General features: G+C 41.8%; 6 protein-coding genes across 7 annotated transcripts; 5 read left to right on the top strand and 1 right to left on the bottom strand.

Moving 5' to 3' along the window:
* The first annotated feature begins 4,200 nt into the window (after positions 1-4,200).
* LOC101107617 (keratin-associated protein 16-1) lies at positions 4,201-6,507 on the top strand. The gene is made up of 2 exons (XM_042256811.2): positions 4,201-4,596; positions 5,317-6,507. Exons 1-2 carry the CDS (start codon positions 4,252-4,254, stop codon positions 6,505-6,507), a joined length of 1,536 nt encoding a protein of 511 aa, XP_042112745.1. The 5' UTR covers positions 4,201-4,251.
* Positions 6,508-13,177: 6,670 nt separating this feature from the next.
* Positions 13,178-14,356, top strand: KRTAP29-1 (keratin associated like protein 29-1). The gene has a single exon (XM_012186089.5). The coding sequence runs from the start codon at positions 13,230-13,232 to the stop codon at positions 14,214-14,216; it is 987 nt and encodes a 328-aa protein (XP_012041479.2). The 5' UTR covers positions 13,178-13,229; the 3' UTR covers positions 14,217-14,356.
* A 24,854-nt stretch (positions 14,357-39,210) lies between these two features.
* On the bottom strand, positions 39,211-63,249 carry LOC101116068 (keratin-associated protein 9-1-like). Its single transcript, XM_042255945.2, has 4 exons — positions 62,813-63,249; positions 62,682-62,749; positions 59,357-59,364; positions 39,211-40,245 (listed from the first exon to the last, which is right to left on the bottom strand). The coding sequence occupies exons 1-4, from the start codon at positions 63,247-63,249 to the stop codon at positions 39,721-39,723; spliced, it is 1,038 nt and encodes a 345-aa protein (XP_042111879.1). The 3' UTR covers positions 39,211-39,720.
* On the top strand, positions 43,625-44,793 carry LOC114116844 (keratin-associated protein 9-8-like). The gene has a single exon (XM_042255947.1). It carries the CDS (start codon positions 43,681-43,683, stop codon positions 44,320-44,322), a length of 642 nt encoding a protein of 213 aa, XP_042111881.1. The 5' UTR covers positions 43,625-43,680; the 3' UTR covers positions 44,323-44,793.
* Positions 56,003-56,631, top strand: LOC114112036 (keratin-associated protein 9-2-like). 2 transcript variants are annotated; one of them, XM_042255948.1, is made up of 2 exons: positions 56,003-56,117; positions 56,175-56,631. In XM_042255948.1, exons 1-2 carry the CDS (start codon positions 56,056-56,058, stop codon positions 56,629-56,631), a joined length of 519 nt encoding a protein of 172 aa, XP_042111882.1. In that variant the 5' UTR covers positions 56,003-56,055. The 2 variants fall into 2 exon arrangements, with proteins under 2 accessions (XP_042111882.1, XP_027830340.2); XM_027974539.2 differs by having other exon boundaries at positions 56,003-56,631.
* Positions 63,250-67,514: 4,265 nt separating the features above from the next.
* LOC114116849 (keratin-associated protein 9-2-like) lies at positions 67,515-68,747 on the top strand. The gene has a single exon (XM_027974541.3). The coding sequence runs from the start codon at positions 67,568-67,570 to the stop codon at positions 68,444-68,446; it is 879 nt and encodes a 292-aa protein (XP_027830342.2). The 5' UTR covers positions 67,515-67,567; the 3' UTR covers positions 68,447-68,747.
* Positions 68,748-71,579: the final 2,832 nt, after the last annotated feature.

Raw genomic sequence — 71,579 nt, 5'->3', positions numbered from 1 at the left:
TTCTTCAGCGCTCAGCCTTCTTCATAGTCCAACTCTCACATCCATACATGACCACAGGAAAAACCATAGCCTTGACTAGACGGACCTTTGTTGGCAAAGTAATGTCTCTGCTTTTAAATATGCTATCTAGGTTGGTTATAACTTTTCTTCCAAGGAGTAAGTGTCTTTTAATTTCATGGCTGCAGTCACCATCTGCAGTGATTTTGGAGCCCCCCAAAATAAAGTCTGACACTGTTTCCACTGTTTCCCCGTCTGTTTCCCATGAAGTGATGGGACCGGATGCCATGATCTTCGTTTTCTGAATGTTGAGCCAACTTTTTCACTCTCCTCTTTGACTTTCATCAAGAGGCTTTTAGTTCCTCTTCACTTTCTGCCATAAAGGCAGTGTCATTTGCATATCTGAGGTTATTGATATTTCTCCCAGCAATCTTGATTCCAGTTTGTGCTTCTTCCAGCCCAGCATTTCTCATGATGTACTCTGCATGTAAGTTAAATAAGCAGAGTGACAATATATAGCCTTGACACACTCCTTTTCCTATTTGGAACCACTCTGTTGTTCCATGTCCAGTTCTAACTGTTGCTTCCTGACCTGCATATAGGTTTCTCAAGAGGCAGGTCAGGTGGTCCGGTATTCCCATCTCCTTCAGAATTTTCCACAGTTTATTGTGATCCACACAGTCAAAGGCTTTGGCATAGTCAATAAAGCAGAAATAGATGTTTTTCTGGAACTCTCTTGCTTTTTCCACAATCCAGCGGATGTTGGCAATTTGATCTCTGGTTCCTCTGCCTTTCCTAAAACCAGCTTGAACATCTGGAAGTTCATGGTTCACGTATTGCTGAAGCCTGGCTTGGAGAATTTTGAGCATGACTTTACTAGCATGTGAGATGAGTGCAATTGTGCGGTAGTTTGAGCATTCTTTGGCATTGCCTTTCTTTGGGATTGGAATGAAAACTGACCTTTTCCAGTCCTGTGGCCACTGCTGAGTTTTCCAAATTTGCTGTCATATTGAGTGCATCACTTTCACAGCAACATCTTTCAGGATTTGAATAGCTCAACTGGAATTCCATAACCTCCACTAGCTTTGTTCTTAGTGATGCTTTCTAAGGCCCACTTGACTTCACATTTCAGGATGTCTGGCTTTTGGTAAGTGAGCACACCATCATGATTATCTTGGTCATGAAGATCTTTTTTTGTACAGTTCTTCCATGTTTTCTTGCCACCTCTTCTTAATATCTTCCACTTCTGTTAGGTCCATACCATTTCTGTCTTTTATTGAGCCCATCTTTGCATGAAATATTCCCTTGGTATCTCTAATTTTCTTGAAGAGATCTGTAGTCTTTCCCATTCTTTTGTTTTCCTCTATTTCTTTGCCTTGATCACTGAGGAAGGCTTTCTTATCTCTCCTTGCTATTCTTTGCTATTCAGATGCTTATATCTTTCCTTTTCTCCTTGGCTTTTCACTTCTGTTCTTTTCACAGCTATTGGTAAGGCTTCCCCAGACAACCATTTTGCTTTTTTGCATTTCTTTTCCATGGGGATGGTCTTGATCCCTGTCTCCTGTACAATGCCACGAACCTCCATCCATAGTTCATCAGGCACTCTATCTATCACATTAGCAAATAAACAGAATCCTTGGCATTCTCGTGCTTGGATAACATCAAAGGGGAAAAGAGCTATTAAAAAGGACAAAATAGAAATGTGCTACATGGTTAAAAGAGTGGTTTATATCATTTAGCAAGGAAAAATTCCTTAGAGAGATGATATTCTGGCTAAACAGATGATGCTATATATTTCTCTGCTAAGAGAGTCAATAAAGGATTTGTTGGGAGCAGGGCTGTCTCCATCTGGAATTTCACTGATGACTTAGCTGAGGAGAAGGTGAATGGAGAGAAGTGGAAAGGTGGGGACCAGGATCTTGGGAATGTCTCTTCTGCCTTACCTTCTGCAAAGCTGTCCCAAAGTCTTCTTTCCTTACTGCCTGAGAGCCACATCTCAAAGGATGTCTTCCTATTTTTAATCTTCCATTTTCAGCCACTAAGTTCTGTAGATTCTTCCTCTTATCGCTGTAGTCCCAAGGCGCTACTCAGTTCAGGTTGATAACATGAAATTTTTGGGTAATTGCCCTAGATCTAGTAAAAAATCTGCCTGCAATGCAGGAGACCTGGGTTTGATCCCTGGGTTGGGAAGATCCCCTGGAGAAGGAAATGGAAACCCACTTCAGTATTCTTGTCTGGAAAATCCCATGGACAGAGGAGCCTGGTTGGCTACAGTCCATGGGGTCGCAAGAGCTGGACACGACTTAGTGACTAAAGCACTCCAGACCCATCCATAATGATCTCCTTACCTTCAGGCTTGCCTTCCTTCACCAATCCTTTCTCCAGGGACAGAGAGACCTTCTGAAGGTCAAACCTGGTCAAGTTACTCCATTGCTTAAAATTCCCAGGTGTTGGTATAAAACCCAAGTTCTGATTATGGTCCACAAGGCCTGTCATGAATGCCTAGTATCCACTCTAGTCTGGCCACTGTCCTATTCCATTCCCTTGGACTTTTCATCCTGGCTATAGAACCATCTGTGGCTCCCCGAATGTATCATGCTCTTGCCTTTTTTTCCATAGCAGATTCTTTCCCTGCCTTTACCATCCCCTTTTTAGCCTTATTCCTTGAGGATTCAATTTGGTCCTCCTATTACTTGAGAAATCCTCCCTAACTTCTCCCCAGAAGCATGTTTGTATTTCTCCTGGGTGCCCCCTGTAAGTCTTAGTGCATCCGTGTGCTGTTGCACTTATACGTATATTGTCCCATAATTACTTATGTGTATATCTGTCTTTCTTCTAAACTTGGACTCCTTGTGGAGGAATTGAAAGTCATTCTTTTCTTTTGTATCCCTCATACAGAACCCAATGATGACTGAGTTGAATGGATGAATAAAAGAGAAGGTTGTAGTCTGAATGGCTACATTAATTAACCAGTGAAGGAAGGGATGATGAATAGTTGCCATAACAGTCCAACTTTTCCAAAGGAGAGCCTGCCTTATGCACAGATATTGAAAGCATGTGGTGGAAACAATTCAGGTCCTTCATTCAGCAAGGGTGTCAGGCCTTGGTGTTTAGAAGCCTAGGCTTCATTTTTTACCTTGTGTCTGTCTCAAGTGGTAGCACTGACAAAATGCTTTGAGAAAGCATTTGTGTTCTTTGTTTTTGTTCACAATGTCTTCTCAAAAGAGCTCTTGTCTTTCCTCTTTATATCTCAGAGGGGTTGTTTTAGTAGCTGCTAAAATCACCAAAGGCAAGGATCCTGGAGGTCTACTGAATGCTTGAGGTAGGGGCGGGTGGAAGGAAAGGAGGGAGGAGAAGCCGAGAGGCTAGGTCAAGTGCTTTCCAGGCGTAGGGAGAGCCAGTGTTCTAGGAGAGAGCTGCTCGCAAAACAGGATGGAGGACAGCGTTGTGGGCTGAGGCTCCTGAGAAAGGTCTGTCCAGACAGGATGGTGAAGAGGAAGAAGAGGAGCCTTAGATTAGTGGGCAAGCTGTGTGTGACCTTTAGCAAGTGACAAACCTTCTGATTCTAACTCCCTTTCTTTTCCTTCACCTATAATCAGGGGGATGGGGATGGAGATGAATCCTTGCCTCATGGGATTTCTGATGGTTTTAAGTGAGATTTTCACCGTGAAGTGCAGCATTTAAAATGCAGCTCAGATATTCCCTCTCCCACAGAGCTCACCGCTGCTCCTCTCTGCTAATCCCTTTATGTCTATTGTTGAGTTTATTGTTGCATTGTAGAGTTTACTTGCATGCTTGCCCATCACACAGTGAGATCCATGAGAGTGGGAGAGGAGGTCTTATTCATGTGGACACCCTCTATGTTCTGCCCAGGGCCTGTGCAAAGGACTAGAAGATGGTTAAATTATAAGTTCCTTTCTTCTTCCTTTGTTCATGATGCTCAGAAATGCAGATCATTCAGCTTGGAGGCGATGATGCTTATTCCAAGATGACCTGTAGCTCCAAGGATTCCAAAGTTAGCAAGTCAATAAACAAACAGCTTCTTTATGGGTAGGTAAACAGCTTCCAGGTCAACAAACTGTGGCATAATAAGATGTTTCTCTGAAAACTGGCCCAAACAGCAATGAGGAAAAGATGCGGGGGCTCAAAACAGCACGTGCCAGGGTTGGGGATATAAAAGTGAGGGCTCTGGGGAGCTGCCCCAGTCAGGCAGCAACCTCTCAGCACTGGCAAGGGAGCAGAGGCACCTTCACCATGTCTGGAAACTGCTGTTCTAGGAAATACCCCTCGGTGCCAGCCATCTCCCTTTGCTCCACTGAGGTGAGCTGCAGAGGGCCTGTTTGCTTGCCCAGTTCCTGCCGGAGCCAGACATGGCAACTGGTGACTTGTCAAGATAGCTGCGGATCATCCAGCTGTGACCCACAATGCTGTGAGCCCTCCTGTTCTGCGAGCAGCTGTGCCCAGCCTGTGTGCTGTGAGACTACCATCTGTGAGCCTGCCTGTCCCGTAAGCAGCCGTGCCCAGCCTGTGAGCTGTGAGGCTACCATCTGTGAGCCTGCCTGTCCCGTGAGCAACTGTGCCCAGCCTGTGTGCTACAAGGCCACCATCTGTGAGCCTGCCTGTCCTGTAATCAGCTGTGCCCAGACTGTATGCTATGAGACCACCATATGTGAGCCTGCCTGTCCTGTAAGCAGCTGTGCCCAGCCTGTGTACTGTGGGGCCACCATCTGTGAGCCTGCCTGTCCCGTGAGCAGCTGTGCCCAGCCTGTGTGCTACAAGGCCACCATCTGTGAGCCTGCCTGTCCCATAAGCAGCTGTGCCCAGCCTGTGTGCTGTGAGGCCACCATCTGTGAACCCTCTTGCTCTGTGAGCAGCTATGCCCAGCCTGTGAGCTACAAGGCCACCATCTGTGAGTCTGCCTGTCCTGTGAGCAGCTGTGCCCAGCCTGTGTACTACAAGGCGACCATCTGTGAACCCTCTTGCCCCGTGAGCAGCTGTGCCCAGCCTGTGAGCTGTGAGGCCACCATCTGTGAGCCCTCTTGCTCTGTGAGCAGCTGTGCCCAACCTGTGAGCTACAAGGCCACCATCTGTGAGCCTGCCTGTCCTGTGAGCAGCTGTGCCCAGCCTGTGGGCTGTGAGGCCACCATCTGTGAGCCCTCTTGCTCTGTGAGCGGCTGTGCCCAGTCTGTGAGCTACAAGGCCACCATCTGTGAGCCTGCCTGTCCTGTGAGCAGCTGTGCCCAGCCTGTGAGCTGTGAGGCCACCATCTGTGAGCCCTCTTGCTCTGTGAGCAGCTGTGCCCAGCCTGTGAGCTACAAGGCCACCATCTGTGAGCCTTCTTGCTCAGTGAGCAGCTGTGCCCAGCCTGTGAGCTACAAGGCCACCATCTGTGAGCCTACCTGTCCTGTGAGCAGCTGTGCCCAGCCTGTGAGCTGTGAGGCCACCATCTGTGAGCCTTCTTGCTCTCTGAGCAGCTGTGCCCAGCCTGTGAGCTACAAGGCCACCATCTGTGAGCCTGCCTGTCCTGTGAGCAGCTGTGCCCAGCCTGTGTGCTGTGAGGTCCCTCCTGGCCAACGAGTCTTCTGCGTACCCTCTTCCTGCCAGCCCATCCTCTGCAAACCCAGCTACTGCCAGCCAGTGATCTGTGAGCCCAGTTGCTATCAGCCCGTGTCCTCCGGTGTCAGATGCTGTCCATCTGTCTGCTCTGTGGCCAATAGCTGCCAGTCTGCCTGCTGCGACTCCAGTCCTTGTGAGCCATCTTGCTCAGAGCCCAGCATCTGCCAGTCAGCCACACGGGTTTCTCTGGTCTGTGAGCCCATCTGTGTCCGTCCGGTATGTTGTGTTTCAAGCCCTTGTGAGCCACCTTGTGTCTCCAGCACTTGCCAAGAGCCCTCTTGCTGTGTCTCCAGCATCTGCCAACCCATCTGCTCTGAGCCCAGCCCCTGCTTACCGAGTGTCTGTGTGCCCAGGCCATGTCAACCTACCTGCTATGTAGTCAAGCGCAGTCGGTCCATCTCCTGTGAGCCTCTGTCCTGCCGACCTCTCTCCAGCCGCCCGGGGTCTTCTGCATCTGCTGTCTGCCAGCCAACTTGCTCGCGAACTTTCTACATACCCAGCTCTTGCAAACAACCCTGTACTACTTCAACCTCCTACCGCCCGATTTGCCGCCCAATCTGCTCTGGACCCATCACCTATAGGCAGCCATATTTGACATCCATCTCCTACCGCCCGGCCTGCTACCGCCCATTTTACTCCATCCTGCGCCGTCCAGCCTGCGTCGCTTCTGTCCCTTACCGCTCGGTCTGCTCCCGCTTGCCTTGTGCTGACTCCTGCAAACGGGATTGCAAAAAGTCCACTTCCAGCCAACCGGATTGTGCTGACTCAACTCCTTGCAAGACGGAGGTCTCAGAGGCCAGTCTCTGCCAGCCCACTGAGGCCAAGCCCACCAGCCCCACCACCCGCGAGGCTGCAGTCAGCCAGCCTGCTGCCACCAAGCCTACCAACTGCTGAACCGGCCCTGGCCAACCAATTCCTGCAACGCATGCCTCCAGCTAGATAGAAAATTTGTCTGCTTTCCCCAAAGCTCATTCTGACTTAAAATCTTTTTCTTTCTGTATCATCACTTGCCATTTGCTTATGTTTCAAAGAACTCATCAGAAATGTCAGTCTCCTAATGGCCCAAATGGCGATCTCCTGGGCATGAGATGGGGACATTCTGGGTCCCTTTCTGCTACTGCCATTGAGCTGAGAAAATCTGCTTTGCTGTATCATCTCAAGTCTCTTTCCTGGAATAAATATTTTTCTGCCCTCATGCATGTGCTCCCTTGCTGTGTGGGCTCCTCTTCCTTGGAGACCTCTTCCATGACGTAAATATATTTAACTGTCCAATAAACATGGTTAAAGTTGAAGTAACAAACTCTTCTCATTTATGTCTTGTTCATGTCATATTCTCATCAGCTGACTTGCTTCATCTTTGAGAGCAGCTTTATTCATCTATTCATCTGTCTGTCCATCCATCCGTCCATCCATCCATCCTACCCTCTCGCCATCCAAGAAGCTTTGCTAGATAGCTGTTAGGTGCCAAGGACTGAGATGAGTTCTGGGAATGAAAAGATGGAAGCTTCAGCCCACTCTCAGGAAGCTTATTCTCTGATGGGGAGATAGGCAGAGAGGCAATTACTTCGTTCCACTGTGCTAAGTCCCGGGGTAGAGGCAAGCATACAGTACTGTGAACTCAGCAAGGCATGGGGAGAAACAGGGAATTACTCTCGGGAGAGATAATGCTGAAGCTGAATCTTTTAGCACAAGTAGGAATTAACCAGTTAGAAACTAGGAAGGAAGAGCTTCCTAGGCAGAGGAAACATACGCAAATGAATGGAGCTTGTAAGCACACTACTCATTAAGCAAAGTGTGGGCAGAGATGCGCTTAGAAGAGCAGCGAACTCTGAGGTCAGACAAGTAAACAGTGGCCTGCCCTCATCAGCCTTGTGTGCTAAACAGAGTTATCTGAGTTTGGTGCAGGGCTGATGAGAAGATATTGAGGGATCATATGCAGGGCAGTGACATGAAGAATACTGGGTTTTGGAATGTCCCTCTGGTCTCGGTGTGGAGACCTGAATGCTGAAACATGGACTTGGATATAGGGAAAATGAGGGGGAAACCAAGGGCTTTGGGGTCCACAATAGGATGGAAACAAGTGGGGAGGTCATACTTACAATAAAGAAAGTAACCTAGATTTCTTGCGCAGGAACTTTGATATGTTATCTCAGTCTCTATAGGACATACACTTTATGTAGACTCCATATATGTCTTTCAATCTGCAAGGACAGAGTCTATTTAAAGTAGTCTCTTTAAACCCCTTGTACTTAGTACATGGGTCGAAGGTCTATCCCTTGTCCTCAAGGTGCAGCTTGGGCTATCCTAATTACAAGGGGAAATAGCTCAGAGCTTCTAACTTTGGTACCATTTACATTTTGGGCTGGATAATTCTTTGCTGTGGGGACTGTTCTTTGTATTGTAAGATATTAAGCAGTATCCCCAGCTTCACCAACGAGATGCTAGTAGCATCCCCTGAGTGTGATGACTGAAAATGGCTCCAGACATTGGCAACAACTGCCCACCTCCAGAGGGGAGGGGCAAAAATCACCCCTGTTTGAGAGCCATTGGGTTAGACAAGGACAGAGAGAGAAACTCAAAAGTGAAACTTATCCTGCACTTTGGTATTCAAGTTAATGTCTCATTCAGCCACTGGAATCTATCTTTATCTCCTTCCAGAGTCAAGAGATGAGTTGGCCAGATTTTTAAATCTCTCTGCCTAACATGGACCCAGTGTTTCATGTAAATCATGGAAATTCTGTGAGGTAAGATTTCTTTCCCCTATTTTATAGGCGAAGAATATGAAGGACAAGCAATCCAAATGCCTGTTAACACAGATAAGAAAATTGTGGCATATTCATTCACACAATAGAATATCATGCTGTAGTGAGAACAGCTGGACAAAGGCCACATGCAACAAAATGAGTGAACCTTAGCACTGCCATGTTGATTGATAGAAAAAGCTCCAGAGGCCATGCTGTGTGCTGTGCTTCGTCACTCAGTCATGTCCAACTCTTTGTGACCCCATAGACTGTAGCTCACCAGGCTCCTCTGTCCATGGGGATTCTCCAGGAAAGAATACCGGAGTGGGTTGCCATGCCCTCTTCCAAGGGATCTTCCCAACCCAGGGATCGAACCCAGGTCTCCCACATCACAGGCAGACCCTTTACTGTCTGAGCCACCAGTGAAGCCCAAGAGTACTGGAGTGGGTAGCCTATCCCTTCTCCAGGGGAACTTCCCAACCCAGGAATCAAATCAGGGTCTTCTGAATTGCAGGTGGATTCTTTACCACCTGAGCTACTTGGGAATCCCCTGCAGAGGCCATATGTATATTTAAAGTTCAATAACAATGTACCCACAAATGCATATATGTATACTGCTGCTGCTGCTGCTAAGTCGCTTCAGTCGTATCCGACTTTGTGCGACCCCATAGACGGCAGCCCACCAGGCTCTTCCGTCCCTGGGATTCTCCAGGCAAGAAAAATGGAGTGGGTGTCCATTTCCTTCTCTAATGCATGAAAATGAAAAGTGAAAGTGAATTCGCTCAGTCATGTCCAACTCTTCACGACCCCATGGACTGCAGCCTACCAGGCTCCTCTGTCCATGAGATTTTCCAGGCAAAAGTACTGGAGTGGGATGCCATTGCCTTCTCTGATATATGTATACACACACATATATACATTTATTTACAAACATATATATTGTAAAATATATTACATATCTATATATATGATTTTATCTCAATCTATCTATTCACAAGGAAATGACAAACACAAAATTCAGGATATTCACAGCTGGTAAGTAACATAATGATTAAAATCCAGTTCTGTCCAAGCTTGTGTTTTTAATACATCAGCATATTTCTTGATGTGACCACAACAGTCTTTTGTGATAGATGTCTTTAGTGCCTTGGACCATAGCAAAACCAAAGTTGTTTCTATTGAGAGCTTTTTTTTTTCCTCTTCAGTTTATTCAGAAAGAACTGACAAAATTTTGAGATAATTTAAAGTGTACACTGTGGTGATTTGATATACATATATATTGTGGAAGGATTCCTCCCATCTAGCTAACACAGTCATCACCTTACATATTTACCTTTTTTTTTTTTTTTTTTTTGGTGAGAACACTTATGTTCTTTTGGCTAATTTCTATTATATGATGCAGAGTTGTCAACTATAGTCTCCATGCTTTCCATTAGATCTTCAGACCTTATTCATCTTAGGGTTGAAAGTTTGTGTCCTTTTTTGAACCTATTGAGATGTTTCTTTATGAAGAAGGGAGGCAAGAGCAGAATTAGAGAAAAATTGATGGAAAAATGGATTACTTTGAAACAGTAAACATGGTATATATGGGTATAGGGTATTACACTTTTTCAGGTTGAAAATTTCATGCTTTCTCAAATATGTTCATGTTTTCATTTTGATTGACCTATTGCTAAGACCAAAAGTAGTTCCCCTTGACAGATGAGAGTTTTGGGATGTAGACTTTCAGGAATAAAACATAGGCCAGGGATCTCTGAAGTCTGCAAGATGCTAAAATGAGTAGCAATGAGATGGAGGGCAAAAGAAGTGACTGATACCATAGCATGAAAAGTAATTGTTGAAAAAAACACATTTTTATGACAAGAGTGAGGATTTTTCAGAAAAAATTTTCATTGTTTTATTTTTTTGTTTTTTCTTTTAATTTATTTTTATTTTTAAAATTTTTTATTATTTATTTTATTTTATTTTAAATTTTTATTTTTACTTTATTTTACTTTACAATACTGTATTGGTTTTGCCATACATTGACATGAACCCACCATGGGTGTATATGCGTTCCCAAACAAGCAAGAATGAAGAGAAGCCATTTTGTAATGGGTACTTTGAAAATTGTGAGGCAGACTATAATAATAAAAATAACCTGAGCAGTAGCCATGCAGTTGATTAACTCTCAGTACTTTGAACTCTTGGCTAATGAGCTAACATGTCCAGCAGACTGAGTTTGCAGCAGAGCCAGAAATCAAGACAAGCCCTATCTGCACCCTAAACCCATGATCTCTATTCCATCTTGTATCTTCAGTGTGAACCAGGGCAGGATATGGATGAGTGTGGGATACTGAAGTTGGTCAGTGATGCAGCGCCTGGACCAGCACAGCCCAAAGGAGGAGGGGAAAGTCACTCATGAATCTCTTTTGGATGAGGTCGATTTAACGCAAAAGCCTCTTCGCAGAGATGTCCTTATATAACTTCTAGCTATTGTGTTTCATATTTACAGAATTGACATGCTGTTGACTCCATAGTATGAGTTTAATCTTTCTTAATGAAACATTTTGTAGTTTTAAATTTACAGATTAAAAGATTGTCTTTGGGCGTATTGAAACCCGTTTGATCTAGTTGATGATTACAGTCACTGGAGTGGGCAGAGGATCCCCAGCATGGGACCTAGACCACCTGTGCTTGAACCAGCGCGGCTGGTCAGCCTTCAGTCATTGTTTTAGAGTCTTCCTCTCCACCTCCAAAGTTGGGAGGTCTAAACAGGTGGTTAAGAGAAAAGGTTGGGGATCAGCCCAACCTAGGTTTGAATCTAAGGGTTTCTGCCCCTTATTACTGGCATAAGTTTGGGAACATGATTTAAACCCTCTGATTTAGTTTTGCTACCTCTAACATAATGGTGACAATTGTATCTGCTAAGTAGGATCACTGCAAAGATTCAATGAAAAATGCAGTCAAGAGCTTGGTACATAGTAAGTATGCTATTATGAAAGAAAAATATTGCCCGCTATGTCAATAAACAAATGATGTTGAAGCCATCAGACCACCATATTACAGCTGCCCTGATATGCTGCGGCCAGTCCTAACAGTGCATCCTGAGGAGACACGGGATAAGGAAAACAGGATACTGGCCCCAGACAGCTGGGGTGCATTTCAGAGGAATGATTTCAACGAGCCCTGACTTTGCATCTTCCCATATACAGAAAAGCTCTAACTTCATTAATTTGATATGTCTGATTTTTTTAAAATTAACAATAATGATTTCACATTCCGACTATCTGGCCTTTTGTTGCAAAAGCTGCTATATATCCCGACTCCTCCCTCACCTCTTTGGAACAGTTGCTCAGCATTATCTGAGATGCTGTGTCCCAGGTCTGAAGTCTTCAGAATGCTCACCAAATAAAACATAACTCTTAACTTTTAGGTTGTGCATTTATTTTTTCCGTCAACACTCTAAATGGAAGCCATTACTAGTGTTCTTATTATTAGCGGTACTAGTAAAGTCAAGTTTCAGGAAACCAAACAGGAAGATTCTAGAAAGAGGTGGAGACACTTCGCTTGGGAGGCACTCCTTGATTTTCTGTTTGCCATCTCCACTATCATCCCTCAACTGGGTCAGGGCTTCACTTCCTGATCGTCTAAATGGTGTGGAACTGCATTCCTGGTGGAAGAGTGGGCTGTGGCCTCTTGATGAGAGGTTAACCTGGGGAGAGTCCTGCTTCAGGGAGGCTGGAGAACAAGCTATAAAAGAGACAGGCTTAGCTCAGAGCAGACACAGCAGCAAGGAACCCAAACTCGGCTATGAAAACTCCCCAACTCAACAGATGAGTTTGTTTGTTTGTTTCAATTATAGTATAGTTGCTTTACAATGGTGTGTTAGTCTCTGCTGTACAGCAAAGTAAATCAGCCACAGGTATATATATATATATATATCCCCTCTTCCTTGGATTTCCTTCCCATTTGGTCACCACAGAGCACTGAGCACAGTTCCCAGTGCTATATAGTTAGGTTCTCATTAGCTATCTATTTTATATGCAGCAGTGCGTGTATATCCATCCCAATCTCTCAATGCATCCCACCTATTCCTTTCCCCTCTGGTATCCATATATTTATTCTCTATGTCTGTGTCTCTATTTCAGCTTTGCAAATAAGTTCACCTATACCATTTTCTGGCCTTCCCTGGTGGCTCAGGTGGTAAAGAATCTGCCTGCAGTGCGGGAGACCTGGGTTTGATCCCTGGGTTGGGAAGATTCCCTGGAGGAGGGCATGGCAACCCACTCCAGTATTCTTGCCTGGAGAATCTCTATAGACAGAGGAGCCTGGCAGGCTACAGTCCATGGAGTCACAGTGTCGGACACGACTGAACGACTAAGTGCATACCATTTTCTAGATTCAACATATATGTGTTAATATACAATATTTGTTTTTCTCTTTCTGACTTACTTCACTGTAAAATGACAGTCTCTAAGTTCATCTGCGTCTCTGCAAGTGGCACAAGTTCATTCCTTTCATGGCTGAGCAATATTCCACTGCATATATGTACATCTTCTCTATCCATTGCTCTATTGGTGAACATTTAGACTGCTTCCACGACCTGGCTATTGTAAATGGTGCTGCAGTGAACGCTGGGGTCCATGTTTCTTTTTGGATTATGAGGTTTTTCTCTGAACAGACGAATTCTTAAATGGGGAATGATGTCTCCCAGGCTCCTGAAGCCTGCTAATCAGATGTCTATATGCAAATGGGTGGAAACAATAACAAGGAAAGATGCTCTATTGTGCCAACACCCCTAGCAAAGGACTATAAAAGCCCTTATGTATTAGATGCTTTTCAAACTCAGGTATACTGAGGTTGCAGCCTCCTGAGAGGGTTAGCACTGGCACCATGGGGGACAGCTGTTGCCTTGGAAATGCCACTGCCATCCCAGCTGTGCCCACCACCTCCATATGCTCCAGTGGTGGCAGTTTCCAGCATGGTATCTGTTTGCCTAGTTCCTGTCGGAGCAGAACATGGCAACTGGTTACATGCCAAGAAAACTGTCAGCCATGTGGCAGTGCCCCAAGTGGCTGTGAACCTGCTTCTTGCCAACCAACCTGCCTTCCAGCAACTTCTTGTGTGGGTTTTGTATGCCAACCCATTTGCTCCTACACGGCCTGCTGTGAAACTGGCACCGGTCAGTCTCCTGGTCCAGTTAGCTCATGCCAGCCCTCCTGTTTGGAATCTACCGGCAGTTCAGCAAAGTGCTGTGAACCCGGCCCCTGCCAACAAAGCTCTTGCCAGGAATGTGTCTACACATCTGAGTCGTGCCAGGCAGCTTGTGACCAGTCAGTCTGCTGTGATGCTGGGTCCTGTCAGCCAGCCTGCCCTGAAGTCACTTCCTGTCCTGAAACTTCTTGCCTACCAAATGTCTGTGCGGCTAGTCTGTGCCAACCAACTTGCTGCCATGTGGGTTCATGTCAGCCCATTCGTGGTGAAGATCAGCCTTGCAAATCATTTTATTACCAACCGATCTGCTACATTTTGAAGCCTTGCCAAACGATTCCCTGTATACCAGTTCCCTGCCAGCTGTCTGCTTGTGTGTTCAGGTCTTGCAGTCTTGCATGCTGTGTGACCTTCCCTTGCCAGACACTTCACTACCAACCAGCACCATGCACATCCTTCATCTGCCAGCCAGCGGCTAACAGACAGCCCCCTTGTTCTGTAAACAACTTTTGCAAACCAGCTTCCTGTGGCACCGTGATTTCTGGCCAACCAACTAGTGGTGAACCCACTTTCTGCAATCAAAGTGGCTGCAAATCCCCTTCCTGCCAGCCAGCTTGCTGTGTGACAGGTTTCGGCAAGCCAGCCAGTGGTGACTCCAGTTACTTCTGACCAACTACCCCAAGTCTCTGTAAATCTGGCATCTACTTGCCAACTTCCTGCCAACCCAGTTATGAGTCCAGCTTCTGCAAGGCAACCTTTCATTGAAGGAGCACCTCCTCTGACGTCTGCTGCTTTCTACAAGTGCGTAGCCGTGGTGCCTGACTCCGGGTGAGCACAAACGCGGCCTGCTTGCTACCTTTTCTCTGAGTCCAGTCCCACATTCCCTCCAGGTGCTGGTGAGGAAATTTATCCTGAGGTCCTTTCTCATCGAGGATAACCTTTCAGCAAGCACGGATCATGCTGTAGCTTGCCTTTCCTGGTGTTATCATTTCATTTCACTTCAGCAAAGGCTTTCCTCCCGTCCCGCCCCCCCGCCACCCACCCACTCCTTTGGATGCTGCCAAGTCTTTAAGGAGACTCTTTTGCTGACAACTGCTAATAAAAATGTGTCTGGTTAAGCATAATGAGTAAGACTCTCATATGCTTTTATTCCTTTCAATATATTACATGTAGATTTCCTCCAGGTCCCATTTGAACACAGTGACTTTGGGGCCTCCAAATCACTGTGTCTGCCTCGGTCTGCAAGGGTTGTTTGTGTCTAGGATTATAGATGCTCAAACTGGAAAAGAGCAAAGGTAAACAACCTTGACACCACCAAGAGCTCTTTGGAGTTGGGTCATATCAGTTTCCCCATGGTGAATAGATTGGGGAAGGCTAAAACAGAAATGGTCTAAGGAAGCCATAGATTAAAATAAATATGAGGTTTTGGCCATGGAAAATAACTAAGGGTTAAGTCACTTAAAACTGGTTTTAGTGATCAGTGCACCTACTGGCAAATTTAAATGAAATTTAAAAGTGTTTAGAAAATTTTAGCAGGTATTTGTTATGTTTTTGACATTTTAAGAGACAGTTTTAAAGACAATTAGTATAAGGGAAATTTTGACTGAGTTTTGTTATTTCTAGCATGTAATTATTGAATTCAAACACTTGTTCTTTGGATTGGTTTTCTTTGGGGGTAAGTTTAAAGGAAGATTCATAGTGTGTGCTTGTAGCAGTGGCACAGAGTCTTTCTTGAAGGGGATCTGACTTCCCCTTTAAACAAGGGGCTCTGGGTGTGCAAAGCATCTTAAGAACCAACCCCCCAAAACTCTTACGCAGAGTCATAAAAGGACATACAGGAAGATGTTCACTATGGCATTTCTGTGATGACATAAATTTTAAAGGAGAACAAAGAGTGGGTAGGTAACATGTGGTGATTCCTTCCATGGGGTATTGTGTTAGGCTCGTTCTCCAGAAAAACAGACCCAATAGAAGATATCTCTATCTCTATCTCTATCTCTATCTCTATCTCTATCTCTATCTATATATCTATATACACACACACATACATACACTTATTAAAAGGAATTAACTCATACAACTAAGGAGGCTGGCAAGCCCAAATCTGAAGTGTGAGCCTGAAATGTGGACTGACAGGCAGAGATCAAGGAGAGCTCATGGTGAAGAGGAAGTCTGAAGGCTGTCTGCTGGGGAATATGCATTAGTGAAGTGAAGTCGCTCAGTCGTGTCCGACTCTTTGTGACCCCATGGACTGTAGCCTACCAGGCTCCTCTGTCCATGGGATTTTCCAGGCAATAGTCCTGGAGTGGATTGCCATTTCCTTCTCCAGGGGATCTTCCCAACCCAGCGATCAAACCCGGCTCTCCCGCATTGTAGACAGACGCTTTACCGTCTGAGCCACCTAAACAGAATAAAATACTGTCTATTGGAAGAGAATGAGGCATAAGGAAAGCAGGAATTAAATTAACTGATATATGTATATAAAGAAAAAATTAAGAAGGCACTTGCAAGGACAAAAGTGATAACATGCCTCATAAGGAATATAACTAATTCAATTATTTGCAACTGAAGTTCAAACAGAAAATTAAAACAGAAGAAAAAACGGGTGAGAGGAACCTTGATAGAGCAAAAGAATTACCATGGATGGAATGTCTTCTAGAAATGAAATATTGATGGATGCTCTATCTAAAGCCTCTCTCCCACATCGTCCATGTAAATTCCTCGGTCATGCTGGAGGAGGGATGAGGTAAGTGGAATGCATCTTAGCTCAGTCCTGAACAGAATTTTCAACAATGCTTCTTACATTGTAAATTTAAGGAATCCCATCTCCTTAAATGATTTGGGTATTAATACCAGAATCCTTGACATATCAGAAATTTCAAATTTTATCTTGCAATGGTTTTTTGACCCATCTAAGTCTATCTTATTCTAAGACTTTCCTGCTATGAATTTCTGTTGTACTAGTAAGTGTTTTTCGCTGGCCACTTGCCAACGTACAAAACTGCATGTTTTAAACATGTCAAGGGTAAAAGGTGTGTTGGGAAGCCTTATATCTCCTGTGGTTGGCAACAGTTTAAATATCAAAGCATTTATTAGCTCCTTTTAGGTTTGCTGGAACTTGTTCCTGAAACATACAAACCTCCAATTATAAATATTGTCTTACTGAGCCTGCTGAGCCATGCTTACAACTAAATCTTTATTTACATTTATGTCCTGGGTAGGGGAGCAATTTTAAAAATACAGGGACATTTTGAGAAAGACAGGCATGCCTTGTTTTTTTATTGTGCTTTGCAAATATATTGTTTGTAAAAGCTGAAGGTTTGTGGCAACCCTGTGCTGAGCAAGTCAAAAAGGTGCCATTTTGCCAACAGCATTTGCTCACTTTGTGTCTCTGTGTCATATTCTGTAATTCTTGCACTATTTCAAACTTTTTCATTAATATTGTATTTGTTGTGGTGATCTGTGATCAGTGATTTTTGATACTATTGTAGTTGTTTCAGTGCACCATCAACCTCTCCCATATAAGATGGTGAACTTAAGACATGTGTGTTCTAATGAATGGATAAAGAAGATGTGATATGTATACATATGCAATAGAATACCACTCAATGATAAAAAGAATGAAGCAATGACTTTTGTAGCAACATAGACAGAGCTAGAGATTGTCATACTAAGTGAAGTAAGTCAGGAAGAGAAAGCTAGATATCTTGTGATATCTCTTATATATGGAATCTAGAATATAACACAAATGAACTTACAAAACAGAAACAGACTCAGGGGCATAGAAAACAAATATATGCTTACCAAGGGAGAGAGAGAGGGGAGGGATCATTAGGAGTTTCGGATTAGCAGACAAAAACTACTAATTATAAAATACATACCTATCAAGCTGCCAATGGTATTTTTCAGAGAACTAGAACAAATGATTTCACAATTTGTATGGAAATACAAAAAACCTCAAATAGCCAAAGCAATCTTGAGAAACAAGAATGGAACTGGAGGAATCAACCTGCCTGACTTCCGTCTCTACTACAAAGCCACAGTCATCGAGACAGTATGGTACTGGCACAAAGACAGAAATATAGATCAACAGAACAAAATAGAAAGCCCAGAGATAAATCCACTCATCTATGGACACCTTATCTTTGACAAAGGAGGCAAGAATATATAATGGAGAAAAGACTATCTCTTTAACAAGTGGCGCTGGGAAAACTGATCAACCACTTGTAAAAGAATGAAACTAGAACAGTTTCTAACACCATACACAAAAATGAACTCAAAATGGGATTAAAGATCTAAACGTAAGACCAGAAACTGCAAAACTCCTAGAGGAAAACATAGGCAAAACACTCTCTGACATAAATCATAGCAGGATCCTCAGTGACCCACCTCCTAGAGTAATGGAAAAAAAGGAAAAATAAACAAAGGGGACCTAATTAAAATTAAAAGCTTCTGCACAACAAAGGAAACTGCAAGCAAGGTGAAAAGACAGACTTCAGAATGGGAGAAAATAATAGCAAATGAAGCAACGGACAAAGAATTAATCTCAAAAATATACAAGCAACTCCGGCAGCTCAATTCCAGAAAAATAAATGACCCAATCAAAAAGTGGGCCAAAGAACTAAACAGACATTTCTCCAAAGAAGACATACAGATGGCTAACAAACACATGAAAAGATGCTCAACATCACTCATTATCAGAGAAATGCAAATCAAAACCACAGTGAGGTACCATTTCACGCCAGTCAGAATGGCTGCGATCCAAAAGTCTACAAGCAATAAATGCTGGAGAGGGCATGGAGAAAAGGGAACCCTCTTACACTGTTGGTGGGAATGCAAACTAGTACAGCCACTATGGAGAACAGTGTGGAGATTCCTTAAAAAACTGGAAATAGAACTGCCTTATGACCCAGCAATCCCACTGCTGGGCATACACACCGAGGAAACCAGAACTGAAAGAGACACGTGTACCCCAATGTTCATCACAGCACTGTTTATAATAGCCAGGACACGGACGCAACCTAGATGTCCATCAGCAGACGAATGGATAAGAAAGCTGTGGTACATATACACTATGGAGTATTACTCAGCCATTAAAGAGAATACATTTGAATCAGTTCTAATGAGGTGGATGAAACTGGAGCCTATTATACAGAGTGAAATAATCTAGAAAGAAAAACACCAATACAGTATACTAACACATATATATGGAATTTAAAAAGATGGTAACGATAACCTTGTATGCGAGACAGCAAAAGAGACACAGATGTATAGAACAGTCTTTTGGACTCTGTGGGAGAGGGAGAGGGTGGGATGATATGGGAGAATGGCAGTGAAACATATGAATTATCACGTGTGAAACGAATCGCCAGTCTGGGATGACCCAGAGTGGTGGGATGGGGAGGGACGTAGGAGGGGGGTTCAGGATGGTGAACACATGTACACCCATGGCAAATTCATGTCAATGTATGGCAAAACCAATACAATATTGTAAAGTAAATAAATAAATAAAAGAAATGAAAGTTAAAAAAATACATAAACAATAAGGTCCTACTGTAAAGCACAGGGAGCTATTCAATATCCTATAATAAATTATAATGAAAAAGAATATGACAATATATATATGTCAGTTTGTTGTATGCCAATAACTAACACAATATTGTTAAATCAGCTATACTTCAATTTAAAAAATGTGGTTGTTTTGACTGCCACCAACCAGTCATTTCCCCATCTCTCTCCTTCTTCATAGACTTCCCTATTCCCTGACCCATGACAAGTTGCTTCAGTTGTGTCTGACTCTTTGAGACCCCATGGACTGCAGCCTGCAAGGCTCCTCTGTCCATGGGATTCTCCAGGCAAAAAGAATACTGGAGTGGGTTGCCACACCCTCCTCTAGGGGAGCTCCCTGACCCAGAGATGAAACCCACCTCTCTTATGTATCCTGCAGTTGGTAGGTGGGTTCTTTATCACTAGCACTACCTAAGAAGCCTCAATATTGATATTAAGCCAAATAATAACCCTACAGTATAAATGTTCAAGTGAAATGCAGATTCTCTAAGTTTCTTACTTTAAATCAAAAGCTAGAAATGATTAAGCTTAATGAGGAAGGCATGTCAAAAGCTGAGAGGTCAAATACTAGGCTTCTTGCACCAAAAAGTTAGCTAACTCGCGAATGTGAAGGAAAGTTCTTGAAAAATGAAAAATGCCACTCCAGTGAACACATGAATGACGAGAAGGTGAAACAGACTTGTTGGTGATATGGAGAGAGTTTTACTGGTCTGGAAAGAAGATTAAACCAATGACAATAATCCCTGATGCCAAAGCCTAATCGAGAGCAAGGACCTAAATCTCTTCAATTCTGTGAAGGCTGAGAGAGGTGAGGAAACCACAGAGAAAAGTTTGAAGCCAGCAGAAGTTTGTTTATGAAGTTTAGGAAAGAAGCAATTTCTGTAACACGAGAGTATGAGGTAAAGCAGCAAGTGCTGATGTAGGACCTACAGCAAGTTATCCAGATCTAGCTAAGATAATTAACAAAGGTAGCCACACTAAACATCAGATTTTAAATGTAGATGAAGCAGCCTTCTATTGGAAGAAGATTCCACCTGGGACTTTCATGACTAGAGAAAAATCAATGCTGACTTTAAAGCTTCAGAAGACAGGGTGACTCTTTTTAGGGGCTACTTCAGCTGGTGACTTTAAATTGGAGTCAGTGCTTCCCTGGTGGCTCAGATGGTAAAAGTGTTTGCCTACAATGCAGGAGACCTGGGATTGATTCCTGGGTTGGGAAGATCCCCTGGAGAAGGAAATGGCAACCCACTCTAGTGTTCTTGCCTGGAAAATTCCATGGACAGAGGAGCCTGGTAGGCTACAGTCCATGGGGTTGCAAAGAGTCGGACACGACTGAGCGACTTCACTTCAGCTGGTGACTTTAAACTGGAGTCAGTGCTCATTGACTATTCTGAGAATCCTAGAGCCCTTAAGAACTATGCTAAATCTACTCTGTTTGCTATGTATAAATGGAACAACAAAGTCTGGAGTACAGCATCTCTGTTTACAACATGGTTTAACTGAAGATTTCAAGCCCACTGTTGAGACTTACTGCTCAGAATAAAAAAGATTCCTTTCAAAATGTTATTGCTCATTGGCAATGCACCTGGTCACCCCAAAGCTCTGATGGAGGTATACAAGATTAATGATGTTTTCTTGCCCGCTAACATAACATTCATTCTGCAGCCCATGAATCAAGGACTAATTTTGACTTTCAAGTCTGATAATTTAAGAAATATATTTTGTAAGGCTATAGTTGTCATGGATAGTGATTCCTCTGATGGACCTGGGCAAAGTAAACGGAAAACCATCTGGAAAGGATTCCTTATTCTGGATGCCATTGTATGGCAAAACCAATACAATATTGTAAGGTAATTAGCCTCCAATTAAAATAAATAAATATATATTTAAAAATTAAAAAAAAAAGAAGTAAAATCAACAGCGAAAAAAATAAAAAAGAACATTTGTGATTCATTGGATGAGGTCAAATTATCAACATCAGCAGGACTTTGGAAGAAATTGATTCCAATGTTCATGGATGACTGAGGGGTTCAAAATTTCATTATAGGAAATAACTGCAGATGTGTTTGAAATAGCAAGAGTACTAAAATTAGAAGTGGAACCTAAAGATTGGACTGAATTGCTGCAATCTCATGACAAAACTTCAATAGATGTGGAGTTGCTTCTTATTGATGAGGGAAGAAAGTGGTTTCTTGAGATGGAAACTGTTCCTAATGAAGATGCTGTGAAGATTGTTGACATGACAACAAAGGATTTAAAATATTACAAAAACTTAGTTGATAAAGCAGCAGCAATTTTGAGAGGATTGACTCCAATTTTGAAAGAAGTTCTATGGTGGGTAAAATGCTGTAAATAGCATTGGATGCTGTAGAGAAATCGTTCATGAAAGGAAGAGTCAATCGATATGGCAAACACTGTGTGTGCAGGTGTGCTAAGTCACCTCAGTTGTGTCTGACTCTTCACAACCCTATGGACTGTAGCCAACCAGGCTCCTCTGTCCATGGGATTCTCCATGCAAGAATACTGGAGTGCGTTGCCAGGCCCTTCTCCAGGGGATCTTCCCGACCAAAGGATCGAACCCATGTCTCCTATGTCTCCTATATTGGTAGGAGGGTTCTTTACCATTAGCACCACCTGGGAAGCCCATGGCAAACATCACTGTTGTCTTATTTTGAGAAATTACTGCAGCTACCCCAAGCTTTGAACAATCACCACGCTGATAAGTCAGCAGCCATCAGTACCAAGGAAAAATCCTACACCAGCTAAAAGATTACAATCTGAGCTGAAGGCTTAGATGATGGTTAACATTTCTAGTAATAAAATATTTTTAAATTAAGATATTTACATTTTTATACATAATGCTATTGTATACTTAATAGACTACAGTATAGCATTAGCATAACTTTTATGTGCACTGGGAAACCAAAAAGTTTGTGTGGCTCACTTTATTGCAATATTTGCTTTATTGTGCTGGACTGGAACTGAACTCACCACTCAGAATTGACATTTTTCATCATGTGATTTGAATTTTGCTACCATCCCTAGGATATCTGCTCTCCTCAAAGCACTTTCCAATTATTCAGTATTCTTTTAGAAGGTACATCATCAGAGCCTAATTCAAGATCTAGCTGCTCTTTAACAGCCCAGGATGTAAAACAATTATCCTCCTTTTTTGAGTATAGCCCATATTTTCCCCCAGGTCATGTCTGCCTGGTGATATAATTAGGTACTATTCTTTAAGTTAGTCATCTCAACCCCATTAGGAAATATGCTGGGATCTGAATGACTAGATCCCTGTTTAGTGAAGTGGCATGTGACTTCCTGAAGGGGTCATTTCCATCACTTCTCAAATGGTTTCCTGGTCCTTGTGTTGATATTCTCTGTGTCTTTGCATGCCTAATACGAAGTTCATAATCCCACTCCAGTCTTACTAATATCCTTATTGTCATCATTTGGAAGAGGGAGTTTCTTCAGGTTCAGATTTAACATCAGCTTCAGACATATCATTCTTTAATCTGAGTCCAAGCTAGCCATAGTGCATTCTCAGCAAACTCCAGGTGCTTTGAGTATCAGCAGAAAAGACTACCCCAGTGAGTCTGCGCCAAGCTGTCTAACTGCCTTTCTAGTGTATTGTTTATCCAGAGTCTCAGCTTGAGATGGGGGTCAAGTGTTTATTATTATTGAATGATGTGAGATGCTATCATTGGAAATGAGACATGTCTTGGCAGTTACTCAATTCTGTCTATATTTCTGCATTCTCTTCATAAGCTATTACGACAGTCCTTTTTAATTGTCCTGATGAAATTCAGGTTCATTTTCTACTGAATTTCACTGATTAACCAATAAGGCAAAAATAAGTTAAATTCTATGATGAGATTTGGTCTAAGTGGTCCCATATTCTTTTTCTAGAGGTCCACAAAGGGTCTTTTTAACAACCCATGCTGTGATTTGTAGAGACTTGAAAATGGAATGGCATTTGCTTATCTCAACACCTTTAGTGTCTCTTGCTTTCTGAGATTCCTCAAAATCAATGTTTGTGAAGATTATTTGGGGGAAGAGTCCCTGTATTTTCCTTATTTGTTGCAAATAATACATTCTTCCGTCTCCTGCTTAAAAAAAAGAATCAGTGCATGGTTTACTTCAAATCTCTGGGTGCTCTAGGACATACAATGACATGGATTTATTTTGAGAATCTCGGCATTTGTAAAATTTATTTGCCTTTGTAAATGTTTAGTCATTTTTCCAATTTGATTATCCCCCACTGTCTAAAGAGACTGACACTAAACAAGAGCCTGTCTAGCAGAAGTTTCACGTTCTTTGGCTACATTCCACCGGGAGATCTCAGATCTTATCTCATTGCAGGTCTCAGCATGAGCTAAGGAGAACAGACACCTTTTACAAGCCTGGATTTTCACTGCCAGATGCTGACATGTTTGACAGCTCATGGATCATGAGTTGAGTGAGGGGTGAGAGCAGATGCAGCATGTAAGACATTTTTTTCAGGATCACACTGAGAAGTTTACTTCATAGTAAGAGTCTTAATGTATTTTGAAATAATATCTGATTCCCTTATTTAAATCAAAAAAAGTTAAACTTTTTTTCTCTTCTTTCTCCCTCTCACTGTTACAAATTTCCCCATTTAGTTCAGAAGGATATTTTACAATCTTCATTTTTATTTTACTATAAAAATCGCTCAGGAGTTCCCTGGTTGCCTAGTGTTTAGGATTCAGTGGTTAGGACTGAACCCACTGCTCTGCACTGGATTCAATCCCTGGTCAGAGAACTGAGATTCCGCAAGTGGCATGGCATGGCAAAGGCAAGCGAACAAACAAATAGACTCATGCTTGAGGTAGAAAAAAATGTATGAACAGAAAACAGAAAGCCTTGGCTCACCAAAACTCCCTGAAAATCCTGCTCTCCTGGGACAGACTATTGGTTTCCATTTTGCCTGCTTAGCCACTTCAGTCGTGTCTGACTTTGCGACTCCATGGACTGTAGCCCAGCAAGCTCCTCAGACCGTGGGATTCTTACTATGCCCTAATATTTTACAGATGGCTGGTTATTTTCTCTATTTGAAAGATGGAAGAAAAGTAAAAAAGGAGCGTTGATTTCTATATCTCAAGCACAAACACCAGATTACTACACAAAGTAACAGACTTTGGTCTTGCTTAAGGGCATGCTTAATGTGTTTATATTCACTTAATAAAAAACATATTTCGATGTGTTTTCTATTTTTTCCCTTTGTGAGCACCTGAAGCTTCCTTCATTTTTCTTGTGTGTGTGTGTGTGTGTGTGTGTTTAGTTGCTAAGGCATGTCTGACTCTTGCAACCCTATGGACCGTAGCCCGATAGGCTCCGCTGTCCACTGGATTTCCAAGGTTCAAACCTGTGTCTCCTGCTTGGTAGGTCGCTTCTTCTCCAGGGAAGCCCTATCGGTGTGTGCCATCCCTATTTAATGCCTAGTTCATGAACCTTTTGTTGAATTAAATTGCTATGCTTTAAGTTTGCCCCCACCAGGAAATTTGATGGGATTTGAATGTGATGGCATCTGTTCTTCTGTAGGGGCCACACTTGTCACTCCTGAGATATTCAATTGCAGATTATCAATTATTTCTGACCAACAAAAATGAAAATTTTGTATGGTTCAAGCCAACATATTCTTTGCTTGGCTTTTTCCAGTCAAGTCCTTGTATACAGCTACTTATAACTCTCTCTGATATCTTTGCATACTGAAAAGTATTTTAAAAGGTGCTAGGACAATAATCACACTAAGGAAAACATTTTTCAAAGAATTAAGACAACTTAACCCATTCTTTCTACCAGTGTCCTTTAGAACAAAATTTTGCCTGTCATTTTTTTCTGATTCTTTTTGTATCTATTTAATAAAAAGGGTGAACATCAGACTTGTCCTGAGAAATTCCATTCTTGAAGAGCAAAAACTATTTATTATTTATCTTATGACTGTAGCTATGAAAATAAAAGATGTTCCTTGGAAGGAGAGCTATGAAAAGCCTAGATACCATATTAAAAAGCAGAGACATCATTTTGCCAACAAAGGTCCATATAGTCAAAATTACGGTTTTTCTAATAGTCATGTATAGATGGAGAGCTCGACCACAAAGAATGCTGAGCACTGAAGAATTGATGCTTTTGAACTGTGGTGCTAGAGAAGACTCTTGAGAGTCCCTTGGACAGCAAGGTGATCAAATCTGTAAATTCTAAAGGAAATCAACCCTGATTATTCATTGGAAGGACTGATGCTGAAGCTAAACCTCCAATGCTCTAGCCAACTTACGTGAAGAGCTGACTCACTGGATTGAGAGCAGGAGGAGAAGGGGAAGATAGAGGATGAGATGGTTGGAGGACACCATGTACTCAATGGACATGAGTTTGAACAAACTCTGGGAGATAGTGAAGGACAGAGAAGCCTGGTGTGCTGCATTCCATGCGGTCGCAAAGAGTCAGACACAACTGAACAGAAACATTTATCTTATCTTCCTAATCCCAAATGTGGACTGCCGTAATGAACTTTGATAAAGACAGGGGGCAAAAGAATCTGTGTGTTGACTGAGGCAACTTCATAAAGGTCAATTTTGAAACCAAAGATCCACAGGGAGTCATCCCAGTGACTATGAATAAAGAAAATAGAATGTAAAGCAATGTCCGAGACATACAGCTGGCCCCAAAGATACATGTAAGAAGCCTGAAAGATGTGTCCCAAACACAACATGGATAATTTCCCCATCTATGTGATGTATGATGCTGGGTGTTATTTTTGTTGGTCTCATCAGTTTGCTCATATAAATGGCTTCATCTTATAACAATGTCTGATGATATCAGGAAGTAAATTTCCTTTTATAATCCACTTTCTCAGAAACTTCCAGGCAATGCCCAGAACTTAGCTGGAACTGGATAAATATTTGGTGATAGTGACTTTATGATACATAGTAAAGAGTTGTTACAAACAAAATCATATAGGTGCTCCTCAGATACTCTTCTGACTTATACTCGAAGCCAGCTCAGAGTGGCATCCCTAATCCTAGCCAAACGTCTTTGAATTTGGCCCCTTGCCTTTGTGTACAGGAGTAGAGGAGAAGAATGTTATACAAACACAACATATCCTCTAAATAAGGGCTTATGAAAGACACACTGTACACATAGTCTAGGTCATTAAAGGACATGCAAAATGAGTAGAGTTTATAGGTGATAAATCAGAAAATGCCTTAGTTGCAAAGAAAATCCAGATGACAGTAGAGGGTAGAAAAACAAGCTATAAGCACAATGTAGAAATGTAAAAGAAAGACATTTTCAGTTCAGTACAGTTCATTTCAGTTCAGTCGCTCAGTCATGTCCGACTCTTTTGCGACACCATGAATCACAGCACGCCAGGCCTCCCTGTCCATCACCAACTCTCGGAGTTCACTCAGACATCCATCGAGTCCGTGATGCCATCCAGCCATCTCATCCTCAGTCGTCCCCTTCTCCTCCTGCCCTCAATCCTTCCCCAGCATCAGAGTCTTTTCCAATGAGTCAACTCTTCACATGAGGTGGCCAAAGTACTGGAGTTTCAGCTTTAGCATCATTCCCTCCAAAGAAATCCCAGGGCTGATCTCCTTCAGAATGGACTGGTTGGATCTCCTTGCAGTCCAAGGGACTCTCAAGAGTCTTCTCCAACACCACAGTTCAAAAGCATCAATTCTTTGGCGCTCAGCCTTCCTCACAGTCCAACTCTCACATCCATACATGACCACTGGAAAAACCATAGCCTTGACTAGACGGACCTTGGTCGGCAAAGTAATGTCTCTGCTTTTGAATAAATACTGTCTAGGTTGGTCATAACTTTTCTTCCAAGGAGTAAGTGTCTTTTAATTTCATGGCTGCAGTCACCATCTGCAGTGATCTTGGAGCCCCCAAAAATAAAGTCTGACACTGTTTCCACTGTTTCCCCATCTATTTCCCATGAAATGATGGGACCAGATGCCATGACCTTAGTTTTCTGAATGTTGAGCTTTAAGCCAACTTTTTCACTCCCCTCTTTCACTTTCATCAAGAGGCTTTTTAGCTCCTCTTCACTTTCTGACATAAGGGTGGTGTTATTTGCATATCCGAGGTTCTTGATATTTCTCCCGGCAATCGTCATTCCAGCTTGTGTTTCTTCCAGTCCAGTGTTTCTCATGATGTACTCTGCATAAAAGTTAAATAAGCAGGGTGACAATATACAGCCTTGACGTACTCCTTTTCCTATTTGGAACCAGTCTGTTGTTCCATGTCCAGTTCTAACTGTTGCTTCCTGACCTGCATATAGGTTTCTCAAGAGGCAGGTCAGGTGGTCTGTATTCCCATCTCTTGAAGAATTTTCCACAGTTTATTGTGATCCACACAGTCAAAGGCTTTGGCATAGTCAATAAAGCAGAAATAGATGTTTTTCTGGAACTCTCTTGCTTTTTCCATGATCCAGCGGATGTTGGCCATTTGATCTCTGGTTCCTCTGCCTTTTCTAAAACCAGCTTGAACATCAGGGAGTTCGTGGTTTTTGTATTGCTGAAGCCTGGCTTGGAGAATTTTAAGCATTCCTTTACTAGCACGTGAGATGAGTGCAATTGTGCAGTAGTTTGAGCATTCTTTGGCACTGCCTTTCTTTGGGATTGGAATGAAAACTGACTTTTCCAGTCCTGTGGCCACTGCTCAGTTTTCCAAATTTACTGGCATATTGAGTGCATCACTTTCACAGCATCATCTTTCAGGATTTGAAACAGCTCAACTGGAATTCCATCACCTCCACTAGTTTTGTTTGTAGTGATGCTTTCTAAGGCCCACTTGACTTCACATTCCAGGATGTCTGGCTCTAGATTAGTGATCACATAATCATGATTATCTGGGTCGTGAAGATCTTTTTTGTACAGTTCTTCTGTGTATTCTTGCCACCTCTTCTTAATATCTTCTGCTTCTGTTAGATCCATACCATTTCTGTCCTTTATCGAGCCCATCTTGGCATGAAATGTTCCCTTGGTATCTCTAATTTCTTTGAAGAGATCTTTAGTCTTTCCCATTCTGTTCTTTCCCTCTATTTGCATTGATCGCTGAAGAAGGCCTTCTTATCTCTTCTTGCTATTCTTTGGAACTCTGCATTCAGATGCTTATATCTTTCCGTTTCTCCTTGTCTTTTCACTTCTCCTCTTTTCACAGCTATTTGTAAGGCCTCCCCAGACAGCCATTTTGCTTTTTTGCATTTCTTTTCCATGGGGATGGTCTTGATCCCTGTCTCCTGTACAATGTCACGAACCTCATTCCATAGTTCATCAGGCACTCTGTCTATCAGATCTAGGCCCTTAAATCTATTTCTCACTTCCACTGTATAATCATAAGGGATTTGATTTAGGTATACCTGAATGGTCTAGTGGTTTTCCCTGCTTTCTTCAATTTAAGTCTGAATTTGGCAATAAGGAGTTCATGATCTGAGCCACAGTCAGCTCCCGGTCTTGTTTTTGTTGACTGTACAGAGCTTCTCCATCCTTGGCTGCAAAGAATATAATCAATCTGATTTTGGTGTTGAGCATCTGGTGATGTCCACAGAGATGGAAAAATTAACCAACTATTAAGACCATTGGCAGGGATGGATAAGGTAGGTGGAGATCTTATTCCTATCTGATTCCTGATGACACTCATTAGTTCAACGCAGATTATTAATTGTGGCCATAAAGCCCAACCCTTGAAGAAGGGCAATGAAGAATAAGACGTGTTTTATTATATTAAATCCAGTTATTTCCCTGATAATATATTATTTCAGGCTACTTGAATAAATGCAAGCAGCCTGTTTTACGTGTATCTCAGACCATCGGAAAAGGAGCTGACACCACGGAACTAAACTATCAGGAAAGAAGGGGAAAAAAGAGTATGTCCTCAGTGCAGGGAGGTTTAGCTGGCATGGCTGCACCAGGTGCACGTTTCACAGGACAGATCTGCGCAAATCAAGTTAATATTTAGAGCAAAGAGAAACAGGAGAAAGCAGCAATTCAGGCACTAATAATCGGAAACACAGAAAATGCTATAGATGCTATTACAAAAGAATGGCAATAGTAATGACAAACTTCTCATTATATTTGGGAAATGGGCTTCCCTGGTGGCTCAGATGGTAAAAAAAAAATCTGCCTGCAATGTGGAGACCCAGGTTCTGTCCCTGAGACTGAAAAATCCCCTGGAGAAGGGAATGGCTACCCACTTGCTGAGAGATAGAGATTGTTTAAAGTCTTCATGGACATTGTAGGATATTAAGGGTCAGCAAGCAAAAACAGCTCGTATAATGCAAATCCTGGTACATTGTAAACTCTGGGACATTCACTACTTTCTGAGAGAGGCTGTTTCTTGTTTTAGTTAACTCAGATGCAGATATCCATCTAGTCTTTTTTTTTTTTTTGCCTTACATTATCCACGAGTTTTCAAAATTTCAACAACAAGTGTTCTAACTTAGAAAGTATCTTAGTATTTGAGGAGTAATTTATCTAAGGATAGCAAACTAGAACTCATTTAGGGAAACCAAATTTTATCCAAACTGTTTACACCCACTTGGAGCTATGGATTCCTCTAATTTTCTTTCTACACTCACGTTCAAATATTATCTTTTATATATTAATATATAAGCAATATTGAGAAGTCCTCTTTTCCTAAGTTAGAATCATAATTTTACTAGTGGATCTTAAATGAAAATATATCCCTTCTTAAAATCACCTATTTGTGTGGCGAAAAACTCTTTACTGGGGAAGGGGTCTTAGTTGTTTGTTTTATATGTTAAGTATATTTATGTTTTGCTATATTTGCTACTGTCGGCAGGTAAAAGGGAATGCCTGGGAAAACTGGGTTAACTTTGTTATTAATAGATCCCAATCTTAAGAAGTAGAAGATCATTTGAAATGTGTCCCTTTCTATCTTAATCATTGTTTCAAGCAAGAATCTGAATGAGGCTCAAGAGCTTGGTTTTTCAGTATACCCTTATCTTAGGTAAGGAATTCTTTTGTTTAGAAGGATGGTCAATGGCTTTCTGGCCAGAGACAGTTATGAGCACAACCATCATAAAAGAGAGGTGAAGCAGTCATACTTTCCTTATCAAGTTTACACAAACAAGACTTCTGATTTATGATTTGGGCATGGAGGAAGAGTCTGATAATGGTCCGTGTTGGTGTTATAAATCAAGAATCTTCAAACAAGGCCTTGGAAGAGATAACACAGGATTCTACTCCTCCTAGGAAGGCCTCTAACTGAGATGTTTTTGTGGTGTCAGGGGAGCCTGGGAAGTTTGTTGTGTCAATTTTGAGACTGGGCAGGATGTGACAGGGCCCGGCTTCCATTATCAGTTGTAAATAGACATTTAAAAATATGCTCTTTAGATCTTTCCATTTATGCAAGGTAATGGAGTAGCTGGAGGAAAAAAGATGAGAGTGACCTGAATCGTGGGTTTGACTTATGAGTCTGGCAGAACTGGCAGAAGTTAAAGAGCACTGGAGCCTTGGGCAGCTCAGACAGGAGGTTAGGGATCCAAGGTACTAAATGTCCAAGAAAAGAGAGAGGAGTGAACTGATGGCACAAATACCAAATGTTCAAGGGATGTGAAGATCAAAGGCAAAAGACTTTTGTTTAAACCATGATATGCGTTATAAAACATGCCCATGTTTGCAACTGTGTCTGAGTAATAAATTGAGTCTTTTAAATGACACTTAATGTAATCCCTTCTTATAAATGAATTACTGGGTACTCAGCTTCATGACAGAAAGAACCAAAAACCTTCTTACCGTAAGCCCCCCAATATTGCCCAGATCTAATGGAGTGGGTGGGTGGAGAGCTACTAAATAGGAATGATAGAAGAGTTCTGATTAAAATCTGCAATTGATCAGAGACATGAACACATAAAACCTGGCTCAGCTATTTTCTCCTATGTTGGTCTGTTCCATCCTTAAGATGCTCTTTTAAAGAGTTTCTCCATCTTTCAGGTTACACTCATGAAGGCACATGAACATTTTCTCTATCAGAAACATCTGTGACTGTACAATCAGAATGGCATTTCTGAGCATTTCCCTACCCTTATTAGCTGTGCCCTTTATTTCTGCACTCTTTGGCAGGAAATCACATTCCTTTTCCTACTAACGTGGCAATTATCTTTCTGCTCAGTTCCAGTCAAGCAAGCAATTTTCTTGACTGATTATCAAAAAGTTTAACATAGTCTGTCTGTAGTAAAATTACCCTCATTAACTTTACTTAGCAAGTCCTCCTCATTGTTAATATCAAGTTTGATGTGGTTTACCTGAATGTTTAGAGATTTCTGTGGTGATCTAAATGGGAAGGAAAGCCAAAGAAAGAGGGGATATATGTGTATGTACATACAGCTGATTCACTTTGCTGTACAGAAGAAACTAACACTAGTAGAAATTAATCCCAAAGAAAGGCAATGACAAAGAATGTTCAGACTACTGCACAGTTGCACTCATCTCACATGCTAGCGAAGGAATGCTCAAAGTTCTCCAAGCGAGGCTTCAACAGTACATGAATTAAGAACGTCCAGATGTTCAAGCTGGATTTAGAAAAGGCAGAGGGACCAGAGATCAAATTGCCAATTTGATAGATCATGGAAAAAGCAAGAGAATTCCAGAAAAAAACATCTATTTATGCTTTATTGGCTACGCCAAAGCCTTTGACTGTGTGGATCACAACAAACTGTGGAAAATTCTTAAAGAAATAGGAATACCAGACCACCTGACCTGCCTCCTGAGAAATCTGTATGCAGGTCAAGAAGCAACAGTTAGAAACAGACATGGAACAACGGACTGATTCCAAATTGGGAAAGGAGTACATCAAAGCTGTATGTTGTCAAGGCCGGGCTGGATGAAGCACAAGCTGGAATCAAGATTGCCAGGAGAAATATCAATAATCTCAGATATGCAGATGACACCACCCTTATGGCAGACAGAGAGGAAGGAACTAAAGAGCCTCTTGATGAAAGTGAAAGAGGAGAGTGAAAAAGCTGGCTTAAAACTCAACATTCAGAAAACTAAGATCATGGTGTCTGGTCCCATCACTTTATGGCAAATAGATGGGGAAACAATGAAAACAGTGAGAGACTTTATTTTCTTGGACTCCAAAATCAGTGCAGATGGGGACTGCAGCCACTAAATTAAAAGGCACTTGCTCCTTGGAAGAAAAGCTGTGACAAACCTGCTGCTGCTGCTGCTAAGTCGCTTCAGTCGTGTCCGACTCTGTGCGACCCCATAGATGGCAGCCCACCAGGCTCCCCCGTCCCTGGGATTCCCCAGGCAAGAACACTGCAGAGGGTTGCCATTTCCTTTTCCAATGCATGAAAGTGAAAAGTGAAAGTGAAGTCTCTCCATCGTATCCGACTCTTAGCAACCCCATGGACTGCAGCCTACCAGGCTCTCCGTCCATAGGATTTTCCAGGCAAGAGTACTGGAGTGGGGTGCCATTGCCTTCTCTGATGACAAACCTAGACAGTATTAAAAAGCAGAGACATTAGTTTGCCAACAAAGGTCCATCTAGCCAAAGTTATGGTTTTTCCAGTATGTATGGATGTGAGAATTGGACCATAAAGAAAGCTGAGTGCCAAAGAATTGATACTTTGAAACTGCGGTGTTGGAAAAGACTCTTGAGAGTCCCTTGGACTGCAAGGAAATAAAACCAATCAATCCTAAAGGAAATTAGCCCTGAATATTCATTGGAAGAACTGATGCTGAAGCTGAAGCTCCAACAATTTGGTCACCTGATGGGAAGAACTGACTCATTGGAAAAGACCCTGATGCTGGGAAAGATTGAAGGCAGGAGGAGAAGTGGGCAACAGATGATGAGATAGCTGGATGGCATCACCGACTCAAGTACATGAGTTTGAGCAAGCTCCGGGTGTTGGTGATGGACAGGGAAGCCTAGCATGCTGCAGTCCATGGGGTCGCAAAGAGTTGGACATGACTGAGCGACTGAACTCAACTGAACTGAGAAACTATCACAACGTTCTAAGACAACTATACTTCAATAAAAATTAATTAAAAAAAAGAACTTTCTCCTCTGCTTTAGCCTGAGGTCTTGCATGCAATACCCAGAGATTTGGATGTCCCTTCATCACTTTTCCATTCATACATACCCATTTTTTGATTTGCATTTTCAATGCATCATCAATAATCTGCATTTGGTCAGGAGGGCTATAGAGCATGCCCACTTAATGAGAGGTCATTTATGCCTTACTCCTTCTATGCTCGTCCATATGTTTTCAATCCCAGAGGAAGACAGGAGAGGTGGGGCTGTGGAAGTTGAAATCAGAGAGATGAGTATCTACATCATGCGTGTTCTGTTACCTACTAACTGCAGGCTTTGGAAAGAATTTCTCTCTATATTCCAACCAGTCAGTGTTCACTGTTTCTGCATATAAATTGTTGGGGAACTTCTGCACCCATTAAAAAAATATCCATCACCCTTTAATATTTTTCACGTGGTAAGTTGATTCATGGAATCAATATGAAATTTCCTTCTTTCTTTCTTCCTTCTTCCTCCCTTCTCTCACTCTTTCCCTTCATCCTTCTCTCCTTCTCCTTCCTACCCCTCTTTCTTTCTTTCCCTCTCTGTTTGGGTCAGCCATATACAATCCTGCTTACATATAGCCCTCTCAGACCACTTTTCCCATATCATTAGTGATTTATGCTCATGATTCCTACTTCTGGTGTATAAATTTTACTTCTTTGTATTCCACTAAGTACACTGAGGATCGGGAACTTGAATTTCTTGTTTATTTCTATAGTGCCAAACACCTGGCATGGTACTTAACACACAGCTAAGTACTCACTGAAGCTTGTTGAGGACTTATGGACGCAGCAGGGGAAGGAAAGGGTGGGACAAATCGAGAAAGTAGCATTGAAATACATACATTACCATATGTAAAATAGACGGCTAATGGGAAGTTGCTGTAAACACAGGGAGCTCAACCTGGTACTCTATGACAACCTAGAGGGGAAGAATGGAGTAGGAGGTAGGAGGGAGGTTCAGGAGGGAGGGGACATATGTTTATTTATGGCTGATTTATGTTGATATATGGCAGAAACCAACAGAACATTGCAAAGCAATTATCCTCCAATTAAAAATAAATAAGAAAGTAAAGCTCATTGAAATTAAAAACAAAACAAAACAAAACACTTTCACTTCCAGATGTAACTCTTAGTTTTTATTCTCTCTTGCAAACTCATAACTACTGATAAGAAAGTGAGATGAACATGTGTGAAAGCACCAAGTAATTTGCTTTCATGTTCAAGGCTTCATAGACCCAAGTTCTCTCCCCAGCCTGCGGGGAGCAGGGAGCACAGGGCACTCAATGAGTATGATACAAACAGCCTAGTGCTTGAAGCCAAGTAAACTGTTGGCTAATGGCGCAACTTGAAGCAAGTCCCTTAGCCTATATCTCTTCCTCTGTAAAACGGGGAAAATAAAACCTTCTATTATGTCAAGATTATGAATTACAAACGATGAGAAAATATCAAGCTTAATACTTGTATTAACTCAGTAAATGACAGTCCCTCAGCTTACCCCTCCCCATTATGAAGAAAGCCTGGCAGTCTCTTCACAGAATCCCTGTCCCTGTGAGATCTTCTAGGATCTAACACAAGAAGACAGCTCTGGTCCACAAAATATTCTTTTCCTCCAGAGCCAATATCAGGTCTTTTTTCTAGTAAATATCTGGAGATCTTTATTGCTCAGTTCTTTTTCAGAAAGTATGTCTCCCGCCTTGCAGAACTACACCACCATAGCATCTAGGAGTGCCTGGTTTCTTTTCTTCATTGAATCCTTCCATTTTCAGCTAGCACTTTGATATGGAATCTTTTAAGCTCCATCTTTGCCTTACAAAACCTAGAAGCTGGCTGGATCAGAGGGTTATATATTCATTGCTCAATTACTCCTATCCCTAGGACTCTGGGGTTTCCCAGGTGATGCTAGTGGTCAAGAATATGCCTGCTAGTGCTGGAGATGTAAGAGACTTGAGTTCAGTCCCTGGGTTGGGAAGATCCTCTGGTGGAGGGCATGGCAACCCACTCCAGTATTCTTGCCTGGAGAATCCCATGGACAGAGGAGCCTGGCGGGCTACAGTCCATGGGGTTGCAAAGAGTCAGACATGACTGAAACAATTTAGCAAGTCTCTGGAGAGTAAACAGGACTATACCTACTGCTGTGACCATTTTTGGGGGGAAGGAGGAAGGGGGAAATACAGTGTCTGACACCAGATGAACGAGACCAAGCAAGACTTCCTTTTCCATGCTATGGAGGAAAAAATACTGTAGGTGAGTTTTCTTTTCAATGCCCTCTGATAGTGTCAGGAAACACGGTGGAATGAACTACTCAGCTGCAGACCAGAGCCCTCTGGCAATGAGAGTCTCCTTTCACTTTCTTGAGTCATCAAAACCAGCTGCTATTTTTTGTAGGTATGTGGGCAATGGAGTTGGAAACTGCCATTTTAGATAGAGAAGTGACCTGCCTGTGCAAGGTATTATTATTCCCATTGGCAGACAAGCAACTCAAATTGCAAAACTTCCCCAAACTCAGTCACCAGAATTATTTTCATCTACAGTAAACTCTAAATAAAAATGTCATGGATCAGGAGTCAGACCATCTGGTTTGGGCTATCGGACTCAATTCTATCAGTTATTAACAGTTTCACATGAGGCAAGTGACTTTTTCATTTGTGGAAATGATCATCCTTGCTCTGTTCAATTTGTGGGGTTCCTATGAGACTCACTATGAGACTAGAAGAGATAAATGAGATGCAATAAATGTGTAACTACTTTGAAAGGAATAGCCATGCAAAACAAAATCCCAGTGTATGGTCCACTTCCCTTGTGGCTCAGCTGGCAAAGAATCTGCTGCAAGGTGGGAGACCTGGGTTCAATCCCTGGGTTGGGAGGATCCCCTGGAGAAGGGAAAGGCTACCCACTCCAGTATTCTGGTCTAGAGAATTCCATGGACTGTCCATGGATTGCAAAGAGTCGGACACAGCTGAGCTAATGTCACTTTCTTCTTCTTTTGGAATGTAATTATAAGTGCTCATAAAAGTAAGGAGCAGGACATGGGGGTGATGAGCACATTGATATATATGGTTGATACCGATCATTTGCAGATATACTGATCATTTGCAGATATACGGATCATTTGCAGATCCTTAAGAGAATAAGCCTAAGAATTTGCTTTCCAAGATTCTTTTTTTAACCTGCACATATTCTCTGATATACTTTATTATTATTTTTTTAAGGTACAGTTGATTTACAATATTGTGCTAGTTTCAGGTATACAGCAGAGTGATTCAGGATGTTTGCAGATTATACTCCATTGTAGATTATTGCAAGATAATGACTGTAATTCCTTGCGGTACATATTCTTATTGTTTGTCTATTTTTAAAAAAACTTTAAAAAATTTCAGTATAACTGCTTTATAATGTTGTGTTAGTTTCCGCTGTACAATGAAGTAATTCTGCTATATGTATACATATATCCCCTCCCTCTTAAAGAGAAAGGATGTGAATGTTTTTCTAAGACTGAGATCATGATTTTGTGTTGAGGACAAATGAAAGAGACCACTAGGAGCTGGCACAATGATCTACAGGAAATCAGGAAGACAAAAATCAAAGCAGGCTCCACTCTACTGAGAAGCCTCACAAATTAACAAGATAATCAGCAGAATGTTTGCTGCTGCTGCTGCTGCTGCTGCTGCTGCTAAGCCGCTTCAGTTGTGTCCGACTCTGTGCGATCCCAGAGATGGCAGCCCACCAGGCTCCCCCGTCCCTGGGATTCTCCAGGCAAGAACACTGGAGTGGGTTGCCATTTCCTTCTCCAATGCATGAAAGTGAAAAGTGAAAGTGAAGTCACTTAGTCATGTCCGACTCCTAGCGACCCCGTGGACTGCAGCCTACCAGGCTCCTCCATCCATGGGATTTTCCAGGCAAGAGTACTGGAGTGGGTTGCCATTGCCTTCTCCAAGCAGAATGTTTGATTGTCAACAAAGTTGGGGAAGTGGAGTTTACTGGCAAGTTTGATTGACGGGCCTGTTATTTAGTCTGTTTGTTTCCTAAAGTGGCTGTGCAAAGTCATGTACCGCCCTCCACCCAACTCCAAGATGTAAGGGATTCTGTGGATTTACATCTTCTCTAATTGTCAAACTTTTAAATGATCTTTCAGATTTCAAAATAGTTTTCCAACACAGTGGTGTAAACTACAGTCTAGTTGAGGTTCTATTTTCTCAATAAACTTAGGATTTTGAGTATTTTTTCACATGCTCATTGGCTATATGTGTTTCCTCTAAGATAGAATTCCTATCCACTTCTTTTACCCAATTTTCCATTCAGTGGTTTATGCTCATTCATCTTCAGGAGTTTATATGTTCTTGAGACCAATATTTTGCCCCTTGTATGTATTGTGAATCTCTTCTCTAAGTCAATATCATGTGGCCAAAGAAATCATGAGAAATAGTAAACAGTTGTCCTTTAGTAATAAGAACTAAGTATTAAATAAGTATTATTTATTAAGTAATAATTTGTTACACAACAACAGATAATTAAAATAATTTTTGCTATTTTAAGTCTGTTTAATCTTTATTTTAGGTCTAATTTTTCTTTTATAATATTAATTTTGTCTTGTTTCTTTTTAGCCACTCAATCTTCCCAGAGTTTTTTTCTATTTTGCTCACTTTTTTAAAAGACCAAATTTTGCCTTTGTCAAGCTTCACTATTTTTCCTTTATTTTCTGTTTTACTAATCTCCACTCTTCTGAGTATTTGTTTTCTTTTAGTTGGTTTGTGGGCAGTGGTGTTGTTTTCCCTTAATTTCTTAAGATGAGACATCTAACACCTTAATTTTGAGGTCTTCTTCTCTTCTAATATGAAGATTGAAACATATAAGTTACCCTTAAAAGATTGCTATTGTAACATCCTATGAGTTTTGATGTCACATTTTATTGTTATCCAATTTTATATATCTATGCAATTTCTCTGTAGATTGCACACTTGTGTTTTTACCATTTATCCACCTTCTCCACCCATCTTAGCTCTGTTTGACACAAGCTAGAATGGGATGCTGTGGCATTTAGTGGGTAGAGGCAGGATGCTGTTAACCTTTCTCCATGTTCACAACGTTGCCCCTCACCCACCAATCCAAATATTAACAGTCCCAAGTTGCAGAACACTGATTTAGACTATCTAAATATAATTAACATATTATTACTGCACCTTATCTCCTTCCCCTATTATAAACTAAGCAGTCTTCAGAGAATCCCAGACACATCTGGATTTGATTCATGCTTCAGTTTCATGTCATAAACCTCAGGATGTTTTGTAGAGACTGTGGATAGCTCTAAGGTAAAATTTCCATGGTGTGGTTAGCTCGTTTCTCAGTTCTGCATATATACATAATCGTCTTGATAATATTTTAATTTGGAGAAAAAATGAACTTAGAATTTAGAAGTAAAAGAAATATGGCTGAATGTATATGCTTCACCAGATTCCTTTTTAATATTCCATAGTATCTGTGGCCCTAGGAAACCCCAGACTTATCTAACTAGACCATCCCAGCATGACATATTCTGACATAAAAAAGCAGGTGTTTTTAGATAAGCTTCTGGCTTGAATGTGCCAGCAGAGTGCCAGGAATATAAAAGATTCTTAAACCTCGTAGTTGGCTTTTAAAACCAGCCTATTGGCCTTATGTGGGCAAATGGTCACTGAAGTTTGGAAAATAGCTGAGAGAATACATTTTTAAACAGGAAATTTATCTGCATAGGGAAAGGCTTGTATTCAATGGTACACAGGCAATCCAAAGCACACATATTCCCAGTGCTCAGATCACTTTGTGCTTCTAGTAAGATCTTATTGTAAGACCCTGGAGCACAAACAAAAGAGACCCTAGCTCTCAACCAAATTCTACCTATGAATAGTCGAGTGGCTTTTATTCATCCATAAGAGGGGGGCAATCACCTTGGTTCTGCCACAAGCTTAGGGGTCATTATCAGGCTCAGAAATACAGTATGAATGAGAGGACTTAAAAGAAAATGCTGTATAAAAAGTCAAATCAGAATATAGGTTAGAAGACAGCAAAGACTTTATTCGGAAGAAATCAGAGAAGCTTTCTCACAGCTGAGAATACAACGCAGGGTAATCCTAAGGAGGAGGAAGTAAAATAGAATGAGTCATTTTCTCTAATGAGTCCATTAGGGAAAAAACTTATGAAGTAGTAAACATGAAAGAAACCTAAGAAAACCAACACAGTGATTTGTGCTTTAGGTTACTCAAGAAAAGTGGTGATCATTTTTGCAAGGCTGACACAATGACTGCAAGGCAGGAGACCTAAAACTTGCAGATATCACAGAGTTTAATAGAAAAGGAAGATGGAGAAAGGCAGACTGAAGTCAACTGCATGCTACCATACCACCTCACAGAGCCTCTTAATCGGGAATATGACTCATAGAAAGATGGTGGCTGCATGCTGGATGCTGATAAAGCCTGGCAGTGGAGCTTGCGGCAGTAACTGGAGAACTCATATGTTAGCTGTCAGAAGACTGATGTGTCCCACATGGTTCTATGACAGGAGGATCAGCAGGAGGAAGGGCAGCAGGTGGACACACAGCTGGGGCGGCAGCAGGTGGTCCTACAGCAGGTGGTCTGACAGCAGACAGGGCGGTTGCAAGGCTGGCAGCAGCTGGACCCACATTCCTGGGCTTGGCACCCAGGCAGGCAGCAGCACGTGGGGTGGTAGCAGATTCTGTGGCAGTACACAGGTGCACAGGAAGCTGGCTGGCAGCAAGGCTGGCTGCAGCTGGACCCACTGAAGGTTTGTCCACAGCTGCTGGACCCACAGCAGGTGGGCTGACAGCAGGTGCTCACACAAGTAGGCTTGTGGCAGGTGGTCCTACAGCAGGTGGTTTCGCTAGTTTGATAGCAAGTTGGAGGGCATGAGGGCTGGCAGCAGATGGACTCACAGCAGGTGGGCTGACAGCAGGGTTTGCTGCAACAGGTGGGCTGGCAGCAGCTGGTCACACAGGTAGGTTTGTAGCAGGTGGTCCTGCAGCAGGTGGTTTGACAGCACGTGCGGGGGCAGCAGGGCTGGCAGCCGCTGGACTCACAGCAAGTGGTCCTGCAGCAGGGGGGCTGACAGCGTGGGGAGCAGCACGAGTGGGTCATTGTGTCAGTGGTGGAGGGCGGACTCCGGCTCAGAGCTGAGTTTCTCAGATTCTGAGGACTCCTCCTGTTCTGGGCTTTTATATCCTGGACCCCAATGTTGGGACCAATAAGCAGGACTTTCCTGGTTATTATTTATGTTATTGTTGTAGTTTTGGATAATTGTCATGGAGGAAGTTGCTTTCTTAGTGTTTTATAGAGAGGACTCTGTAAATCAGTGTTTGATCTTTTCCTTAATTGGGTCTAGTACTTAAGAATCTTTCCTAGAAATGAAAAGATCAGGAATCATCACCAGCAGCATTTCTGGTCATGTGACCTCATCTGGTCATGGGGTAGTTCCTGCTGGCTCTGTGAAGGGCAGAACTGTTCTCCCTTCTCAGCTTTGTTCCTTTGGCTCTACTTAGATTGAGGCGTGCCTCGAAAGGGTTGGGATGCTGATGCATTCTGTGATGAATGAAGCCTGCTTGAGTTCAAGCCTGATCTCCGACAAAGTCAGAGTTAAGACTTCCACATGTATCTATATATATCTACATTTGGCAACTGGTTTGAAATGTTTCCCAGTTTTATCAGGGTCATCTGAGTGGAGGATGGTTGCCACATTGTTTTTCAAATGAAAATCAGCACCAAAAGTGGAACAGAGGCAAAGCTGAATCCTATTTTCAAACAGCATCCCTTCCTTACTGCTTCACTGCTGTTTTCTAGTTAGGCTAACGACCTCTGGTGAGACATCCCAATTTGCATATACTTTCTTCTATAATTTGTGACAGGCAGGTTAGATAGGAGAATAACTAAGGTATGTTTGAATCTGTAAATTTACATATTCCAACAAATGTGGAATCTCAGCCACAATTTCTTAAAGCTTTTAGGCCTCATTTTCTCTCTTTTAGATATATATGTTAGAGTATGATTGCCATGAAATGGGAAACATACAGTCAATAGCAGTAGAAATGATAAAATGATAGTGTAGAAAGGATAAAATGATAATGTAGTTCCAGTGGCAGAAAGAAGGAAAACAATTAAAATGTGTATGGAACCACAAAATAGCCAGTGCAATAGTGATACAGAAGAACAAAGCTGGAAGCATCATTTCCTTGATTCCAAATAGTATTACAAAGCTATACCAACAAAACAGTATGGATTGGAAAAAACCGGCACCTAGATCAGTGGAATCGAATGAAGAGGCCAGAAATAAGTCCACACATTCTATGGCCTACTAATTTATTACAAAGGAGCTGAGAATATATTAATACAGTAAGGAAATTGCAATCTTTTAAATAAATTGTGGCGGGAAAACTGGGCAGCCCTGTGCCAAAGAATGAAGCTGGACTCCTCAGACTCAAATGGACTCTTTCTGAGGGATATCTTTTCATTTATGACCATGCGGATGGGCCTTGAGGACAGTAAGCCAAATGAAATGAGTTAGAGAGAGACAAATACCATGTGATCTCACTTATACATGGAATCTTAAAAAAAGTTTTTGTAAAACTGAGCTCACAGATAGAGCATATCAATGGTAGCCAGAGGTTGGAGGTGGGGTGGGTGAAATAGGTAAATGGGATCACAAGGTACAGGCTTCCGCTTATAAAATAAACGCATGGGGAATGTAATGTACAGCATAATGACCATAGTTAAGAATACTGAAATCTTTGAAAGTTGCTAGAAAAGTAGATTTTAAAAGCTCTCATGCAAGAAAAAAGACTTTGTAACTATCAATTGTGACAGATGTTAATGTTAACTACAGTAATAACTCTGCAACATCTACAAATATCAAATTATTATGCAGAACACCTATAAACAACATAAGGCCATGTCAATTACAGCTCAACTTAAAACAAACAACCAAGGATAGACACATACCAGGAGAATTCAGGAGTCTCATAGCAGGAGAGTACATGACACTGCTGTAGAGAAATATTGAAACACGTTTATTGTTTCTAGCACTGTGGATTATATACTTTCCCTATGGCATGGCAGTTACACTCTTACATGTGTATCTAAAAGAGAGGGCAGAAAAAACTTTAAGATATTATGGCTGACACATTTCACATTTACTGAAATATATAAATCTATCAATATCATCCTATCTACCTCTTTGTCACAAATTATAAAAGAAAGCATGTGAAGTTGTGATGTCTCACCAGAGGTGATTGATCCAGCTAAAAATAGTTATGGGACATTAATGCATTGATGTTGCCTGAAAACAGGGTACAGCTTTTGCCTGCATTCCAGCTTTGGTGCTGAAAAGTTAGTGAAGAACAACCTGTCAACACCTTCTACCTAAATGTACCCAATGAAGCTGGGAAACATTTTAGGTCAGTCACTACTGATTGGAAAGACATGTATATACATGTTTCAATGCCATTCTCCCAAATCATCCCACCCTCTCCCTCTCCCACAGAGTCCAAAAGACTGTTCTATACATCTGTGTCTCTTTGCTGTCTCGCATACAGGGTTATCATTACCATCTTTCTAAATTCCATATATATGCGTTAGTATACTGTATTGGTGTTTTTCTTTCTGGCTTAGTTCACTCTGTATAATAGGCTCCAGTTTCATCCACCTCATTAGAACTGATTCAAATGTATTCTTTTTTAATGGCTGCGTAATATTCCATTGTGTATTTGTACCACAGCTTTCTTATCCATTCATCTGTTGATGGACATCTAGGTTGCTTCCAAGTCCTGGCACAGAGATGACCCAGAAGGATGGTATGGAGAGGGAGGTGGGAGGGGAATTCAGGATGGGGAACACGTGTATACCTGTGGCAGATTCATGCTGAAGTATGGAAAAACCAATACAATATTGTAAGGTAATTAACCTCCAATTAAAGTAAATAAATTTATATTTCAAAAAAATTTAAAAAAAAGAAACTCATGTATATAGATACACGTGATTATCTTGAATCTCAGACTTTGTCTGAGATCAGACTTGGACTTTAGCAGGCTTCATTCATCACAGCATGCATCAGCATCCAGCAAGTCTCAACCTAAGCACAGTCAAAGGAACAAAGAAAAGGTGACTGTTCCGACCCTGGCCAAGGCAGGAAGAACTATCCCATGACCTGATGATGTCACATGCCAGAGATGCTGCTGCGATGATTCCTTATTCTTTTTCACTTCTGGAAATGGTTCTTAAGTGCTACTCCTAATTAAAAAGAAGATCAAACACTAATTTAAATAGGCCTCAAAACACTAAAGAAATCATTTCCTCGTGGATAATTTCCCATTGACTACAAAAACGGCATACACAAGGAAAGTCTTGCTTATTGGTCCCAACACTGGGGGTCCAGTGTATAAAAAGCCTCAGAACAGAAGTAGTCATCAGAATCTGAGAAACTCACTTGTGAACAGGAGTCCACACTCCACCACTGACAACATGACTCACTCCTGCTGCTCCCCATGCTGCCAGCCCACCTGCTGTGAGTCCAGCTGCTGTCGGCCTTGCTGCCCCCCAACTTGCTATCAGACTAGTGAACACACCTGCTGTAGGACCACCTGCTCCAAACCTACCTGTGTGACCACCTGCTGTCAGCCCGCCTGCGGTGGGTCCAGCTGCTGCCAGCCTTGCTGTCGCCCTATCAGCTGTCAGACCACGTGCTGCAGGACCACCTGCCTCAAGCCTGTTTGTGCGACCACCTGCTGCCAGCCCGCCTGCTGTGAGTCCAGCTGCTCTCAGCCCTCCTGCCCCCAAACTTGCTGTCAAATCACTGAAACCACCTGCTGCAAACCTACTTGTGTGACCAGCTGCTGTCAGCCCACCTGCTATAGATCCAGCAGCTGTGGACAAACCTGCGGTGGTTCTAACTGCTGTCAGCCAGCTTCCTGTGCACCCGTGTACTGCCATAGAACCTGCTACCACCCCACATGCTGCTGCCTGCCTGGGTGCCAAGCCCAGAGCTGTGGATCCAGCTGCTGCCAGCCTTGCAGCCGCCCTGTCTGCTGTCAGACCACCTGCTGTCGGACCACCTGCTGCCGCCCTAGCTGTGTGTCCAGCTGCTGCCAGCCTTCCTGCTGCTGATCACCTTGCCAAGCATCCACTGTCCCTATACAGCACCTTCTATTAATTGACTTGCTACCTGGGGACAAAACAACATCACTGCCTAGACTGTGCTGACAACTGACATGCTCGACCAGAATTTCAGTTACTCATCTCCTTGCTTAAGAGCTTGTGAAGTAGCTTGACGGAGTGCGGGGGGCTTCCTCCAATTGTCTTCCTCTGGTGTAGGAGGACCATGTACCACCTTCCTGCATCTGTGATAAGGGAGTATGTCTTGGTTTTGACTCTGAAAATAGGATTGACCATCTAGTTCTTCTGAGTAACTTAAGAAAACCAGATCTCAGAATGTTCCTATAGGTTTCTATAGCCGATCATAAACTTTATAATCATGTTTTCTCTTTTGCTACCCTCATAGTTCTTGTATCATGCTTTCTCCTTTTACAATCACTTTGGGTTTTACCTGTATGTTTCTCAATAAATGGTGTACCACAATTCTTCTGTATGTGTTTGATTTATTGCACCACATTCCTCATATAGAGATTTATATATTATATGTCTTATCCAATATGAGCATCATATTAGCCCCCTTCCTAATGATTATCTCATTATTAAAAACCCATTTCATTGTGTAGTGTGATTTACCTAATAATAAACAGACTCATCCAGGATGAAGTCTTCTGTTCCTGCTCAAGGGCACTTGCATTTACATCCCAAGGAAGGATGAATAGATGTCTGAACCTCAGTGACTATGTCCTTGGCGAGCTATAGTTGCTGTCGTTGTTCATGTGGTTATCTATTGCTGGTCCTGGACACACCATGAGAGACTCCAAGGAAATTATGTTCAGACTATTTCTCCCTGCCCTCTATCTTTTCACGATAATGACCCCTCAGCAATTAGAAACTCCTCTCTCTGCCCACTGGTCTATCTAGATGAGGAGTCCAAAATGACCAGATGACAGTTTAAACATAGACTTTATTCCCTAAAACATGTGACTTTCATAGTATTAAAACCTTCAGTCCAGGAGAGTGTAGATCCATGGGGAGGGGAAGAACAGATTCCCATATATGTTACCCTGAGTTAAAGTGAGAGGGTTCACTGCTACTTCACTTTCTCAAACCACGTATACTACCTTTGTGGATATACACGGTACTACCTGTATGGGAACCACATAGTGGCCATTAGGTCAAAATATGTACCATATTGAGAAACAACATATCAACCTCGTGTGTTGTCATCTCTAAGTTGGTTCTTCACTGCACATCTACAAGACCATTCTAATTTTCCATGGGTCAGCCATCTCTTGATGAAACTGAAAGAGGCTTAATACTCTTGGCTTAAAACTCAACATTCAGAAAACTAAGATCATGGCATCTGGTCACATCACTTCATGGCAAATAGATGGGGAAACAATGGAAACATTGAGAGACTATTTTGGGGGGCTCCAGTATCACTGTAGATGGTGACTGCAGCCATGAAATTAAAAGAGGCTTGCTCCTTGAAAGAAAACGTATGACCAACCTAGACCTCCTATTAAAAAGCAGAGAATTTGCAATTTTTAAAGGAATCTCCACACTGTTCTCCATAGTGGCTGTACTAGTTTGCATTCCCACCAACAGTGTAGGAGGGTTCCCTTTTCTCCACACCCTCTCCAGCATTTATTGCTTGTAGACTTTTGGATTGCAGACATTCTGACTGGTGTGAAGTCGTACCTCATTGTGGTTTTGATTTGCATTTCTCTAATAATGAGTGATGTTGAGCATCTTTTCATGTGTTTGTTAGCCATCCGTATGTCTTCTTTGGAGACATGTCTATTTAGTTCTTTGGCCCATTTTTTGATTGGGTTGTTTATCTTTCTGGAATTGAGCTGCCGGAGTTGCTTGTATATTTTTGAGATTAGTTCTTTGTCAGTTGCTTCATTTGCTATTATTTTCTCCGATTCTGAAGGTTGTCTTTTCACCTTGCTTATATTTTCCTTTGTTGTGCAGAACACACCGAGGAAACCAGAATTGAAAGAGACACATGTACCCCAGTGTTCATCACAGCACTGTTTATAATAGCTAGGACATGGAAACAACCTAGAGGTCCATCAGCAGATGAATGGATATGAAAGCTGTGGTACATATACACAGTGGAGTATTACTCAGCCGTTAAAAAGAATACATTTGAATCAGTTCTAATGAGATGGATGAAACTGGAGCCGATTATACAGAGTGAAGTAAGCCAGAAAGAAAAACACCAATACAGTATACTAACACATATATATATGGAATTTAGAAAGATGGCAGTGATGACCCTATATGCGAGACAGCAAAAGAGACACAGATGTGTAGAGCGAACTTTTGGACTCAGAGGGAGTGGGAGAGGGTGGGATGATTTGGGAGAATGGCATTGAAACATGTATACGATCATGTAAGAAACGAATCTCCAGTCTATGTCTGATGCAGGATACAGGATACTTGGGGCTGGTGCACGGGGATGACCCAGAGAGATGTTATGGGGAGGGAGGTGGGAGGAGGGTTCATGTTTGGGAACGCATGTACACCCGTGGTGGATTCATGGCAATGTATGGCAAAACCAATACAGTATTGTAAAGTAAAATAAAGTAAAAAAAAATAAAAAAGAAAAAATGCAGAGAATTCCTTTGCCTACAAAGGTCCATCTAGGCAAAGCTATGGTTTTTCCAGTAGTCATGGGTGGATGTGAGAGTTGGACTATAAAGAAATCTGAGCACCAAAGAATTGATGCCTTTGAACTGTGGTGTTGAAGAAGACTCTTGAGAGTCCCTTGGACTGCAAGGAGATCCAACCAATCCATCCTAAAGGAAATCAGTCCTGACTATTCATTGAAAGGACTGATGTTGAAGCTGAAACTCCAATACTTTGGCCACCTGATGTGGAGAACTGACTCATTTGAAAAGACCCTGAAGCAGGGAAAGATTGAGAGCAGCAGAAGGGGATGACAGAGGATGAGATGGTTGGATGGCATCAATGGACATGAGTTGAGTAAGCTCCAGGAGTTGGTGATGGACAGGGAAGCCTGGTGTGCTGCAGTCCATGGGGTCGCAAAGAGTCGGACATGACTGAGTGACTGAACTGATCTGAACAAGACGATTCTAATTTTCCATGGGCCGGCCATCTCTGTCATGTGATGTATGGCAGAACAAGTAGATCCCATGTTCATTTGCCTCTTGTTGATCTTGTTCATCAAAAAGTGGGTCAGTGGGTCCAAAGTTGGACGATTCCGAATCCTATGACAATGTTACTATAAGCTGGTGGGCAGTACTGCTGATAAGGACAACAAATCCATGTTTACAACATGGGATCTTGGTAAAGAAGAATTGCTGTCTTTTCCATGCACATGTAACCTAGGAGGAAAACTAGCCTGCCTTCAAGTTCGATGGCTAGGCTTCCTGAGGGATGTTATTCTCTGCTTCTGACTAACAGCATGTACAGCAGGGCCAGCCATGGTCAGAGCCAGCTTGTGCTGTTGGTCCACACACATCTCCCACGCCTGCCACCATGGATACTCCGTTTATGCTCTCTTGTATAAGAATCGATGCACCTAAAGACAGAGATGGGATAAGAGATCCCAAACTTGTAGCTGTCCCGTGTCTCCTTCGTGGTAAACACTCTGGAGGTCATTGATGTGGGACACAAGGGGGAACGCTTTCTGCCCTCACACCTGCCTCCATCTAAGAATTCTCCAGATCCCTGTACTTTCCACTCTTGCTCCTCCCTTGGCTCAATCCAAACAGTCAGTCCTTTTACCACATGCAAATAGGCAAAGAACATCATTTCCTCAGGGCACATTTTCTCGGAAAAAAAAAATATATATATATATATATATACACATATATATAATGGACATGTGTACTGACTCACTGTTCACTGTGAGTATTTTCTCTTTCCACTACCCTTGCACAGCAGAAGTGTTATCTGTCATAATCAAAGTTCTCCATTTGGCTTAACAGCTTCTACTGAAGTTAACAGTTGATGAAATTTAAGATATTGAATGCTCATATATTATGATCAATTTGATTTTGTAGGAATCAAATGGAATTGGGTTGGTAATTATTTTAAATATTATTTTTAATTAGGGGATAATTACAATATTGCAATGGTTTCTGCCATATATCAACATGAATCAACCATAGGTATATATATGAAGGAGGAAACAGACAGAACAGGCTCCATCTTGAAAGCAGGACTCCATCTTGGGCCAGACTGTGGACTTTGAGCTATATGCCCCGTATCTATAGAAATGACATATCAACTGGAAAACCAGACCCCCTGGATGGAAGAGCCCCAGGGCTCATACCTAGACTCTCCATCACCTAAAAATACCCTAATTATCTGTGTAACTGAATATGCCAGCCTTCCTGCTGCTGAAAATCTCACCAAAGAACCACCATCTCACAAATCAACCTTGCTGTTCCTCGGACAAATTCATTTCCAAACGATGCTGATTTTTTTTATTAGTCATCTGCCTATAAAAAAGCTCATGAATCAGCTTGATGGAATGTATGGGACTTCGCCCTGATTCTCCCCTTCCTATCCGTGTGGGTCATGCACCAGCTTCCTACATCATTATAATGGAGCATCTTGGCTTTGACTTTGAAATCTAGATCTTCACCTTCTCTCTACATGTATTTTTTGGGGAAAATCCTCATGACTTTTTCTTTAGTTTCGGATACTTATCTTCATAATAGTCTTCATAATCATGTATCTTTTCACTATACTGATTATTTTTGTGTCTAACTTTCTTCTTTTTCATAATCACTTTGAGTTGTCTCTCTAGATACAGGGAATTTTACCTGGATTTCTAAATAAATCTTGTGCCACTATTCATCCCATACTGTGTTTTTTGTTATTATACAGCATCTGGAGAAAGAAACAGCAACTTACTCCAGTAGTCTTGCCTGGGAAATCCCATAGACAGAGGAGCCTGGAGGGTTATAGTCCATGGAGTCGCAAAAGGGTCAGACCTGACTTGGCTACTAAACAACAACAGAATTCATGATGTAAGGCTGAGCTCATACAATCCCCCACAAATTAGTTTTTCCATTTCTCATGTGAGAAAACCTCCAACTTGATAAACTATCTCAAAGTGAATGCATGTCACTATTATCAGGTTAAGAAATAGAACTTAAGCCCAACCCTTTCAAATATAACTCTCAATAGCACAGAATCGGTCACTTTCCTTTTATATTACGATTGTCACGCTCATCCATGTCATTTTCGGGTAGTTCATTCATTCTCCTTGCTGTATAGTCTTCCAGTGATTGAATATGACACATTTTATTTATTTACTATTGATATATATGTGGGTTGGTTGCAGTGGGGATAATAAAAGTAATGTTGTTATGAACTGGTCCTCTGGTGCACATAGATAAACATTTCTGTTGGATAAATATCTACAAGTAGAACTGCTTGGTCAAAGTGTTTATACTGTCCTCTGTAGAGGTCTTTCCCACTTTTATTATATTTCTTCTTTTAGTTACTCGATAGTTTATGCTATTATAGAGTACAACTTAAAATTTTAATTTCTCAGTATTTCTGACATATATAAAAGTAATTAATTTATGTATGTTGATATTATAACCAAACTTCCTAATTATTTCTAAATGTTTACCAATCGATGGGCTTTAAAAAAACTTTTTTACATACATAGTCATATCAACTGCAGTTGACAGGATTTTCCCTCTGAAGTTGTACTTACGGACATAAATAGGACTAGAACCAATTTATACAAAGACACTTTAGAGAGAAAATGTGATATCAAGCCTAGCAGAATTTCCTCAAGCTTGCAGGGGATTTGAAAAATGAATGTGTGTTTCTTCAGTGGGGATGGGACAGCTGGCTATGGAAGGTCAGAGTCAGGAGAGGCACACATACAAGGTTTGGCAGTGCACAGGCACGAGGGGCCCTGCTCCTGAGTCTTCCAGCCCCTTAGGAAAGACCACGTGTTTGACACGAGTGCCTGGGATACTATTCAACATTTTGCTGTTCCTAATACTTATTTTGATTCTTTGCTCTCATAAAAGGAACTTCTAGTTGCTGTTTGACTTTCCCTTTAGATACTCCTGCAGAGAGAAATGACGGGTCTAATAGACTGCCCAAACTATAGTCATTACAGTTATGATTGTGACTAATGCGTGTGTGTGTGCACGTGTGCTCAGTTGTGTCCAGCTCTCTGCAGCCCCATGGACTACAGCCTTCTAGCTCCTCTGCCCGTGGCATTTTCCAGGCAAGAACCCTGGAGTAGATTGCCATTTTCTTCTCCACGGGATCTTCCTGACTCAGGGACTGAACCCAGGTCTCTTGTGTCTCCTGCATTGGCAAGTGGGTTCTTTACTAGTTGAGTCACCAGGGAAGCCCAATTGTGATGAATAAATTGGCATTAGTCTATGGAATGGATAAAATTATTATGCCTCAAGAGGGGTACGTGAATCAGAGCAGGTTTCTGAGTCTGTAAGAATCAGTTCAGAGACTTCTTTGGAGCATAATATATTTTGCAAGAAGTTACTTAATTCTTTCTACTCTGTCATCACATTCTTAGGCCAAAGAACAATTTTCTTTAGATGATATTCTTTCTCACACTGGATGCTTACAAACGTTTGATGAAGACGAATGCATGAGTGGCTGGACAACACCGAAGGCAAAAAAAAAAAAACAAAAAACAACCCTCTCTGCATTCTAAATTGCAGCTATAAAATTCTTCCACCCCCCAAATATTATATATATATATCTCATATATCTATAGTTTGCAGTTTGAGACTATTGAAAAAGTAAAGATGTTAAACTAGTTTAACTAAAAATATTTTTGTATGTTTTTTGATAAATATATAAATAAATATTATATAAATATATATTTACTTACATGATTTTTATATATTTGTATTTTTGTTGCAAAACACTAATTATAGAATTGCTTATAGAATGTTGTGGTCAAAATGTTTATGCTATTGGATAACCTAAATATATTAATGTAATGCAAATATTTACAGACCTAATGAAGAAGTAGACAAGTATATGGTAATAGTTGAGGACATTAATAGTCCACTCGAGGACATTAATTTCACCGCTGGACAGATCATCCAGACCAAAAAATACACAGGGGAATATTGGCCTTAAATGACACCATATATAAATCCATCTTGACGGACATATATAGAATACAGATTTCAAGGGCAACATAATACATATTCTTCTCAAACACACATTTTACATTCTTCAGGATAGATTATATGTTGGCTCACTAAACAAACTCGTAGTAAGTTAAAAAAGATTGAAACTATATAAAGTATACTTTGAAACCACAGTAGTATCCAACATTAGAAAGAAAATTAGAAATTCACAATGTGGAGATTCAATAAAATGCAACTGAACAACCGATGAATCAAAGAAGAAATCAAAAGAGAAATTTTAAAATACCTTGAGACAAATGATAATGGAATTACAGCATACCAAAACGTATCGGGTGCAGAAACAGAAGTTCTAAAAGATAAGCTCATAGAAATGAATGCTTGAGAAACAAAAAAATTTCAAATAAACTGCCTAAGTTTACACTCAAGGAACTAGATAAAGAAGAACAAAGGAAGTCCCAAGTGAGCAGAAGCAAGGAAATAAAGATCATAGTGGAAATAAATGAAACAGAGACTAAAAAGGGGGAAAAAATAGGAGAGAAGATCAACAAAACTAAAAGCTGTTTTTATTTTAAAAAGGTAAGCAACTTAAAAACTTTAGCTAGATTCACTAAGAAAAAGAGAAGCCTCAAATTTAATATCAGAAATGAAAGAACATTGCAAACTACAGTGTAAACACCGTGAACTATAATACATTGGTGAAAGAAATTGAAGAAAATACAAACAAATTTTTTGCTCAGGGATTAGAATAATAATATTGTTGAAATATCCTTACTACCTAAAGTAATTTACAGATTCAGTGCAATCCCTATTGAAAGTCTAATGGCATTTTCACCAAAATCAGAAAAAAAATTGTAATATGTGTATGGAAGCATAGAAAACTCAGATAACCAAAGCAATCTTTTTTTTTCTTTTTAAATTTTTAAATATAAATTTATTTATTTTAATTGGAGGTTAATTACTTTATAATATGGTATTGGTTTTGCCATACATCAACATGAATCCACCACAGGTATACACGCTTTCCCAATCCGGAACCCCCCTCCCTCTTCCCTCCCCGTACCATCCCTCCGGGTCAAACAAAGCTGGAGACATAATGCTTGCTGATAGCAAAGTGTGTTACAAAACTATAGTAAATAACACTGTATGGTTCGGCATAAAAACGCACATACATCATGGAACAAGATAGAGAGCCCAGACATAAACCCATACATTCTACAGCCAATTAATCTATAGCAAAGGAGCCAGGAATATACAATGGTGAAAATACAGTCTTTTCAATACATGGTGTTGAAAAAACTGACAGCCACTTACAAAAGAATAAAACTGAGCTACTATCTTACACCATACACAGAAATTAACTCAAAATGGACTTCCCTGGTGGTCTGGTGGTTAAGAATCCACCTGCCAGTGCAGGGGACGTGGGTTTGGTCCCTGGTCTGGGAAGATTCCACGTGCCTCAGAGCAAATACGCTCACCTGCCACATCTACTGGAGCCCCCGCACTCTCGAGTCTGTGCTCTGCAGAAAGATCCACCACAGCGAGAAGCCTGCACACCTCAACTAGAGAGTAGCTCCCACTTACCCCAACTAGAGACGGTCTGCACACAGCAATGAAGACCAACACAGGCAAAAAGACAAGAAACTCAAAATGGATTAAACCTGAATCTGAAACCATCAAATTTCTGGAGGAAACAGAGACCTTAACATTGCTCTTGGTGCTTAAAAAAAAAAAGACACTAAACACAAAGGTGAAAAGTAAAGTGGGACTACATCAAACCAAAGAGCGGGAATTCCCTGGTGGTCCATTGAGTGTGACTCTGTGCTTTCACAGCTGGGGACCTGGGTTGAATCCCTGGTCCAGGAATTAAGATCCCACAAGCCACATGGTATGGCAAAAAGAAAAAAGCTTCCACACAGTAAAGTGAACAGGAAACAAAATGAAAAGGCAGCCTACTGATTGGGGGAAAATACTTGCAAATCATATACATGATAGGATTGATATTAAAATAGATAAAGAACTCACTTGACCCAATAACAAAAAAACAAAACAAAAACAATCTGATTGAAAAAATGGGCAGACGTTCAGACTAGACATTTTTTTTTTTCTTATAAGACATACAGATGGCCAACAGGTACCAGAAAGGAGCTCAACATTTCTAAGCATCAGGGATATGCAAATAAAAACCATGATGAGTTACCACCTCATAGTTTTGCATGACTATAATGAGAAGGACGAGCTACATCAAGTCTTGGTGAGAATGTGGAGAAAATAAGAACATTTGTGGGCTGTTTACAGGAGCATAAATTGGCGCAGTCACTATGAGAAATACTATGCCTGTTCCTCAAAAATGGAAAGAAGAACTACCATCCAATCCAGCAATTCCACTTCTGGGTATTTATCTGAAGAAAACAAAACACTAACTGGGAACAATATAAGCACCCACATGTTCATTGCAGCATTATTTATGGCAGGCAAGATATGGAAACAACCAAAGTGTCCATCAATGGATGAATGAAGAAAATATGTTATGTATTATGCAATGGAATACAATTCAGCAGGAAAATATGAGCTGCTTTCCCATTTGTGACAATATAGATGGACCTAGAAGACTTTATGCTAAGTGAAACAAGTCAGACAGAAAGACAAATACTATATAATCTCACTTATATTTGGAATGCAAAAGAAACCCAAAAATCTAAACCCTGAGCTCTCAGATGGAGAGAACACATTAATGGTAGGCAGAGTTGGAGTGGGGTGGTGGAGGGTGGGCAAAATGGGTAAAGGGGGTCAAAAGCACAAGCTTCCAGTTATAAATACACTCATGAGGAAGGTAATGCACAGCATCGTGACTACAGTTAATAATACTCTCTTACATATTTGAAAGTTGCTAAGAGAGTAAATATTAAAAGCTCTCATCACTCCAAAACATTTGGAACTGAAGTTGGTGATGGAGTTTAACTAGACTTACTGTGGTCATTGTGCAAGACATAAAAATATCAAGTCATTATGTTTCACACTTGAAACTAATATAATGTATTATGAAGTTATACCTAAATTTATAAAAACAAGAGAGACACATGCCAGTAGAATTCAGAAAGCTCACAATAGACAGGAGAGCACATAACACTGCTGGTAGTGAAATGCTGAAACACTGTTTTATTCTTTTTTAATATTGTTGACTATATTCTTTCCCTCTGTGTGAAAGTAGCTTAGGCATGTCTGACTCTTTGCCAACCCATAGACTCTATGGTCCATGGAATTCTCTAGGCCAGAATACTGGAGTGGGTAGCCTATCCCTTCTTCAGTGGATCTTCCTGACCCAGGAATCGAACTAGGGTCTCCTGCATTGCAGGTGGATTCTTTACCAACTGAGCTATCAGGGAAGCCTATATTCTTTCCCTATGACATGACAATTACACTCCTTCATTTATAACTAGAGGAGAGAGAGGGAGAGAATTGCACAGGAAAAAAAAAATTAAGAAATTATGTCTCACACATTCAACATCTGTTAAAATATGGAAATTGCCAAATTCAAATATGCCTTGGCTATCATTGTATTTGACTCAATTTTTAAAAATCTGTGTATAAGTGGGAGGTCTCACCTCAGAACACTGACCCAGCTACAAAATGCTGCTGCTGCTATGTTGCTTCAGTTGTGCCTGATTCTGTGCGACTCCATAGATGGCAGCCCACCAGGCTCCCCCGTCCCTGGGATTCTCCAGGCAAGAACACTGGAGTGGGTTGCCATTTCCTTCTCCAATGCATGGAAGTGAAAAGTGAAAGTGAAGTTGCTCGGTCATGTCCAACTTAGCGACCCCATGGAGTGCAGCCCACCGGCTCCTCCATCCATGGGATTTTCCAGGCAAGAGTCCTGGAGTGGGGTGCCATTGCCTTCTCCGAGCTACAAAATAGGGATGCTATGAAATAGGGGTGGAATATTAATTGGTTGATGCTGTCTGAAACCCAGTGTACTGCTTCTATGCCTGCTTCTAGTCTCCTGCTTTGGTGCCGATTTTCACATAAAAAGCATTGTGCAAAATATCCTCTACCTGAATGTCTCTGATAAAACTGGGAAATGTATTGAGTAAGTTGTCCAGATATGGACTGATGTGGAAGCCTTGAACCCGAGTTTCTAGGGATCAGAGTTGGACTCAAGCAGGCTTCATTCATCACAGAATGCATCAGCATCCCGACCCTTTCGAGGCATGTCTCAATCTAAGTAGAGCCAAAGGAACAAAGCTGTGAAAGGAGAACAGTTCTGACCTTCACAGAGCCAGCAGGAACTACCCCATGACCAGATGAGGTCAATGCTGCTGGTGATGATTCCTGATCTTTTCATTTCTAGGAAAGATTCTGAAGTACGAGACCCAATTAAGGAAAAGATCAAACACTGATTTACAGAGGCCTCTCTATAAAACACTAAGAAGGCAACTTCCTCCATGACAATTATCCAAAACTACAACAATAACATAAATAACAACCAGGAAAGTCCTGTTTATTGGTCCCAACATTGGGGGTCCAGGATATAAAAGCCCAGGACAGGAGGAGCCCTCAGAATCTGAGAAACTCATCTCTGAGCCGGAGTCCACCCTCCACCACTGACACAATGACCCACTCGTGCTGCTCCCCGCGCTGTCAGCCCCCCTGCTGCAGGACCACTTGCTGTGAGTCCAGCGGCTGCCAGCCCTGCTGCCCCCCCACGGGCTGTCAAACCACCTGCTGCAGGACCACCTGCTGCAAACCTACCTGTGTGCCCAGCTGCTGCCAGCCCACCTGTTGCAGCAAACCCTGCTGTCAGCCCACCTGCTGTGAGTCCATCTGCTGCCAGCCCTCTTGCCCTCCAACTTGCTATCAAGCTAGTGAAACCACCTGCTGTAGGACCACCTGCCACAAGCCTACTTGTGTGAGCACCTGCTGTCAGCCCAGCTGCTGTGGGTCCAGCAGCTGTGGACAAACCTTCAGTGGGTCCAGCTGCGGCCAGCCTTGCTGCCAGCCAGCTTCCTGTGCACCTGTGTACTGCCACAGAATCTGCTACCACCCCATGTGCTGCTGCCTGCCTGGGTGCCAAGACCAGAGCTGTGGGTCCAGCTGCTGCCAGCCTTGCAGCCACCCTGTCTGCTTTCAGACCACCTGCTGTAGGACCACCTCCTGCCACCCCAGCTGTGTGTCCAGCTGCTGCTAATCTCTTTGCTAAAGAATCACTGTCTCTCAAACCAACCTCATCACCTGATTTGGCATTCCAGAACAAATTTTACTTCCAAATGTTGCTACAGCCAATGTTCTATCACCAAATTTTTGTTATTAATCTCCCTGGTTAAAAGGTTGAGAATCAGCTTGGTAGACTGGGGAGGACTTCCCGTTGATTCTCTTCCTCCTGTGTATATGAGTCATGTTCCACATTCCTGCGTCCTTGATATGGAGTGATGGTCTCCACTTTGACTCGGAAATCAGGATCTTCATCTTCCCTCTACGTGTAACTATGAAGACACATACTCATGACTTTCTTCAGTTTCTGCTGCTATCTTCATAATAATCTTCATAATCATGTTTCTTTTCAATGTACTCATGATTCTTATATCCTGCTTTCTTCTTTTTATAATCACTTCTAGTGTCTCCCAGAAGCAGGGAATCTTTCCTGAATTTCTAAATAAACCTCTTGCCGCTATTCATTTCATATTGTGCTTTGTGTTCTTATGCAACATTCATGATGTGAGGATTTATACACATACGCATAAGCTATGAATTATTCATTCTGAGCTCATACAATGCCCCACATTTACTATTTCTAGTTCGCATGAGAAAATGACCAACTTGGTAGATTGCCTCCGAGTGAACACTCCTGTCACTCTTACCAGCTTAAGAAATAGAACTTGCTATCTTCAAATTCTCTCACTCATTCCCAAATGTAGGCAAGTTCACGATTTTTCTAAACTTGATATAAATGAGATACTCTATAATTGGCCACTTGTTCTTTATATTAGGATTGTGACACTGATCCATGTAATTATCTGAAGTTCATTTAATCTCCTTACTGTACCATCTTCCACTGGATGCATATGACACCTTTCATCTGTTTACTACTGATATATGTGTGGATTGTTTGCAGTCTGGGGCTAATAAAGTCATGCTGCTTTAAAAGTTTTAGAACAGGTTCTTTGGTACACGGATATAAACATTTCTATTGGATAAATATCTACAAGTAGAATTGCTTGGTGAAAGTATTTGTACTGATCTCTGTAGAGGTCTTCCCCATTTTATTTCTAGGTGTTTCATAATTTATGCTATTTTAGGGTACAACTTAAAATGCTAATTTTTCAGTGTTTCTAACATGTGTGTGTGTTTTCTACATATGTGTGAAATGTGTGTGTATATGTGTGTTTTCTGCATATGTGTGAAATGTGTGCATACGTGTGTTTTCATACGTATGTGTATGTGTGTTTTCATATGTAAGGGTGTGTGTGTCTCACTCTTTGTGACCCCATAGACTGTAGCCCACCAGGGTCTTCTATCCATGGAATTCTCCAGGCACAAACACTGGGGTAGATTGCCAAATGCTTCTCCAGGGGATCTTCCTGACCCAGGGATTGATCCTGGGTCTCCTGCATTGCAGGCAGATTCTTTACCATCTGGGCTACTGGGAAAGTCCTGTTTCTGACACATAAAATAGCGATTAGTTCATATATTATAACCAAACTTCCTCATTACTTCCAATAGTTTATCAATAGATGGGTTTTCTTTTTAATTTTGCATGCATAGTCATTGTCAACTACAGCTGATGGCTTGACCCTTCTAAAGTCTAGCTTATAAGACACAAGTAGGACTAGAAGAAATTTATACAAAAGAACTTATAGAGAAATTGTGGTATCAAGACTAGCAGAATTTCCTCTTGCCTGGAAAGGATTTGAAAAATGAACGTGTGCTTTTGAAATGGGGTTGGAGTGGTCAGCCATGGGATTTCAGTCGGCAGAGGCACACAGTCAAGGGTGGCAGTGCAACCAAGACTGCACAGGGAGCGGGCGCCGCACCTGGGTCTTCCCGCCCTTATCAAAGACTATAATCGACCTGAGTGCATTAGATGCCACTCAGCATTCTGTTATTCCATATACTTCTGATTGCTCACAAAATGACCTGCTGATTATTGTTTAACTTTACGTGTAAGTATTCATGCACAGAGAAATAACTGATCAAATGAACTATGAAAACTATAGTTCCTGCAATTATAATTGTGATCAATAAATGTGCATATTAATAATGGGATAGATAAATTGTTATGCCTCAGGAGAGGGGTTCAACCTTTGTATGTAAATGAGAACAGATTTCTGAGTCTGCAAGAATAATTTTGGACCCTGTTTATTTGTCAAAATAATAGCAACCAACTTGAAAGCACTTGGGGAGAGAGCTACATTTTGCCCAGGTGAGCGAATGTCATAATTTCATGGCACCATGTAATATTTTAATGTTACGCCTTTGAGTGCTTGTGGATTTCAGAGAAGGACGGCAATGCCAGCAATCAATGTCAGTTACAGCGTTTGAGCAAGACAGAGAATGTAGGGACTTCGCAGAGACTCAGTAATGGAAGAAACCCTTATAGTCTCCTGCTGGAATTAACTCACAGAAGCTGCAAATCAAAGACACAATACCCCTACTGCCAACTGGTTGTTTAGTTGAGATATCTTGTCTCCATAGTAGCCCATTCCTTTTTCAGACATCTCCTCTCAAGAGTGATTATGTTAACATCTATCCCCCATTCCCCTCCCAGCCTGGTCTCCTGAATCTTTTGCTCATTGGGATCACTTGTTAGACAGCTAGAATGGCATTACTGAGCAGTTACTGAGCAGTACTCTCCCCGGTAGAAGATATGCACACTGGAAAATCGCATTTGTTTCACTCTAACTCCTGGCATGTACTTTCCCACCTCCCAGGGTGCATTTTGGACAATGCCCAGCATTTCCCTACTGACTGCAGATGTTCATTTTTCCCTGAGGCCCCAGTCACTAACCTTTCCAACTAGATCTATAGTGTTAAGATTAAGTCTAAATATTTTCTCTAAATATTCTAAATGTACTGGATTATGGTTTAGTGGAATGAAATACCATTGAAATGCATGAACATATGTTATCATTCTTATGAGTGTGTCTGTGCCTTTTTAAGATGTTTCTAATTTATATTATCTACTTTCTGTACTGGACTTACCCGGTGGCACCAGTGATAAAGAACCTGCCTGCCTGCCAATGCAGGAGACATAAGAGATCCCTGGGGAGGGAAAATTCCCTTGAAAAAGGCATAAAAACCCACTCCAGTATTCCTGCCTGGAGAATCCCATGAACAGAGGCACCTGCCAGCCTACAGTACATGGGATCGCAAAGAGTCAGACACGACTGAAGCGACTTAACATGCCTGCACGCACTTTCTTTACTAAACTCACTCTTAGATTGTGCTTTTATTTACTTCTGATTTTATCTTCAACCATAAAATCTCTATAAAGGAAGGAAAGACCACAGCTCTTAGTCTTCTTGCCTGGAGAATTCCATGGACAGAGTAGCCTGACAGGCTACAGTCCATGGGGTTGCAAAGAGTCGGACACAACCGAGCAACTATCACTCACTTAGTTACGGGAATTAAAATCATATGGAAAAGTACTCAAATTCTTGTTCAGCCGCTCACTGGTCTCATTGGGAGAATGTACAGAACATACTTTTCATATATATTATGTTATCATTTTTCATTTTTAAACTTATTTCTATTTAATTATAGTTGATTTACAATGTTGTGTTAATTTTCCACTACTTTCTTTCATATTATGTCCACTTGTGTATTTTTATCATTATTATTATTATCTTACTTTACAATATTGTATTGGTTCTGCCACACATCAACATGAATCCGCCACGGGCATATGCGTGTTCCCCATCCTGAACCACTTATGTATTAATCTACAAGTGTTTTCTTTCTCTTCCCCCTGCTTTTACAGGTCAACCAGTTTATAAGCAGATGCCTTTGAAAAACCACAATTGTTATATTTTCAAGAATATCACAGGAAAACAAATCTATTCATCACTAGAGAATTGGTTTTTCCCTTACTTGTTCCATGATAATCTAAGGTTTTGTCTCTTGTTTAACACTGTATGCCTGCATGGGTGCATGCTAAGTTGCTTCAGTCATGTCCAACTCTTTGCAAACTTATGGACTAAATAGGCCAACAGGTTCCTCTGTAAATAGGATTCTCCAGGCAAGAATACTGGAGAGGGTTGCCATGCCCTCCTCCAGGGGATCTTCCCAATTCAGGGATGAAACCTATGTCTCTTAAGTCTCCTGCACTGGCAGGCAGATTCTTTACCACTAGCACCCCTGGGAAGCACCTGTATGCCTGACTTTTTTTTTTTTTTTTTGCTGTAACTACTGAATTAATTGTTTAAAATATAAATTTATATATTTTAATTGGAGGCTAATTATAATATTGTACTGGTTTTGCCTGACTTAACACAAATTGGCAACAAACTTCCAAGTCTTCAAGAGATGGGAATACCAGACCACCATATCTGTCTCCTGAGCAACCTGTAGCAGGCCAAGAGACAACAATTAGAATCGAACATGGAATAACAGACTGGTTCAAAATTGGTAAAGGAGTGCGTCAAGGCTGTATATTGTCACCATGTTTATTTAACTTATATGCAGAGTACATCATGTGAAATGCCAGGCTGGATGAAGCACAAGCTGGAATCAAGATTGCCAGGAGACATATCAATAACCTCAGATATGTAGATGACACCACCCTTATGGCAGAAAGCGAAGAGGAACTAAAGAGCTTCTTGATGAAGGTGGAAGAGGAGAGTGAAAATATGGCTTAAAACTCAACATTCGAAAAACTAAGATCATTGCATCCAGTTCCACCACTAATGGCATACAGATGGGGAAACAATGAAAACAGTGACCAATTTTATTTTCTTGGGCTCCAAAATCACTGCACATGGTGACTGCAGCCATAAAATTAAAAGACGCTTGCTCCTTGGAAGAAAAGCTATGACCAACCTAGATAGCATATTAAGAAGCAGAGACATTACTTTGCTGACAAAGTTCCCTATAGTCAAAGCTATGGTTTTTCCCATAGTCATGTTTTGATATGACAGTTGGACCATAAAGAAGGCTGATTGCCAAAGAATCAATGTTTTTGAACTGTGGTGTTGAATCCCTTGAACTGCAAAGAGATAAAGCCTGTCAATCCTAAGGGAAATTAACCCTGAATTTTCACTGGAGGAACTGATGTTGAAGCTGAAGCTCCAATATTTTTGCATATCCTGACTGCAGAGAGACCTGACATCATTGGAAAGATTTCCTGATGCTGGGAGAGATGAGAAGGGAGTGGAGGGGGTGATGACAGAGGATGAGATGGTTTCACATGAGGTCAAGTATCATTGAACTTGGGAAGCTCAGGATCACAGAAGTGAAGGACAGAAGTCTTCTCTGCTGCAGTTCATGGGGTTACAGTAGCAAGTCAGTTAACATAAAAAAGGTGTTGTGTGGGGACAGGGGTTCTGATACAGTTACTAAGGGATGATCTAGAGAGTAGCTGAACAATTCATAGGTATGCAAGGTAAACACCTGTGCCACATCTACATAGAGCTAATAATTGATTCTGAGAGCTAACATGATACTCATAATGGATAATGCATATAGTATGTAGTATGTACTTTAATCTCTATATCAGGAAGGCCATGTAAAAATCAAACACAATGTAGGAAGATTATGGCAAAGAATTTATTGAGAAACACACAGGCAAGACTACTGCCTCTAGGAAGACAATTCCAAGGTACCATAAAAGGAAAACGCAGGTCACAAGAGCCATGGGAATATTGACAGAGAAACGTATGATTATGTTAATTATGATAAGCTGCAGAAACCTAATGAAACATTATGAGGACTTGTTTTCCTAAGCTACTTAGAAGTACAACATGGTCAGTCCTATTTTCAGAACCAAAACCGAAACATAATTCCTTATCAAAGATGCCTGGCACATGATGCTCCTACACCAGAGAAAGACAACTGGGGGAAACCCTCTGCACTCTATCAAGCTGATTTATAAGCTTTTAAAGAGGCAGATGGGTTAACAAATTCTGGTAGAGCATACCAGTTGTCAGCAAAGTCTAAGGAATCATTTTTTGTCCCCAAGTAGCAACTCAGTTGCTATAAAGTGTTGCTAGGAGACAGGGGTTCTTTGGTGAGGTGATCAGCAACAGGAAGGCCGACAGCAGGTGGACACACAGCTGGGGCGGCAGCAGGTGGTCTGACAGCAGACAGGGCGGCTGCAAGGCTGGCAGCAGCTGGACCCACATTCCTGGGCTTGGCACCCAGGCAGGCAGCAGCACGTGGGGTGGTAGCAGATTCTGTGGCAGTACACAGGTGCACAGGAAGCTGGCTGGCAGCAAGGCTGGCTGCAGCTGGACCCACTGAAGTTTTGTCCACAGCTGCTGGACCCACAGCAGGTGGGCTGACAGCAGGTGGTCACACAAGTAGGCTTGTGGCAGGTGGTCCTACAGCAGGTGGTTTCGCTAGTTTGATAGCAAGTTGGAGGGCATGAGGGCTGGCAGCAGATGGACTCACAGCAGGTGGGCTGACAGCAGGGTTTGCTGCAACAGGTGGGCGGGCAGCAGCTGGGCACACAGGTAGGTTTGTAGCAGGTGGTCCTGCAGCAGGTGGTTTGACAGCCCGTGGGGGGGCAGCAGGGCTGGCAGCAGCTGGACTCACAGCCCATGGTCCTGCAGCAGGGGGGCTGACAGCGCGGGGAGCAGCACGAATGGGTCATTGTGTCAGTGGTGGAGGGTGGACTCCGGCTCAGAGCTGGGTTTCTCAGATTCTGAGGGCTCCTCCTGTCCTGGGCTTTTATACCCTGGACCCCCAATGTTGGGACCAATAACCAGGACTTTCCTGGTTGTTATTTATGTTATGGTTGTAGTTTTGGATAATTGTCATGGAGGAAGTTGCTTTCTTAGTGTTTTATAGAGAGGCCTCTATAAATTAGTGTTTGATCTTTTCCTTAATTGGGTCTAGTATTTAAGAATCCTTCCTAGAAATGAAAAGATCAGGAATCATCACCAGCAGCATTTCTGGTCATATGACATCATCTGGTCATAGGGTAGTTCCTGCTGGCTCTGTGAAGGGCAGAACTGTTCTCCTTTCACAGCTTTGTTCCTTTGGCTCTACTTAGATTGAGACGTGCCTCGAAAGGGTCGGGATGCTGATGCATTCTGTGATGAATGAAGCCTGCTTGTGTTCAAGCCTGATCTCCGACAAAGTCAGAGTTAAGACTTCCACATGTATCTATCTATATATATCTACATTTGGCAACTGGTTTGAAATGTTTCCCAGTTTTATCAGGGTCATCTGAGTGGAGGATGGTTGCCACATTGTTTTTCAAATGAAAATCAGCACCAAAACTGGAACAGAGGCCAAGCTGAATCCTATTTTCAAACAGCATCCCTTCCTTACTGCTTCATTGCTATTTTCTAGTTAGGCTAATGACCTCTGGTGAGACATCCCAACTTGCATATACTTTCTTCTATAATTTGTGACAAGCGGGTTAGATAGGAGAATAACTAAGGTATGTTTGAATCTGTAAATTTACATATTCTGACAAATGTGGAATCTCAGCCACAATTTCTTAAAGCTTTTAGGCCTCATTTTCTCTCTTTGTCCCCTCTCTTTGTCCTCTTAAACAAAGGAAAACAATTAAAATGTGTATGGAACCACAAAATAGCCAATGCAATAGTGATAAAGAAGAACAAAGCTGGAAGCATCATTTCCTTGATTCCAAACAGTATTACAGAGCTATATTAACAAAACAGTGTGGATTGGAAAAAACCAGCACCTAGATCAGTGGAATTGAATAAAGAGGCCAGAAATAAGTCCATGCATTCTATGGCCTACTAATTTATTACAAAGGAGCCAAGAATATATTAATGCAATAAGGAAATTGCAATCTTTTAAATAAATTGTGGCGGGAAAACTGGGCAGCCATGTGCAAAAGAATGAAGCTGGACTCCTCAGACTCAAATGGACTCTTCCTGAGGGATATCTTCCCGTTTATGACCATGCGGATGGGCCTTGAGGACAGTAAGCCAAATGAAATGATCTAGAGAGGGACAAATACCATGTGATCTCACTTATACATGGAATCTTAAAAATTTTTTCTAAATCTGAGTTCATAGATAGAACAGATCAGTGGTAGCCAGAGGTGGGAGATGGGGTGGGTGAAATAGGTATCTCAAAATGGATTAAAAACTTGAACTTAAGACCTGGGCTAACAAAGGTCCTGGAAGAGAAAATAGGTAGTGAGCTGCTTGACATTGGTCTCAGGGTAGACTTTTTGGATTTGACACCAAAAGTAAAGGCAACAGATCTAAAAGTGGGACTAATTAAAGAGTTTATGCCTGGAAAAGGAAACTATCAGCAAACTGAAAGGGAAACCTACTGAATTCAGAGAAAATATTTTCAAATCATGTTTCATAAAGGGTTGGTATTCAATGTGTCACTCAATTACTCACATGACTCATAACTCACATGAGTCCATAGCAAAAATGAAACAATCTCATTTAAAATGGGCAGAGGTTCTAAAGAGATACTTTTCCAAAGAAGATATGCAAATGGCCATCAGATACATGAAAAGGTGTTTAATATCACTAATCCACAGGAATGCAAGTCAAAACCACAATGAGATATCAGTTCATACTGGTTTTAGCATGGCTATCATAAAAAGGTGACATACAAAGTATTAATGAGAATATGAAGAAAGGGAACCCCATTCCCTGTTAGTTGAAATGTGAATTGGTGCAGCCACTATGAAAAATGGTATGGGGTATGGAGATTCTTCAAAAGTTAAAAATGGGACATGGGAAGAATAGAATATGATCTAAATATTCTACTTCTTGGCATTTATCTAAAGAAAACAAAAACACTGACTCAAAAAGATTGATGCAGCCACATGTTCATGATAGCACTGTTTACACAAGCCAAGACATGGAAACAACCAAAGTGTCTGTCAATGGATGAATGGATAAAGAAAACATGGAACGTCTTATATAATGGAATGTTATTCAATGATGAATACAGGGATATCTTCCCATTTACGACAATGTGAATGGACCTTGAGGACATTAAGTTATATAAAATAAGTTAGAGAGAGACAATTACCATGTGATCTCACTTATACATGGAATCTTAAAAATTTTTTTCTAAAACTGAGCTCATAGATAGAACATATCAATGGTAGCCAGAGGTTGGAGGTGGGGTGGGTGAAATAGGTAAATGGGATCACAAGGTACAGGCTTCCACTTATAAAATAAACGCATGGGGAATGTAACGTACAGCATAATGACCAGAGTTAATAATACTGAAATGTTTGAAAGTTGCTAGAAAAGTAGATTTTAAAAGCTCTCATGCAAGAAAAAAGACTTTGTAACTATCAATTGTGACAGATGTTAACGTTAACTAGACTTCCTACAGTGATAACTCTGCAACATCTACAAATATCAAATTATTATGCGGAACACCTATAAACAACATAAGGCCATGTCAATTACAGCTCAGTTTAAAACAAACAGACAAGGATAGATACATACTAGTAGAGTTCAGGAGTCTCATAGCAGGAGAGTACATGACACTGCTGTAGAGAAATATTGAAACACCTTCATTGTTTCCACCGCTGTTGGTTGTATGCTTTCCCTATGGCATGGCAGTTACACTCTTACATGTGTACCTGAAAGAGAGGGCAGGAAAATCTCTAAGAAATTATGGCCGACACATTTCACATCTATTGAAATATATAAATCTATCAATATCATCCTATCTACCTCTTTGTCACAAATTATAAAAGAAAGCATGTGCAAGTAGTGATGTCTCACCAGAGGTGATTGATCCAGCTAAAAATAGTTATGGGACATTAATGCATTGATGTTGCCTGAAAACAGGGTACAGCTTTTGCCTCCTTTCCAGCTTTGGTGCTGAAAAGTTAGTGAAGAACAACCTGTCAACATTTTCTACCTAAATGTACCTAAGGAAGTTGGGAAACATTTTAGGTCAGTCGCTACTGATTGGAAAGACATGTATATACATGTTTCAATGCCATTCTCCCAAATCATCCCACCCTCTCCCTCTCCCATAGAGCCCAAAAGACTGTTCTATACATCTGTGTCTCTTTTGCTGTCTCACATACAGGGTTATCGTTACCATCTCTCTAAATTCCATATATATGCGTTAGCATACTGTATTGGTGTTTTTCTTTCTGGCTTACTTCACTCTGTATAATAGGCTCCAGTTTCATCCACCTCATTAGAACTGATTCAAATGTATTCTTTTTAATGGCTGTGTAATATTCCATTGTGTATATGTACCACAGCTTTCTTATCCACTCATCTGCTGATCTAGGTTGCTTCCAAGTGCCGGCACTGAGACAACCCAGAGGGATGGTACCGGGAGGGAGGTAGGAGGGGCGTTCAGGATGGGGAACACGTGTATACCTGTGGTGGATTCATGTTGATGTATGGCAAAACCAATAAAATATTGTAAAGTAATTAACCTCCAATTAAAATAAATTTATATTTTAAAAAATTCAAAAAAAGAAAGACGTATATAGATACACGTGATTATCTTGAATCTCAGACTTTGTCTGAGATCAGACTTGGACTTTAGCAGGCTTCATTCATCACAGAATGCATCAGCATCCAGCAAGTCTCAACCTAAGCACAGTCAAAGGAACAAAGAAAAGGTGACTGTTCCGACCCTGGCCAAGGCAGGAAGAACTATCCCATGACCTGATGATGTCACATGACCAGAGATGCTGCTGCGATGATTCCTTATTCTTCTTCACTTCTGGAAATGGTTCTTAAGTGCTACTCCTAATTATAAAGAAGATCAAACACTAATTTAAATAGGCCTCAAAACACTAAAGAGATCATTTCCTCGTGGATAATTTCCCATTGACTACAAAAACGACATACACAAGGAAAGTCTTGCTTATTGGTCCCAACACTGGGGGTCCAGTGTATAAAAGGCCTCAGAACAGAAGTAGTCATCAGAATCTGAGAAACTCACTTCTGAACAGGAGTCCACACTCCACCACTGACAAAATGACTCACTCCTGCTGCTCCCCGTGCTGCCAGCCCACCTGCTGTGAGTCCAGCTGCTGTCGGCCTTGCTGCCCCCCAACTTGCTATCAGACTAGTGAACACACCTGCTGTAGGACCACCTGCTCCAAACCTACCTGTGTGACCACCTGCTGTCAGCCCACCTGCGGTGGGTCCAGCTGCTGCCAGCCTTGCTGTCGCCCTATCAGCTGTCAGACCACGTGCTGCAGGACCACCTGCCTCAAGCCTACTTGTGTGACCACCTGCTGCCAGCCCACCTGCTGTGAGTCCAGCTGCTGTCGGCCTTGCTGCCCCCCAACTTGCTATCAGACTAGTGAAAACACCTGCTGTAGGACCACCTGCTCCAAACCTACCTGTGTGACCACCTGCTGTCAGCCCGCCTGCGGTGGGTCCAGCTGCTGCCAGCCTTGCTGTCGCCCTATCAGCTGTCAGACCACCTGCTGCAGGACCACCTGCCTCAAGCCTGTTTGTGCGACCACCTGCTGCCAGCCCGCCTGCTGTGAGTCCAGCTGCTCTCAGCCCTCCTGCCCCCAAACTTGCTGTCAAATCACTGAAACCACCTGCTGCAAACCTACTTGTGTGACCAGCTGCTGTCAGCCCACCTGCTATAGATCCAGCAGCTGTGGACAAACCTGCGGTGGTTCTAACTGCTGTCAGCCAGCTTCCTGTGCACCCGTGTACTGCCATAGAACCTGCTACCACCCCACATGCTGCTGCCTGCCTGGGTGCCAAGCCCAGAGCTGTGGATCCAGCTGCTGCCAGCCTTGCAGCCGCCCTGTCTGCTGTCAGACCACCTGCTGTCGGACCACCTGCTGCCGCCCGAGCTGTGTGTCCAGCTGCTGCCAGCCTTCCTGCTGCTGATCACCTTGCCAAGCATCCACTGTCCCTATACAGCACCTTCTATTAATTGACTTGCTACCTGGGGACAAAACAACATCACTGCCTAGTCTTTGCTGACAACTGACGTGCTCGACCAGAATTTCAGTTACTCATCTACTTGCTTAAGAGCTTGTGAAGTAGCTTGACGGAGTGCGGGGGGCTTCCTCCAATTGTCTTCCTCTGGTGTAGGAGGACCATGTGCCACTTTCCTGCATCTGTGATAAGGAAGTATGTCTTGGTTTTGACTCTGAAAATAGGATTGACCATCTAGTTCTTCTGAGTAACTTAAGAAAACCAGATCTCAGAATGTTTCTATAGGTTTCTATAGCCTATCATAAACCTTATAATCATGTTTTCTCTTTTGCTACCCTCATAGTTCTTGTATCATGCTTTCTTCTTTTACATTCACTTTGAGTTTTACCTGTATGTTTCTCAATAAATCGTGTACCACAATTCTTCTGTATGTGTTTGATTTATTGCACCACATTCCATATATGATTTATATATCATATGTCTTATCCAATATGAGCATCCTATTAGCCCCCTTCCTAATTATTATCTCATTATTAAAAACCCATTTCATTGTGTAGTGTTATTTAGCTAACAATAAACAGACTCATCCAGGATGAAGTCTTCTGTTCCTGCTCAAGGGCACTTGCATTTACATCCCAAGGAAGGATGAATAGATGTCTGAACCTCAGTGACTATGTCCTTGGCGAGCTATAGTTGCTGTCATTGTTCATGTGGTTATCTATTGCTGGGCCTGGATACACCATGAGATACTCCAGGGAAATTATGTGCAGACTATTTCTCCCTGCCCTCTACCTTTTGACGATAATGACCCCTCAGCAACTAGTAACTCCTCTCTCTGCCCACTGGTCTATCTAGATGAGGAGTCCAAAATAACCAGATGACAGTTTAAACAGAATTTATTGCCTAAAACATGTGACTTTCATAGTATAAAACCTTCTCTCCAGGAGAGTGTAGATCCATGGGGAGGGGAAGAACAGATTCCCATATATGTTACCCTGAGTTAAAGTGAGAGGGTTCACTGCTACTTCACTTTCTCAAACCACGTATACTACCTTTGTGGATATACATGGTACTACTGTGACGAAGGCTGAGCACTGAAGAATTGATGGTTTGGAACTGTGGTGTTGGAGAAGACTCTTGAGAGTCCCTTGGACTGCAAGGAGATCCAACCAGTCCATTCTGAAGGAGATCAGCCCTGGGTGTTCTTTGGAAGGAATGATGCTAAAGCTGAAACTCCAGTACTTTGGCCACCTCATGCAAACAGTTGACTCATTGGAAAAGACTCTGATGCTGGGAGGGATTGAGGGCAGGAGGAGAAGGGGACAACTGAGGATGAGATGGCTGGATGGCATCATGGACTCGATGGACGAGAGTCTGAGTGAACTCTGGGAGTTGGTGATGGACAGGGAGGCCTGGTGTGCTGCGATACATGGGGTTGCAAAGAGTCGGACATGACTGAGTGACTGGACTGAGCTGAACAAGACGATTCTGATTTTCCATGGGCCGGCCATCTCTGTCATGTGATGTATGGCAGAACAAGTAGATCCCATGTTCATTTGCCTCTTGTTGACCTTGTTCATCAAAAAGTGGGTCGGTGGGTCCAAAGCTGGACTATTCCGAATCCTATGACAATGTTACTATAAGCTGGTGGACAGTACTGCTGATAAGGACAACAAATCCATGTTTACAACATGGGATCTTAGGAAAGAAGAATTGCTGTCTTTTCCATGCACATGTAACCTAATAGGAAAACTAGCCTGCCTTCAAGTTCAATGGCTAGGCTTCCTGAGGGACGTTATTCTCTGCTTCTGACTAACAGCATGTACAGCAGGGCCAGCCATGGTCAGAGCGAGCTTGTGCTGTTGGTCCACACACATCTCCCACGCCTGCCACCAAGGATACTCCGTTTATGCTCTCTTGTATAAGTATCGATGCACCTAAAGACAGAGATGGGATAAGAGATCCCAAACTTGTAGCTGTCCCGTGTCTCCTTCGTGGTAAACACTCTGGGGGTCACTGATGTGGGACACAAGGGGGAACGCTTTCTGCCCTCACACCCACCTCCATCTAATAATTCTCCAGATCCCTGTACTTTCCACTCTTGCTCCTCCCTTGGCTCAATCCAAACAGTAAGTCCTTTTACCACATGCAGATAGGCAAAGAACATCATTTCCTCAGGGCACATTTTCTCAAAAAAAAAAATATATATATATATAATGGACATGTGTACTGACTCACTGTTCACTGTGAGTATTTTCTCTTTCCACTACCCTTGCACAGGAGAAGTGTTATCTGTCATAATGAAAGTTCTCCATTTGGCTTAAAAGCTTCTACTGAAGTTAACAGTTGATGAAACTTATGATATTGAATGCTCATATATTATGATCAATTTGATTTTGTAGGAATCAAATGGAATTGGGTTGGTAATTATTTTAAATATTATTTTTAATTAGAGGATAATTACAATATAGCAATGGTTTCCACCATACATCAACATGAATCAGCCATAAGTATATATATATATGAAGGAGGAAACAGACAGAACAGGCTCCATCTTGAAAGCAGGACTCCATCTTGGGCTGGACTGTGGACTTTGAGCTATACGGCCAGTATCTATAGAAGCGACATACCAACTGGAAAACCAGACCCCCTGGATGGAAGAGACGTAGGGCTCGTACTTTGACTCTCCATCACCTGAAAGAATACCCTAATTATCTGTGTAACCCAATAGAATCATAAATTCTATTATGCTTATTGGGGTATGACCACAGGTCTATTGATAATTGTCCACTGCTAACTACCTAGGCTTAAGGCATAAGAATCACAAGTTAACTTTGATTGTGTCTTTCTTTTCCTTTGTTCGAACTAGTTTCAGAGAATTTGGGGAGGCTGGATTGGGCAAGTACACTTAAGGTATGTATGGTTTTCACAAAAACTGGTCGGGGTCCTTGGCTAAGGGGAGACTCTACTTGGGCCCGCTGGTGTAATAAGCTGCACTCCACTCTCTGCATTGTCCTTCTGAGTGAGTTTGTTTCCAGGAACATGTGGCTACAACACATACATCCCTTCCTCCTACACCACC

Source organism: Ovis aries, chromosome 11, assembly GCF_016772045.2.
Source record: "Ovis aries strain OAR_USU_Benz2616 breed Rambouillet chromosome 11, ARS-UI_Ramb_v3.0, whole genome shotgun sequence".
Classification (NCBI taxonomy): Eukaryota; Metazoa; Chordata; class Mammalia; order Artiodactyla; family Bovidae; genus Ovis; species Ovis aries.
This window is presented reverse-complemented; position numbering and strand designations above follow the sequence as displayed.

Bases quoted from the DNA above. Each gene is read 5' to 3' on its own strand.
- LOC101107617 (XM_042256811.2), top strand. From the start codon at position 4,252: ATGTCTGGAAACTGCTGTTCTAGGAAATACCCCTCGGTGCCAGCCATC. The intron at 4,597-5,316 runs GCCACCATCTGT...GTGAGCTACAAG, and splicing joins CCCAGCCTGTGTGCTACAAG to GCCACCATCTGTGAGCCTTC.
- LOC101116068 (XM_042255945.2), bottom strand. From the start codon at position 63,249: ATGACCCATTCGTGCTGCTCCCCGCGCTGTCAGCCCCCCTGCTGCAGG. The intron at 62,750-62,812 runs GTGCTGCTGCCT...CCAGCCTTGCAG, and splicing joins AGAATCTGCTACCACCCCAC to CCGCCCTGTCTGCTGTCAGA.
- KRTAP29-1 (XM_012186089.5), top strand. From the start codon at position 13,230: ATGGGGGACAGCTGTTGCCTTGGAAATGCCACTGCCATCCCAGCTGTG.
- LOC114116849 (XM_027974541.3), top strand. From the start codon at position 67,568: ATGACTCACTCCTGCTGCTCCCCGTGCTGCCAGCCCACCTGCTGTGAG.
- LOC114112036 (XM_027974539.2), top strand. From the start codon at position 56,056: ATGACCCACTCGTGCTGCTCCCCGCGCTGTCAGCCCCCCTGCTGCAGG.
- LOC114116844 (XM_042255947.1), top strand. From the start codon at position 43,681: ATGACTCACTCCTGCTGCTCCCCATGCTGCCAGCCCACCTGCTGTGAG.